General features: G+C 35.0%; 3 protein-coding genes across 8 annotated transcripts in view; 2 read left to right on the forward strand and 1 right to left on the reverse strand.

Moving 5' to 3' along the window:
• LOC144969481 (coiled-coil-helix-coiled-coil-helix domain-containing protein 2-like) overlaps window positions 1-1300 on the reverse strand; it is a 7733-nt gene extending 6433 nt beyond the window's left edge. Inside the window, exon 1 of the mRNA XM_078908605.1 lies at window positions 1106-1300. Coding sequence (XP_078764731.1) covers window positions 1106-1143 — 38 coding nt within the window. The 5' untranslated portion in view covers window positions 1144-1300. The remainder of the gene's footprint in view (window positions 1-1105) is intronic.
• A 16260-nt stretch (window positions 1301-17560) lies between these two features.
• On the forward strand, window positions 17561-46833 carry LOC144967267 (inositol polyphosphate 5-phosphatase K-like). 6 transcript variants are annotated; one of them, XM_078904300.1, is made up of 17 exons: window positions 17570-17694; window positions 21463-21615; window positions 22959-23023; window positions 23972-24016; window positions 24465-24542; window positions 26367-26414; window positions 31352-31447; window positions 32820-32892; window positions 34220-34336; window positions 35817-35924; window positions 37130-37197; window positions 39991-40099; window positions 40828-40937; window positions 43085-43250; window positions 44104-44238; window positions 45373-45564; window positions 46202-46833. In XM_078904300.1, exons 3-17 carry the CDS (start codon window positions 23013-23015, stop codon window positions 46211-46213), a joined length of 1368 nt encoding a protein of 455 aa, XP_078760426.1. In that variant the 5' UTR covers window positions 17570-17694; window positions 21463-21615; window positions 22959-23012; the 3' UTR covers window positions 46214-46833. The 6 variants fall into 6 exon arrangements, with proteins under 6 accessions (XP_078760430.1, XP_078760426.1, XP_078760427.1 ...); XM_078904301.1 differs by lacking the exon at window positions 24465-24542 and adding an exon at window positions 24590-24627 and having other exon boundaries at window positions 17588-17694; XM_078904302.1 differs by lacking the exon at window positions 24465-24542 and adding an exon at window positions 24593-24627 and having other exon boundaries at window positions 17588-17694.
• Window positions 46834-65398: 18565 nt separating this feature from the next.
• Window positions 65399-72089, forward strand: part of LOC144967269 (uncharacterized) — a 7773-nt gene continuing 1082 nt past the window's right edge. The window contains exons 1-3 of the mRNA XM_078904306.1: window positions 65399-65586; window positions 68852-68979; window positions 70089-72089. The exon at window positions 70089-72089 is cut by the window's right edge and continues 1082 nt beyond it. Of these exons, the coding sequence (XP_078760432.1) occupies window positions 65526-65586; window positions 68852-68979; window positions 70089-71048 (1149 nt within the window). The 5' untranslated portion in view covers window positions 65399-65525 and the 3' untranslated portion in view covers window positions 71049-72089. The remainder of the gene's footprint in view (window positions 65587-68851; window positions 68980-70088) is intronic.

Below are 72089 nucleotides of genomic sequence, written 5' to 3' on the forward strand. Positions count from 1 at the left end.
AAAGGAGGGGGGGGGGGGGGGGGAGAGAGAGAGAGCAAACCCAGTAGCAATGCAACCTTTTAGCAGCAAAATTCGATCTTTGACCTAACACCAAATCTTCTTTCATCAAAAGACAAGTAACGGCAAAACGATTATAGACAATTGAAGTCTGAGTTGCGATAGTCTGACTGCTCTCTTGGTGGAAACGCTGTATTCTCCGTTAACAATAATAAAGATAAAAGCAAACTATTATCTGAAAGCAAAAAATTAGCTTCGCTGCTAAGGGGTTAAGAACACCTGCGAGCATCCTTGACATGCTCTACATCACCAAGGTCACCAAGCGACACGTCTCCCTTTCGTCTTCATGCAACCCCCTCCTCCACTCTCACGGTGGTGGTGGCGGCGGATAAAAAAGGCCTTTTTTCTTTCATTCAATCAACTTGACTGCTGTTGGACCCTAGTCCTCTCTACAAGTACAAGAAATAAAACTCACTTTTTTTCTGCTCCAACGAAAATATATACCCCCCACCGGTATAATTATTTGTAGCAGACGACAAATTTCTCAAAACGGTCACGTGACACTGTAAAAACAACACAGAAAGTCCATGAATACTTATTTACGGCATTTCCTTTAAACCGTGTAAACAAAATTTTGTTTTCATTCGACTCAACGGATCAGATTGGCCGGTATTTTTTAACGAACTAAAGTTCTGAAAAATCAAAATGTTTCTTAGAAAGTTGAAAGATTCTAGTTTTTGAAACAGGGGTAGGTTTTTAAAAAAAAATATTTCTCACTTTACGTGAATGCATGCTCAAGGCGAATTGGACATTCAGTCAGCGGAGGTTGGTAAGCCAAAGGCAAGGCGAGTCTCTCTGCTGACTCTGTAGTAACAGTAACAACTGATTTAATGTTGGTTAATTTTATGTTTTTATAGATATTTTATTAACTTTCCTTATTTCTATGTGCCTTTGGAAACATTTCATATTCTGGAATGTGGATAATTGTTTAAAAGAGCGGAGTTTCAAATATATGTCTGGGAATAACGAAATTTGGTTATCCCCAGACAATCAGGTGTCTGCTGGGGATAATGACAGCCAACTGAGAAACTTCCATTCTCTTACTTACCTGCCCATTCCACCCGATCGACCTGATCTGCGGGGCATGTTAATTAAAAATTGGACAATATAAGTATGTGCCTTCTTAAATCACTATCAAACACTCGGTGACTATTTATTGGGTATAATTTTGACCTTCACAAAATCTGTCGCAATATTCTTACTGGTACTTTCTAGTTTTATAACCGACGTTTTGACCGAAATGTAACTTTCCTACAAAAGAGTTCCGAGCCTTTTGTCTATTCATCCGTCATCCGGTAATTGAATCAGTTTGCTTGCTTGTTTGTTTGTTGTTTTTTGTTTGTTTGTTTGTTTGTTTAATTTATTTCAACTTCCTTTGTTTCCTTACACGTTTTCCTTGCATTAATTCATATAAACAGACAAGTCTAGGTGGGAATAACTCACCTCTGAAAATCAATAATTTTATCATTTTCTTATATTTTTTTTCATTGTACCAGATAACGTTTTAACTGTTTCTCTTATTAAACATTAATTGGGCTCGTTGTAATCGAAATATAAAAATAAATGAAGTAAAATATTGTCCTTTAATTCAATGTTAAACTGGGCCTATAAGGATGCTAGACACGTTACACGTCAATCAAGGCCAAATCATCGCGTGTTTTTTGTTGTTGTTTTTTTTTATAAAATGAGATACGGTGAATTAGAAAACCAGACACGATGAATCTTATATGATTTTAATTTTTTTTCTCAAGGGAGGGAGAGGGGCGGTTTCTGTTTTTCTTATAGCGCCTAGTACATATTGTGGTATTTAAAGTTGTCCTTAGTCGAGGTGTAAACGTCGTCCCAAGTGAACCGTTTTTAATATTTATTAATTACTTGGTCCTCGCCCTCTTGTATTTATTTCTTTATTTATTTCGGACTTTATTTTCAAAATGTCATTTATTATTATTTTTTTTTTTTTTGTTATTTCTAGTCCTTTCGGTTTCAGGTTCTGAATAGATTTTCGCTTGGTCGAGTCGGACAGTGATCAGGAGAATTAAAAATGTTAATTCAATTTAGAACTTTCCTGAGCCTCTTATGCTTTTTATGGCTCTGTAGTAGGGGAGACCGGGGCAAGTTCGTCCACTTTTAGTCATTTTGTATCACTGATAAGTCAATTACTGATGGAATACAATGGGATTTGGTGACGTATCACTTTATTTCATTCTGATTTAAAACATGCCTTTGGTTTTTAAATATACACAAAATTGATGCATTTATTAACGAAATAAGATCATTACTTCAGGTGGGCGAATGTGCCCCGTCACTGGGGTAAGTTCGCCCAGGGGTTGGGGCACATTCGACCACCTGGGGCAAGTTCGCCCATGGTTTAAAATTCAGAAGATACATACATGAATCAATTTGATATTTACTATAATGTAGTGGAATTAAGTGAAAGAAATAATAACAAACACATATCAATAAAATAAAAAATACACTGATCCGATATATGTGGCATTACTATTCTTTACCAATCAATACAAATAGTCTGAATTATCTGAATCATTACAGTTATGGCATACATAATAGAAACATTTCTTTTTGTCTCCAACACATTGTTCATGTGACCATTGTTTACATTCTAAGCACTGAACCCATGTCTCCCTATTGCTGTCTGACCATGGTGATAAGCAAATCAAACAATACCATTCATCACTTTCTGAATCCGATGAATTATCAAGCAGACGCCGCTTAACTTTTCCTTTTATAGTTGCCTTTTTCCCCCCAATAGCCTTCCCTTTCAGTGCAGTTTTTTTCTTTATCTTTGCCAAATGCTCTTCTTCTATTCTATTCTTTTCTGGTGTATCTGTAAGGATACAGCTCTTTTCATATCTTGTTGTTACCAACATAAGTGCCTGCTCCACTCACTTTTCTGAATTAAAAATTCACCCCATACACCGGAGCATACTCAATGTCTCAATCGTTTCTATGTTATATGTTTGTGATGAGAATATTGGCTATTAAGCTTAACTGCTGGTCAAAATTACTTCGCGATGGTGGCGAACGAATCGGCGATCTCAAGAAGTGGGTGAGAGAGGGATCTAGAAATGACTTTGGGTTTGAAACGAATATTTTTGTGTTCGTGGATAGCTCACACGGTAGAGCCACGCTCTCACCTGCCAGGCGGAGTTGTCGTACCAATAAGGTCGCAGGTTCAAACCCCACCACCGCCGCGAAAAAAATTTTTATTCTCTATTGTCTTCTGGCACTTTTCTACTCACTTCATATCTTGTTGTTACCAACATAAGTGCCTGCTCCACTCACTTTTCTGATACAGCTCTTCCGCTTTTTCCTCCCCCCTGGTGCTCTTTTTCTAGGCGGTGCTTTTGGATGTGGCCTAATTAATTCAGGCGAAAAAGAGTTTGAAGTTCCAGGTTGAACCAGCGAGAGAGGAATAGATTGCTGGCATGAAGGTCCAGGCTGGGGCAGAGATGGAGGAATAGATTGCTGGCATGAAGGTCCAGGCTGGGGCAGAGATGAAGGAATAGATTGCTGGCATGAAGGTCCAGGCTGGGGCAGAAATGGAGGAATAGATTGCTGGCATGAAGGTCCAGACTGGGGCAGAGATGGAGGAATAGATTGCTGGCATGAAGGTCCAGGCTGGGACAGAGATGGAGGAATAGATTGCTGGCATGAAGGTCCGGGATGGGACAGAGATGGAGGAATAGATTGCTGGAATGAAGGTCCAGACTGGGGCAGAGATGGAGGAATAGATTGCTGGCATGAAGGTCCAGGCTGGGACAGAGATGGAGGAATAGATTGCTGGCATGAAGGTCCGGGATGGGACAGAGATGGAGGAATAGATTGCTGGAATGAAGGTCCAGACTGGGACAGAGATGGAGGAATAGATTGCTGGAATGAAGGTCCAGACTGGGACAGAGATGGAGGAATAGATTGCTGGAATGAAGGTCCAGGCTGGGGCAGAGATGGAGGAATAGATTTCTGGCATGAAGGTCCAGTTTGGGGCAGAGATGGGGGAATAGATTGCTGGCATGAAGGTCCAGGCTGGGGTAGAGATGGAGGAATAGATTGCTGGCATGAAGGTCCAGACTGGGGCAGAGATGGAGGAATAGATTGCTGGTATGAAGGTCCAGTTTGCTGTTCATCTAACTCGGGGTTTGGTCTGTCAGTAACAGAAGAGGGACAAAAGTCAATGTCCTGGAAAACATCAGGTCGAAAAGGATGTATTCCGGCTTTTGCAAAGCCTGCCACAATATTCTCTACAGAAACACTTGGGCTCCATGCAGTGTTAACCACCTCCAGAATGTCATATATTGACAGAGGTGATCCTGGGTGTGAACGCAACCAGTTCTGTTGAGCTTGCCCTAGTCGTTTTTTAAAAGGAGAAAAGACGGAAAGATCCAGTGGCTGTAGCTTGTGAGAACAATGAGGTGGAAAAGACAATAAGACTATCCCATTGTCTTTAGCGAACTGTAGTACCTCAAATGCAACATGAGAATCGTGATTGTCTAACAACAGTAGAATGGGTTTCTCCTTTGATGGGTTCACAAATTTTGTGAAATGTTTCAAGAATTCCAGAAAATTTTCACCCGTCATCCATCCTGACTTGTGAGCCGCGCCTTTGCTACCGATAGGGGAACCTCTCAGAAAATGTTCTTTAAAATGTACTCTAGGGAAAACGAAAAATGGCGGAATGGTCTGACCACATGACGACACTGCAGCACATACGGTAACTAATTCTCCACGCTCGGCAGATACAAGTGAGCCCACTTGTTTAGATCCTTGTCTGGCAATGACTTTAGGCGGCTTGGTGACTGTAGTGACGCCTGTCTCGTCGCAGTTCCAGATTGAAACAGGTTCAAACTTAAATCGATCGAGTACTTTCCGAGGTTTGTCGAAGAAAAGATTTACATTTTCTCGATTGAAAGCGGTGGCTCTTCCAATGCTAGTAGCTTCTGGTGTCCTCAACGAAATTGTTGGATGTCGTTTAATGAACCCATAGAACCAGTCTTCACCTGCTTGTCCGGCGTCTTTCCATGATGGTGGGCACTTAATCGAATGCACGCTGGCCAATTTGAAAGCCAGTATGCGACATTCCGTTGTTGTTAGTCCAAAGTAGATTGATGCGGCTTTTTTTAGGTAGTCTACAAGAATTAACTCTTGATCATCGGTAAATACCTGACGATGTTTTGAGTAGCCATATGATGTAAGCTGTCCTTTCTTTTCCCGGGCAATATAATCTTTCAATGTTGATCGAGGTATGCCAAACATTTCAGCCGTTTTTCGAACACTTTCACTTGTTGTTTGTATGTGCTCGATAGCTCTTTTTATCGTCTCTGGTGGTGTAAGGCCTCTCTGTGTTTTGCGTGGTCGGTTTCTCATTTTTTACTCTAGATAGTGATAGAGAGTAAGAAAACAACCTTGTTAATACACAGTCTAATACAACAACTTTTTTTAAAAATAAAAAGAAACACACCAAAAAAAAAAAAAAAAAAAAAAAAAACTTGAGCTTTTATACAGTGCAATATCCACTAAACGTGCTCAAAGCGCTTTACAAAGGGTCCCTGACCAACAGCAAAACGTAACAAGTAGAACGAGACATGACGCATGTTAGGCAATATTACTTTTTTTCGGACAGCGACGTTGCTAACGGCCAGGTACTCATTTTACACCTGAGTACGATGAGAGAATGTGTGTAAAGAGCCTTTTCCAAGGACTTAACGATGCGCCGAGCGAGGCGACAGAGTAACGAAAAATGTATTAGAAGTGGTTGAATAGCATATCAAAATGGTACTTAAACTTGTAAACGATAATCAACAGTGAATACTCGTCCACGGGGCACGTCCGCCCATGTGGCGAATGTGCCCCGTGATGAGGTGGCGAACTTACCCCAACCGGAATCTTTATATTACTTCACCCATAGCTCGCACTTCCGTGCTCACATGATTTAACTGACACAATAAATAGAAAGGGGAAAGTGTACTTACTATTACAATATGAGAACGAAATAAAAATCAAGTTTCCTTATTGGAATAATATGTTTTAATGAAAGAGATGAAAAATTCACTTACCAGTGGATAAACAACAATTTTGAAGATAACAAGATAGATGTGTTCTCAACCTCTGTAACGGTGATGACATGCGGAAATGGGATGGGTTTTGCACAGTGTGGTCGGAATGTCTAAAAATAGCACAGATGCAACATAAAAACAAAAAGACGAACGTGCCCCGTGGGCGAACGTGCCCCGGTCTCCCCTATGGTTTAAGCGAGGTTGGATTTCCTATAAGTAAGATGTTGATTAATAAGACTTCTCCTACTCAGCGGCGTGGCATGCTTACAGTATAAAGTGGTGCCAGACGAAAATGACTTACACATGCTACATGTGTAAATATAAAAGAAAGAAGAAAAAAAACTTACATACTTGTAAAGTAAATTTGCATGGTGATGTTTCTATTCCTGCAAATCTTTTCAATAGTTTGTTTATATAAATCACGAACGAATATATTGATTGGAGTTTGGACACTGAGCGAAATGGCTAAAGGGACACATGCAGACATTGACTGTCAATCGAACAAAGGGTAATTTCAAAACTTACAAAGCGTAAGAATGTAAACAGCCCATGGCCTATTAAAAGAGTACTGTAGTTACGTCATGAAACAGCCCCATTCCACTTCGGAAATCAAACATGACACCATACAAGATCTCTCTCGCTCTCTCTCTCTCTCTCTCTCTCTCTCTCTCTCTCTCTCTCTCTCTCTCTCTCTCTCTCTCTCTCTCTCTATCTATCTATCTATCTACTACCTATCTGTGTGTGTGTGTGTGTGTGGTATGTGAGATGAACGCGCACGCACACACACACACACACACACACAAAGTCAAACACGCATATTCACGCGAAGATCATGCATTTAGCATATAGCATCACTATCAAGAAATGTTTGACTTAACTCGTTCATATTCCTTCATATCAATTTTTGCAGCAATAATAGTAATAATAATGATGATGATGATGATGATGATGATGATGATGATGATGATGATGATGAATATAATAATAATATAATAATAAAATAATAATAATAATAATAATAATAATAATATTAATTAATAATAATAATAATAATAATAATAATAATAATAATAATATAAATAATTCACGACACAGAGAGAGGAACAAATGAACTTCTTATATAATCGTGATTTCGATAATAATAAAGATGGTCGAAGTTACCATACTATGACTAGGACGTAAATGACCAACATTAGCTATTTTTCCCCAGTCCAACAGAGTTGGAGCAAAAATTTCTCGGCACCTGAGGCGGGTTTTTTCTCGTATGTGAAGATGGTAAAAATTCGAGCCAGGTATTCAATGTGGCAACATTATAGTACATTATAGTAATAGCCTTAAATGGTGCCAGCAAAGATCCGCTCCTTGCAATCGTTTGAGTGGGGAAATCCAGTCACTCGCTCAGCCATAGTACACAGTCGCTGACGACTGTCATCAACAGACTGTGTGAATCGGGAGAAAAGCGTGGATAGAAGGCGTTGTGACAGAAAGGGAGTCTGTTTCGCACTGTTGATAAAAGGCGATATATACCATTTCTCAGTTTTATATATTTTAAAAAATGCTGTTATCCATTTTTAAAACATGGATGTGGTGCCAGGCACCATTTGAACCAATAGAGCCACGCCCCTGCTTCTACTCCTCCTTCAAGTCTTCTTCGTTATGTAAAAATCCTCGAAATCTTAGGTTTGATGAAAAGACTACATTCGATTTTATAAGAAAATTGTCAACAACAACAACAACAACAACAAAAAAAAAAAAACAACAAAAAAACCAACAACAAAGTATCATATAGATAATGACAATGGGTGCTTGTTGAGATAGATCGTTGTTGGGCATAGAAATCGGAATAATCGTTGTTGTTGGGTGTTATTGGCAATGAGGTGACTGGGCGTAAAATGTATTTTCCTTAATCGAGTAGGCTAGCCTATAATATTTTTAAAATAAATAAATAAAAATAAACACGATTTGCACATACACATTTAATTTTTTGTCGCTAATTTAGACACAAATTTTAAAGCGAATGTATTCTATCTACGTTTTGATAAATATTATTGTCCAAACAAGCGACCGTAAAATGGAAACTTGGCTGGGGGAAGGTGGGGAGAGAGAGAGAGAGAGAGAGAGAGAGAGAGAGAGAGAGAGAGAGAGAGAGAGAGAGAGAGAGAGAGAGAGAGAGAGAGAGATCGCTAAGTGTATTAATCTTTGAAATGCACAGGATTTGGATCTTTAATGACAATCGGCTTCTTGTGACACAGTGGATCTCGGTGCAAGGGGTCGTGCCGAGAACCTGGTCGTGACATTATACTTTTGTGCCTAGTTCTCTAATATTGTTATGATGTATTAAATTAAAAGACAAACAAAGTGTTTTCTCACAAGGCAGGAATAGAAGCTTGGCGAGCTGAGGGGAGAATACAATATGTGATTACTGCATTAAAATATACAGTATGCGTGCATTTCTTGGTTCTGATCGACGTGCACAATATTTGAAGGTCTAATAACCGAACGCTTGATTTAAAATTGTTGTAATGTACAATATTTTGCGTTGGTTTTAGAGTATTTCATTACAGCAATGTGCTCATACCAATGTGGGTTATCAGACCTGCAAATAGGTACACGTCGGTTCTGTATGATGAATAAACAACGGCAATTATTATCGTTACGATGTGTATGAGTTTATTGAACATTAGTAGGGCAATTATAATATGGTGCTATACTACATCAGCATAAAAGTGTCACGGTCACAGGGAAACCACATATCGGGACCTAACACGACTGTTCCTGGCTAGAGTCGCAATTTCGTCAATGGGCATAGAATCCAGCCATGTAGTAGAGTGCCTGCGAGCTCTTCAAGTAGGTAATAAAAGTTTGACGCAGGAGGCGGTCTGCGTCCATGCGTAAGATATGCCCCGCAAAGTGGAGCCTGCGTCTCATCACGGTAGCTACCAGGTCGAATTCGGTGCGTTTTACGGTTACTCTGTAGCCCTCACCCGTAATGATGGAAAGGCATCGGCTGCTGAAGCCATTACACCCTCTGTAAGTCGCCAAGCCTCGCAACCATGTGTGAAGATGGAGCAGACACTAGAGGCATACAACCTGATTTTCTTACCGGGGCACAGACGGTGATCGGACCACATATGGGATAGAGATTTGAATGTTGCTTGTGCTATTGACTTTCTGTATTCAACATCACCCTTCTCGTCACCATCGCACTGGATACGACTACCAAGGAATTCAAAGGAGTAGACATTGTCTAATTGTACACCCTCGATAGTCACACGGGGAAGTTTGCTTTCCTTGTCTTTGCGTTTCTGTTGAACTGAGGATCTGAGGACGACTGGCCTTCATGATGAGTGACAACCACAAGCGTCTACCTTCTTCACGTCGCGGTGTGGTTCCTGTGATGCACTCCTCTGGACAGATGGGTGGTTCTGGTTTCGAAGGCATCAACATCACTGGTGCCAGGGGCTCAGGGAGTCTCAACTACATGGATCGACGATCCGTCTCTACCTATCGTTACGATAATGTGATCACATTTATCCCGGGATACTAAATATACACTTCAATTTGAATAAAGTTGTTCGAAAAACTGTGTTTTCCGTCCACCAGTGGACTGAATACACATGTGTGTTTCCCGTCCACCAATGGACAGTTGTGTATTCAGTAGGTTACACCGGAAGAGATTATAAGGTCGAGACTGTTTGACCGAGAGCGAGAAGGCGAGGTGGCCGACTGTTTTAGCACAGCGTAATTGTAACCAGGGTGGGGTGAGTTAGGGGTTCGAGCTCCTTTTTAGTAGTGCCGCGCTGAAGACCGGTCTGGACCGCGGTCCGACGGTCTTTTAGCTGTGAACCGAAGACCGGTCCCAGAGGGGAAGACCGGCGCCGGTCCTCACTTCTTATCACCTTTCAACTAGTGCGGGGCGGTCCTTGCAAGGACCACGGTCCTACGGTCTCGCGCCATAGCCTACTACTTCCCCAGCGATTCGTTGCTTCGGTTGCCTATCTTCCACCAATCACCACCCATCCCACTTAATTAATCGCACCCACCCCCCTTTACCATACACTAAACGACACAGACGACCATACAGGCAGACGACCACCAACCTCCACTCCGCAAACCGCCCTTTCGTGTGTGAGATGGGGGGAACAGGAGGCGCACGCCTTGGACGATTCCATTATACGGGGTAAATTTCAAAATTTACTACACCATAATGATCGCAATGACAATGATCTATGGTGAAGGCATGACCCCTCTTCTCTAATGGGTTATTGTTTGAAATGTATGTGACTACAAAAGATGTGTGTGTTTGTGTGTGTGTGTGTGTGTGTGTGTGTGTGTGTCGAACCTAGCAAGTAGCAAATCCGATTTTTTGTTTTCTTTTGTCCATCTCTTGTCACCACTCCTTTCTATCGCAGTGTTGTCATTTAAAATAATACAATAATATTAAAATTTCGTTTGGTGTTATTACTAATCAAATAATATGAGTTTCATTAGTTTCTTCCTTCCAAAAAACCCAGTTATAACGTCTGAATTTTAAAAAAGTCCAATAGAATATTTGGGGACCCCGATAGCTCAGTTGATAGAGCACTCTCTTTATACGCAAAGGGCCAGAGATCGATCCCGGGTGCAGTCGATTTTTTTCTGAATCCCTGTCTACTCAGCAATGAATGGGTAGCTGAGTTTGTTAGATCTGGCGAAAAGTCACCATCGACCCCTCTTATCACCTCATCCACCCCCTCTTATTATAACTTCACGTCTCTCTCTTACTCTTCAATGCTCGCTGCCCTCTAATGTGTGTGTGTGTGGGGGGGGGGGGTAGGGGGGGAGTTGCGTGTGTGTATCAACGCCACGAACAACTCGATCAACGCCTTGGGCGATGCCATTATCTCCGTTAATGGGGATAAATTTCAAATTTTATTAAATTATCGAAGTAACAATGAAGTACGGTGAGCAAATAAAGAAGGCATCACCCCTCTTCTCTAATTAGGTTACAATTTGAAATGAGTGTGACTACTCCGTGTGTTTTACTCCTGTAGGCCACGGTTTTCATCGTGTAGCGGTCTTTAACGGTTCAAGAATGAACGATCCCACACTCTCAAAGGTCAAACCGGTTCGAATTTCCAACAGTCTCTCAGGAATGTTCAATGTCGAAAAGGACCGGTCCTAGGACCGGTCCTTGCGGTCTTCATTTCCCAAGGACCGTAGGACCGTGGTCCTTAAGCTTGCCAAGGACCGCCCCGCACTACTTTTTAGGCATAATATTTTCTTTCTTTCTTCCTTTCTTTTTTTTTTTTTTTTTTTTTTTTGTACTCCCTTGGCAAAATATCATAACCAGGATTGGTGCCAACGTGTTGAAGTCTAACATAATGAATATTTGCCATTAAAATTTCAATGTCCCCATCTCTCACTCCGACTTGATCATTTGTTCACATCTTGAAATCTATCAGCCTATCTGATAATATTATTAATAATAATGATAATGTAGTCTATTTATATTGTGCGCCCAATCCTCTATACAATAAAGCTCTAGGCTTGTTGTAGGCTCCTACTGCAAATACAGAACGAACCCGAACAAAACATTTGCAGTTCGACTGCAAATAGCTGAAATGAATAATATCTACTAGGTATTTGCAGTACAACTGCGAATAACGAAACCGAGTGCTATATACTATTCGCAGTACTACTGCGAATAGAGGAAATCACTATTCGCAGTAGTACTGTGGCTAAAGGAAATCAATATTCGCAGCAGTATTGCCAGGTTGGCGATTTTTATTATCGCCGTGGCGGGGGGTGGGGGGGGGGGGGGGGAATGGCCTGCCGGATGGCGGATATTTTGATGATATATACAGTGCATTCTGGATACGTCGACCTTGCTTAAGTCGATTTTTACCCAAGTCGATTTTTTTTTCTTGGTCCCTCCCCCCTTCTTCCTATATAACATTAGTAAAAAAAAAATCCACATAAGTCGATGTCGCTTAAGTCGATGTTCTTATCACTCATAACCACAATAAAATCACAAATAAACAAATATTTCCACTGGTTAAAAAAGCTGCCAGTAAGAATTTTCATTGGTTAAGAATATCCACGAACGATTGGCGCACACCAATGTGATTTAGGTGCTCTGCCTGGTTTCCGTGCTCAATGTACATAAGTAGTATCCAATAGCTTTGATTTACCCGTCTCACATTTTACATCGTCGCAATTTCAAGTTCAAGATTTAAAAAAATAAATTTTGTTCTAATCCCAGGCCATATGGCCCTCTTAATTAGTATCAATTTTATCAAGACTCCAAGTCAAGTCTACAACTACAATGGCAAACCTATCGCTGAAAAGAAAGATCCAGTTAATCGATGCAGGAGGAAATTGGCATACCAGCCATTTCTGTCTCGACGATTTACAAGAAGCATGACCTTGACCTAGAGTCTCCTTGGCTTTTCGCGGAATAATTCCACTTAGTTGGTCTACATTCCCCATTCAAGGCAAACATTCCGCTTTTCAGCTTATCAATCAAGGAATTTATTTTTTTAAAATCTCTAGTAAAAAAAAACAACAAAAAAAAAAAGTGAGCCATGGCGTCAGCATCCCCTATTGTCAATCAACACACATTGTGTGTGTCTGATTAGTCCCTTCAAATAATAATATTATAATTTAGAGAGGTGATTGACCGAAGTATTATTATGTTGACTCCAATATGTGAGGTCAATGACCTAGGTAATAATATTATATGTTGGCTCCAATCCGTAGTATTATTGAGTACAGTTGGCTTCTTTCCCTTTTTAATTTTAGCCCTGTGTATTTGTGCGAGAGCGAGCGCGCGCTTGTGTGTGTGTGTGTGTGTGTGTGTGTGTGTGTGTGTGTGTGTGTGTGTCGGCACTTGCGTTTGTTTAATTAAGTGTGTGTTTGGGGGGGCGTGGGTCCTGACAAGATTAAATCCATCCATTCAATGCTCTGCTCTGAGACTGCCAAGACCAGTGTCCTATATTATTATTTGACCCCCTTTTAGTCTTTAAACAATCTGCACATTTCAACATATTTTTTAAATATTGTATCATTTGCGTACTTTTGGATTGTCTATTATATTTTCTGTTGTAAAGCATGTCAATAGTCAATAACACTAAGTTGATTCCGCTTTTTGATCTCAAATACACCGCTTTTTATGTATTCTGAGATCTCTTTGAGGATATTGCGGGTAGGAGCCTCTGATGACCACTACAGGGATCTCTACTTCTCTTGTCAATTTGATGCGACCAAGCAACATCAGCGAAAAGCGCGACATGAAGGGCCATACTTATTCTAGATGGGCTTGTTTTATTCACACACATATTATTTGCTCATTTGGTTACACTCCGGTTAAGTTGATTTTCAGTTAAGTCGATTTCATTTTCAGTTCCTCTGGACATCGTCTTATCCGGAGTCGACTGTATATCCTTTAAAAAAAAAGTAAATGTATAGCAATTATTTCTTCTTTCTCCGTACTGAAGTGACTTTAATGAGCGCCTTTTGTGAGTGAACTGTCGGCCTAGATCTATATTACACATCCTAATTCAGATTAACCGAAGGTGAAAACAATATCCGACAGTCTAACTCCCGCTCAAACAAAATCGAAAGTCCGAATCTTATTTTGTTTTTGGTTGTTTTTTGTTTTTTGTTGTTGTTTCTGTTTGTTTTGTTTTAAAGAGTTTTACGGCGCTTGCAACACATTTAGGTCATTCAGCGTCAGTAAAAAGGAACAATATTGGATAGTAAAAAACATTCTAGATGTACAATTAAAGCACCCAAGAAAAAGTAAGACAAAGGGGATTCAGTTCAAATAGGGGAAAGATGTAGATTACAACAGCACACTATCAGTGTACTTAGTTTGAGGTCACCTAAAAGTCTCACCCAGACACCAGTACAAGATCCTACTAAGAGGAATACACTCAAATGTTTACAAATCATATGTCACAGCCGTTTAAATAGGGCCCAAACTTTCACTTTAGTTAATTCTTCCCTCACTGGCTACCGTCAAGTAATGTAAACAATCCACCGTCAGCCACAGTGATAACAGCTGTCAAGACGGCGTGCATTGGCAATAAATTATGTCTGCAGGTAAATCTCATCGCTTTGAATTTCTCTCAGGCAGAGAGTAATAGAAATTTCATCAAAATACTCAATTTTCTCAGTCCGTTGTGGACGCAGCATCTTTTTCATAATTTTCAAACATATATGGATACAAAGGCCAATTTTTCCTCTACAAGACGCAATTATTTTTATTTACATCATTAAATGATAAGTTTGTGTTTTGCTCTTTTGAATAATCAGAGTTTTTTATGAGATAAATATTAAAATTATAAGTTTAAGAAATATTTAAAAATTCAAAATATCAAACCAACACTTTTTACCATCAAGTGTGAGGGATCAGAGAAAAGTAGATAAAATTATCTTTCATATGATATATACTTTATTATGTAGATTCAGGGATTTAAGAATAGAGGGTGTGGAAAGTAATCTCAATAATTATTTTTGTTACCAACAAAGAGGAGAATATTTCATTATATTTTAGAAACCCAATAATAAAACTAGATAGTGATGATAAGAGACATTTATTTAGTTTGATTTCATTGAATTTAAGCGGAAATTTTAGATATTTCTTAAATTTACTTATTTAAGTTCTGTTCCGGTTATGGAGAGACACACTGAAGACGGTCATCACACCAGTACTAATGAAATATGTCGAATTTGTTGTGAAAGAGTACAGAGTCGTGCTGAGAGGATTAAAAGACTCTAGACGTTATCAACAATTGACTATAAATATAAACGTGAAATTCTGACATATTTAAATATTTCAATTTGCGAGAAATGTATCTCACTGATACATAATTTAAAGAAATGCGATGCAGGTATTGATACCTTTGGTTCTGTGAGAAAACTCTGAACAAGAAACAATACTTAATGAGGTGAATATGATCATTATCTTTCACCAATGATGTGCTATATGCAGTCTATATGGCACACAAATTAAAACAGGTGCAAGTCAAGTACATAGAAAAAGTAATGGGCATGGATATCTCAAAAATAAGGTTATGAAAATTATAAGAACTCTTTAAGATTTTCTTAGTGGTTTTGATTGTCTTTAAATGAATGTCCGTATATAACAATTTTTAATGGAATTCTTATAATTCGTTGATTCTGGGATAAATATTAGTGAATCACATTTGACTATGTTTCTGGTTTATTAAAAAATTCCTATTAAGACAATGCTGTGATTGGATTTCAATTTTACCTTACTCAAAATCCTTACTTTTACGTACAGGTGAACTGATATCTCAAAAACGCCTCAATCTACTGGTATAAAATTTATATGTCTACATTCTACAGATATTCAACATCATTTCCATTACTTTTGTTTTAAAATCTTAAGTGTTGAACATGTTAAAATATTCTCTTAAAAATTTTAATTCACTTAAATTTATGTATCAATTTCATGGGTTATCCCTCTTGCTTTTTAACACCATCATAATTATGATTAAATAATCAATGAAAACTCTGTTAATAAACTGTTTGGTAGTATAAAAATATTTTTGCTACACTTAATAACGGCAATACTACATTAGTTTGAAATTCAGATAAAATCGATCAAAACGGCGAAAAAATTGTCTCCATCTCTCAGTGTAAAGCTATGACTCATCATCACTAGACTGGCTAGATTTACCTGGCGAACTAAACTGAAAGCGATAAACGCCTGTGATGTTTAAAATAAAAAATAAAAGAGAGATGATTTACAAGAAAAAAAATATCATCTCCGAAAACTACAACTACGCATTCAACTGTTTCCCTCCCAACCAATGACTCCGGCCAGGGTCATGACTAAACTAAGTAATCTCATTCCAAGACAAATACAGAAAGAAATTGGAAAACAGATACAAGGGGGTAGAAGACACAGAAATTACCTCGTTTAATTCTATGGGAAGAACACAAATTCCATCACTCCGCTCAAAATTAAAAATCAAGCTGTTGAGCAAGTTTCGGTTTACAAATATTTGGGTATTTCAATTAACAATAAATTTCAGTGGCATTTACAAACCGATGCTGTTATCTCTAAATTGAACAGAAGAATGTATTTTATTTGGAAACTTTCAGAATTTGACATAGACAAAACGTTATGCAGCCTTTTTTATAGATCCGTTTTGGAGACCGATATTATGTTTTGTATTACAGTATGGTGTGGAAATGCCAGTATTTGTGACATTAAGAAAATTGATCAGATAATTGATAAAGCCTGGAGTTATACTCACCCAATTTCCAATGTGGAAGAACTGTTCAAGAGATTTTGTCTAAGTAAAATGGAGAAAGTTATGAAGGATGGCGATCACCCCCTTCGCAAATATCATGTTAAGATCTCCATGAGGAGCCGTCGCCTTATATCTATAAAAACAAAGACAACAGGTCACCTTAATTCATTTTTGCCACATGGTGTTCGAATTTTTAACACCCAACCGTGATTTAAATTAAATACTATCTTTTAAATATACACTCACAAGTTCGGACTAAAGGCCAGAGGTATGGCCTATCTCAATTTATTAAATTAATATATAAGGTGTTGCTATTGGTTCTTGGTTGTATATTTTTACATGTTTGTACATTGCTATATATTATATATATATATATATATATATATATATATATATTATATATTATATATATATATATATATATATAGTGTGTGTGTGTGTGTGTGTGTGTGTGTGTGTGTGTGTATACCTTGTTGCCATAGATTTAGATTCTCAACTTTGTGTTTATACATTTTTATGCAAGCCACGTCTGTAAACGAATTTCCATTCTTTTTTTTTTGGACGAATAAAGTATATATTATTATTATTATTATTATTATTATTATTATTATTATTATTATTATTATTATTATTATTATTATTATTATTATTATTATTATTATTATTATTATTATTATTATTATTATTAAACTACAGGTCCTTTTCAGGAAAGAGTCTCTCGTATCCAAAGTCTTCACTGTGTCCTGAATTAAAATAATAAACATAAAAGTGAGTAAAAGTAAAGACATTTTAAAATGTTAAAAGTCGATAAAACTTCTTGAGTCACCAGGAATGGTGTCAACGTGTTGAAATTGAAAATTATGAATTTTTCCGAGTGAGTTAAAAAAAAAAAAAAAGAAAGAAAGAAACTATTACGCTTAGAAAGGAGCTCGAATCCCTAACTCACCCCATCTCGGTTACAGTTACGCTGTGCTAAAACAGCCGACACCTCGCCTTCTCGCTCTCGGTCAAACAGTTTAGCCCTTATAATCTCTTCCGGTGAACTGAATACACAGCTGTGTATTCAGCCCACTGGTGGACGGAAAACACAGCTGTGTATACAGTCCACTGGTGGACGGAAAACACAGTTCTGTTGTTCGAACGATTGGGCACTGGACTTGAACGTCTTGAACTGTTGAACTTGTGATCTCTGTCATTCAGTTTGTGTTTTCATTTCATTTGCATTATTTTTGCTGTCTTCATCAAAAAAGTAATATAAGTCCTCTAATATCAGAAGAAAACATTCATTGAGACATAAGGTAAAGGAATCAAGCACAAATTTATAAAACGAAGAGATATTTACTTACATATCATAGAAATGGCACACTTATTCTGATCACTGACGAATGGACCCTTCGCCTTTTGCTTTCGGCTTTCACCAAAAATTCTTGGCCGTGTTTGTTTATCTTGTCCATTACCAACAAAACACTCGTCATTTATCCATTCTTTCTTCACCCCATTATTAAGCATGACATTAAGATTTTGCTTACCATCCTCCAGTTGAAAATAACTTAAGACTGGCTGCTATTTTACCAGATTTTTACCCGCTAGCTCTAGATTACTTTTTTAGTTTCTTGATTCTTTTAGACTTAGACTTAGACTAGGCACTTTGATAAAATTTTTAAACTCAAAATATCTTGATTTGACTCAGTCAGGGGGATGGGACTTGAAAAAACATAAAATTTGATACCTTATTTGTTTCTCTACGACCTACGGTTCCAGAGTTATTTATATTTTTCTACTGAAATTTTTTGTCAACTTTACAGAGAGAATCTGTGATCTCACTGGTGCCTCAAAACCAGCATCTCGCGGCGATCGGGAAATTTTGTCTTGCAGTCAACATGGCCCACTTATTGTTTTCAGTAATTTTGTTTCAATTAAAAAATAAATGGCAAGTGTTAGATATCATTTTAAAGGTCAGAAAATAAGCTTTATTTTCATATAAATCATTTTCATGTATGGAAAGTATGGAAAAAATTAATGATAAATGAAAATGGGAAAAAATATGAGGTTTTTGTCCTAAAAAGTGGGGTTGGTGGCGGGAAAAATAAAATAATGAGCGAGTGTATCAATTTTGATTAAATTTGGCAGAGATGCTCTTCAATTAATTGTCTATCGATGTATGAAGTATAATTAAAATGTATCCATAATTTAAAAAGTTCTTATAATTCAAAAATGTATAAATTTTTATTACATAAGTTTTCTGAGAAATACAATCAGGAATTGAGAATGAAATACACCGTTAGAAAGCTTGTTTTGTGCCCTTTATAATGATACCAAAATTAGTCACATAGGTTCACAAATAACGCCATGGTGACCAACACGGTAAAGGGTCAAAAATAAAGTTCCAAAAAACGAGTTTCACCTTACAGTGAGCCTATCGGCGGCCACTGGACTGGAGTTATCAAAGTGCCTACTTAGACTTAGAGTTAGAGAGATAGAGACTTAAGTACACTTCACTCCATTTAATCGCACAATCCGCTTATGCTACACATCCCAGAAAAACGAAAATTTTTCTATATAATCACTCCGCTTAATAGCACAGCTTCTCTGCTTAGTCGCTACACCTTGATTCCATCTTGATTTTTTTAAAATATCTTTAAAAATACACAAAAGGTAATGATTCGATCAATTCGTTACAATGTACAACAATATACACAACAGCGGTGATCTGATATCTCAGGAGCTACTGGACTCCATTCAGCCACAGAAAAGACAACACTTGGATAATGAAGATGAGGATGAGTCATCAATAAACATTGAAAAACTTGACATGCTAGACAATTTACGCCACTTTATCCAAGAAGAATGCTTGTCAGATGATCCACCAACATAGGCGAGATTGAAGACAAGGGTTTATAAATAGCTTGCACAGAAAAGAAAGCAATTAAAGCTTCACGATTTCTATTCTTACAAACATTAATGTCACATTTTGTTGTCGATGAAACACGAAAAACAAAAAGAAAAAAAAAAAAAAAAGAAACAAAAAACTACAACTTCTAATGAGGCCATATCTTAACATGACGGTCCCAAGCCTGTAGAAAACTCAGAGAGGAAGTTCCTACATAAATGGCACTGGAAAGTTGGTGCTTAGATGCTTTTTTTTTCAGCTTCTCCGCTTAACCAACACACTAACCTGAACTCCCGAGGGTGCAATTAAGCAGAGTCGAAAGTACAATCTGATTCTTGATGTATGATCGTAACAGGACATGGTTTTTACTGTTGAACTGTTATTTTTCAGGTATTGAGACATGTGCTCACACTCAATAGATAGATAGATAGCTTTTTTTTTCTTTTTTTCTTTTTTTTGGAAGGGGGGGGGGGGGGGGTGCCACATTGGTTTAGTGGAAAATTCCAAACAAATCATAGAAAAGCCAAATGAAAATGATTTTACCAAAATTTTCAAAATTATCTAAGTCAAAGTAACAATATTTTCAATGTGCCAACGTAGACCTAAGCAAATGGAAGTTGATGTTAGAACAGGGTAAATGATGACCTGAATTTATTTTTTTAACATTAATGATGTTTTAAATGACAGAGTTGGTTGCAACTAACACTAACTGTATTGTAAAAGACTGACCTGACATTTAATCTGATCTTTATAGGAACATTCTGATTTTCTGGAGGACTATTTTTGGAGACCATGGGAGGATCCTAGTTTCCGATCAGTAATTAGACTCTAATGCCAAAAATATTTTATTATATACACTCCAGCACGGTTTCTTTGAACACGGTGTCCTTGAACACATGGTTTCCTCAAACTAATTCAAATGTCCTGAATTTTTTCTTTATTATTCTTTGTTATCATTCCATTCCCTCCACAAACTAATTTTTACCTCAAACACAGTTTCCTCAAACTAATTTCACCCAGACAACGTTTTAAAAAAGTTAATCAAAGTCTTTTTTTAAAAATTCGACCAGTGATTTCGACCACTGATGATTTACTGTGATATTGACAGTCATGTAATGTATGTGTGTATCTATCTACTCTGCAGGTGTGTGTATACAATATGACTATTGCTGTTTTGCATAACTGACACCTCTCTGTTTATTCTTATTACTTCGCTATTTGTTCCAATTTTAATGCCACGGGTCATGATTTGATAATGGTTGGCACGGCAGTAAATTAAATGATTTTTGTGATACACCACCACCCCCCCCCCCACACACACACACACAAACACCAAGCCCTTGTAATATGTCATGTATATAGTTATCTCCCTCAACATATCAATAAAGTATATAAATAATAAGGTTCTCTTTATTCATCCTCAAGCCGAGATTTGTCTTAAGGCTTATTCCAAGGAAAGACTGGAATAACCCAGGTGTCAGTCGCAGCTCATTACCGCTAATTGAGCTAGCGAGAGGTGACTTGCTTTGGGCCACATAACGCGGTGAATATTCGAACTAGGTATATTTCGGGTGCGAAGCAGATACCATACCGCTGTTACTCTCCCCCGCCTCCCCTCTCCATCAAGTCCGACTTAGTCGTTTTTGGTGGCAAATTATTATTATTATTATTATTATTATTATTATTATTATTATTATTATTATTATTATTATTATTATTATTATTATTATTATTATTATTATTATTATTATTATTTATTATTATTAATTTATCATCATCATCATTATTTTTTTAAAATTATGATTACTTTTATTACTATTATTATTATTATTATTATTATTATTATTATTATTATTATTATTATTATTATTATTATTATTATTATTATTATTATTATTATTATTATTATTATTATTACTACTACTACTACTACTTATTACTACTACTACTTATTACTACTACTACTACTACTACTACTACTACTACTACTACTACTACTACTACTATTACTCTGAAAACCTTATAGCAAAGCATTACTTAGTTTATGACTTTTTTTCACTTTTCAAATGTAATTTTGTTAAATTTGATGACAATTCTTTTAAACTGTTGATATTATCTATGGATTGTTTCAAAATTCCTGGCCTTTCTGATTTCTTTCTTTTCTTCCTCATATTAGACTGCTGGAGCATCATCACTGTTTGCCAGAGACATTGTCACTGATGATGACGTGACCTGCTTGTACCATGGAACATTATGACAATGTCAAAGAAGAGACAGTGTTCTTCCCATCTGATGAGCCTGTCAAAAAGCATAGGAGCAGACGACTAAAGTAAGTTTTATATTTAATATTTTACAGTCATCCATAACTTTAGTGACGTTTAAAATATGACATAAATTTTAGTACCATCACATTTTTGAAGCAAGATCTTTTCTTATTTGATTGGCTGTTTGGTGAATAGATACAGTGAATTGAAATTGTTTGAATTATAATTTCTTTAAAATAACATGTATTTTTCTTTATACAGCTTTTTTCACATCATTTTTGCTGATATAATTTGGAATTGATATATTGCCATTTTTATGTTGTTGTTTTTCTACATGTTTTAAAAATTTACATTACAGCACAACCGATTGATCGTCAACAAAAGCTTATACGAATGCTCTGTAAAATTTTGTGCTCTTCTTACCAATATATTTATTTATTATTTTTACATCAGAATCAATGACTACATCTGACAAATTAAAAGCTGATTTGAATCCTTTCCTCTTAGATCATAGTACTTTGTACATTGGTTTTTACTGCTTATATCAATACAATTGTTGTTTGGTATTATCAGGGATTTTTGTTTTTTGGTTGTTTTTTTAATTTTGTTTATTTAATTGCTTTTTTTTTAACCCATTCATTTCTTTTCCCTTTTGCAATCTTAACTGGTGAGAATTTCAGTGAACTGCAAGCCATTTTTACAGATGAGTTCTGAATATAATATGTCAATCAGACTATAAATGTAAAAGGTTACATTTATTATCATCATGTTATAAACCTAAACCGCCAACTCCCATGCCGGTAAACAATGCAATAGCATACATTACCAACCTGGGGTTGCAGATAAAGAAAGTGTGTTAACCTACATCGTCAAATGCGGTGCAGATAAATGCCTCCAATATTTTAATTTTTTTTTACCTACTTTTAGACAAAACGCCTGATCTGATGATTTTAACAGAAACCTGGCTTGCCCTGCCAGCAAATGAACCCACCATTAAAGCATTCACGCTACCAGCCTACATTTTAAAAACATTTACATGTTTTAATCAAGATGGCGGAGGTATAGCAATTATCATGAAGGAAAATCTTGTTAGAAATGTTTTGATTCACCTTTATGAAAAGCCTCTACAATGGAAGCTGTGCATCTGAATCCTCATGTGTCTGGAGTTGTTCTGAACATTATGAATGTTTATAGAGCACCTGCTAACAGCAAGAACAAAATATCCATTCCACTAATGCGGCCATTGATATTAAGCCTTATTTGTGGTCAACTGTAAATGTATGCAAAATATTTATCATTTCTTATAAAGCATTTACGCATCGTTTGATATTGCAATAACATTTTCTAAATGGTATTAAAATGAAAAAGGAAAAGTTTGGCACTGTATTCTATACGTACCCCTTTTCAGATTTTAAACAAAAAAAAACCCCAAATAATTACTACTCCAGCAAACAAATGAAGAATGGCAAAATTGTAAGTAAAGCATGTATCTTCTAAATTCAACCTCTTCACTGCTTTGCTCGAGACCGTTTCCAGATGGTTTACATTCCAAACTGTCTAAAGCCAGATTTTTTTTTTAGGGCTTTGACAATTGCTAAGAATAACGTTTCACCCTGCTTTGTCAAACAAACTCTGGACACAGGCAGTTAGACATTTGAAGGATACTCTAATGGAGAATTGGGCAAATCAGTGTAAAAGGTTAAATTCAAATATGTTAACCGATTTAAAGTTTAAGTTGAAGTTCATGTTTGTTCAATTTCTTACTGAAAAGTAATTTAGCCTAATTAATACAGTCAGGTATTATGATAAAAGTTAGGTGAACAAAGGATGGTAACAATAACAATGATGTCAATGATAATGATGATGAAAATGTAAAATTAACAACAATGATAATGATGATGATGATGATAATAATAATAATAATAATAATAATAATAATAATAATAATAATAATAATAATAATAATAATAATAACAATAATAATAATAATAATAATAACAATAATAATAATAATAGTAGTAGTAATAATAATAATAATAATAATGGTAATAATAATAATGATAATAATGATGATAATAATAATAGTAGTAGTAGTAGTGGTAATAGTAATAATAAAGAAATGATGAAGATGATGATAAGAATTCTGAATATTGATTTTCATAGTAATTTGTATTTATGATATAGAGGGCAGTAATTACGACTATTATTATTATAAATTTATAAAATTAAATTTGTATAAAACATTATCAGAATATTTACATTCGCTTTGTATCCCTTGTAGCCTTCGTAATTGGAACGATCTCTTTGATAAATAGATGAATTTATATTTGCTTTATTAGTGTTATGGTTTAAGAAATAGAGTTGTTAAATTGATGCAGCTACATCACCTGGGCTTGATAATGCTTTTTTTATTTGATGAAGGTTCCCCAAGGCACGCAATGCACAACATCGGTACATAATCAAAAGGTAAAAATAACCTTGAAACGTCTTTGTAGAAAAGATTACCTTGTATTCTAAGCTAACTTGGTTTTCAATCACTTAAATTAAGCTGAAATCATTCCCTATTAGTTAGTTTTCGATTATAGAGCAAGTATTTCTATTCTACAAGGGTCGTTCCAGTTAAGCTGCATTTGACTTATTTATTATTCCATTGTATTTGAAGAAATTGATTTAACTTTCCTTTTTTTTGTGGTAATTTGATTGAAAATTTGTATTCATTAATTATCATTAAGATAGAAATAAGGAAGCGATTTTTTTATAAATTGAAAAGTAACGACCCTAATTTTTTATTGCAGTGTTGAGTTTGAAATAGAGGATCATATTTTTAATAAAAGTCCAAGGCCATGATCTTTTTAAGATTTTATTTTCATTTGATCGGGATCTAATGTCACTGTAATGACAATTTTCTCGTCAGTGGTGGTTGTCGACAATGTTTTGGAAAAAGAATCCTGCGAATCCCATTCTTTACTATGGGAATGTTAAGAAAAAGAAGGTATATGTATATTATGTTTGCTAGTGATGATTTATTTTTTTAAAAAGGAGGAAAGAAAATGGAGTGTCCAGATGTCTCATAGCCGGTAATTGTTTTATTTTACTAAGTGATTTAACATCCCTTACCATACTTTATTCATTGGGTAAGGGCTGACTTTCACTTGAATTGATAAATTAGTATTCCCTTAACCCCAATTCACAATAGAGGCAATCATTAATTACTTCAATTGATTTTATCAAATGAGTTGTTGCAATTTGTTTGATTGATTCATTTTGATTTTTTGATTTTTTTTTCATTTCATTTGTCAAATTTATCCAGTTTATTTTCTGTCATGTCCCTTTCATTTCAATTTAATCATTTTTTTTACAGGTATCATGGAATTTATCCCTAGGTCATTGGTGTATTTTATTGAATAGATACATAAACGCACACATACACACACCTCTCTCTCTCTCTCTCTTTCTCTCTCTCTCTCTCTCTCTCTCTCTCTCTCTCTCTCTCTCTCCTCTCTCTCTCTCTCTCTCTCTCTCTCTCTCTCTCTCTCTCTCTCTCTCTCTCTCTCTCTCTCTCTCTCGTTTTTTTGTTCAATTTTTTAAAGAGGGAAGTAAATAGATAAGAGTGAGCTAAATCTGAGAGATGATTATATATATTATGTCAATAACGTTATTTCAGGGTTTTATTTTTAAAAATATTTATAGCTCGTCAAGACAAAGTTCTCTATGAGATTGATTAATGGATTTTCATTATTGTTTTTAAAAACTTTATGTTGAATTGTTTACAGTTTTATTGATTGAATTTGATTACATATGTGTTGCCACTTTACACTTTTAAAATTAGGGAGGTGGTGAATAGATTTCAATGTTTGGTTGCTTGATTGAAGTTGCATCAATTTAAATGGTATTATATATATATATATATATATATATATATATATATATATATATATATATATATATATATATATATATATATATATATATATATATATAAAGCTTGGCTTTTGAAGTAGAAATTGTGAAAGCTTCTAGCATGGCTTGAAACATTCAACCATGCAAAAAGATGGTATATTTCATTTAGTTTAACTTTTTTTATGTACCTACTACACATATAATAAGATTTATCAAAATATATGCGTGATGGATTATGCATTAGTTCATTGAACTAGATTTTGTATTCTTTGTATTATTACATTGATTGATATTATTTTATACTTACTTTGTAATATTAAGCAATTTAATTGAATAAAACTTGAGATCTTAAGTGTTCTAAGTATTTTTAGATGTGAATATCTGTGTAGAATTGAATATAATGTCCATTATTATAAACTCAAGTCACAGAAATGAAATCATTTCTGAATTTGGTTATAACTGGCATGGCAGGTTTTTGCATTGCTTGCGGCTGCAAAATATCGCAAAATATCACTGATTTGCAAATTTTCGAGATTTTGCAATGGAAAAAAAAACACAATTTTTTTTTTTTCATTTGAGAGCTCGTTAGGAGAGTGACAGATAATTAATAAGAGTAGTTTCTTTTTTACTATCTCATTTTCTTCCTTTTTACTGGCCCTGATATGACCTTACATTTGTTGTAAGCGCTGTGAAACCTTTAAAAACAAACAAATACCTTTCTCTTTCATGACCTAATTATGGGTTTTTAGGAAAATTAATCACAATTTTTTTGCAAATCTTTTGCAAATCTTGCTGTTTTTAGCTTGCAAAATTTGGGATTTTGCCTGCAGAATTTGGGATTTTTATTTGCAAAAAACCACCATGTCATTTATAAGTTGGGATTAGGCACTGTATCTTCTGTTCTGTGATTTTTCAGATTAACCTCATTCTTATATAGAAAATTTATGAGGCCAAAGAGCTTAAGGTTAGTCTGACACATATTCTAATTTGTTGCTGCTATGAAGTTTTGAATTTGAATTTGAATTTGCTTTGTGTTGACTTATTTTGACAAATTGTTTTGGGTTTTTTGTTCGAATTCTACAAGGGTCTCTATCTAAGAAGACTTGGCCTTAACCCTTTCCTTACCACCTGCAGTAAAATCCTCACATTTGTCACGACACAATATGCATTTTTCTTATTCAGATTTATTTTGTACATCACAAACTTTGAAGAATGATATTTAATTAATAAGAACATTAAGTTGGTTTGTGGAGAGTCTTGTTTGAGTTAAAAAAATCAATCTTTCTTCTGGGAAAGCCTGCCATTTTGGGAAAATACTGACAAGGACCAGTAAGGAGAGAGTTAATGATCACATTTCTCTGTGAGGAATTTTTGTTTTCCTCATAGATTTATATCTATTTAAAGGTGGTCGGGGAACGTTTGCCTCTTTGGCTAGAAGGAGGGGGTTGATATGATAGTGAATTAATTACGGCAAGTGCTGTAAAACGTACTCATTTAAGCAAAGGCCTCTCAAAACATTAGTCTGGCTATGAATACTCATTATGAACAGTATTATTTAATCCAGTCAATGACAATGACATGAATTAAGTCTGGAATAAAAGTTTGAGTGGGCATTTACCATATTATATTACCGGAGAAAATGTGGCTTGGTGGCTTAAGGGTACTGTGTCTTATTTTGTCACAAAAGTCAAGAAAAGTTAAGCATGTTCAGTGACTGGATGAGTGACAGTGATCATGGAAAATTGGTCCATAAATTGTGTTCTTGGGTAAGGCACTTTAAAAACATTCCACTTGACTCTGGTATGAATGAGTAGTTGTCTATAGACAATGATGGATATTGTAAGAATGGAAGTACAAAAATGATGCCTAAAAGGCAACTGGTACATTATGAAATGAAATATAATTCCATATAGCCTGCTGGAGAAATAAATGAAGCATTGCGAAGCGCAATGGACATGGTAAATCTGTGGAAATGCAAAATATAAATGCTCATATTTATTTATATATTTATAATTCCACAGCTGTTTATTTATTTATTTATTTATTTATTTATTTATTTATTTATTTATTTATTTAATACAATGAAGATAGATAGCTGTTTTGCTTTTGTAGAGTAATAACCTGATGCCCAACATTAAATTGAATGTTAAAAAAATGGAACGAAAGCAAATGTTCTTTCCTTTGCTGATGAATTTGGATCGCTATGGAGAGATAATTTTTCTGAGGTGTATAGGAAATCTTTAACAAAATCAGTCTCTAAAAACTAATTTTAGTTGCCACCATACCTTCTATTCACAGTCGGGATTTTTTTTTTTTAATGTTGCCTCCTGTGAGCTATTCTCATCTTAGATAGAGACCAACGTGTATAATTCAATAACTAGTCTTGCTCAATTTTTGTTTTTCCCTCTTTTCTCATGTCTTCTTCTTTGAATGATTATTATTATTATTTTTATTATTATTATTATTATTATTATTATTATTATTATTATTATTATTATTATTATTATTATTATTATTATTATTATTATTATTATTATTTTTACTATGATTATTATTATTATTGGATTTTTAAATTAATATTGTCATTATCATCATGATGATGATGATGATGATTATTATTATTATTATTATTATTATTATTATTACTATTTTTATTATTATTATTATTATCATTATTACTATTATTATTATTATTATTATTATTATTATTATTATTATTATTATTATTATTATCATGATATTTCAATTGATTGCACGCCAAGATTGACTGTCTGAACCTATGAAGCCATGTGATAACGAAGAAGAATTATAATTGCCAGTTTTCCCGTGTACACTAGAACTATGTTTTGAAGAAGAATAAATAAACACCTTGTTTCATTGTCAAAAAAAAGTTATCTTATTGATAAGTGATAAGTCATGATATTAATATTAGTAATGAAAACTGTTTGGTATTTGATAACTTGACAATATCATAAATATGGGACTCTCTACCGCTGGCACCCTTGTTAAGACAAAGTATAAAGCCGGTGGTTTTCCTTCGATCTGCAGAAATCCGCAATTTTGGAGTCTGAGGAGGTATTTCCTTGTAAAAAGATTACGTTTGTCCCAATCGGTATACTGACAATGAGAGACTTGATGTGAAGTGCAACAAACAAGTGCAGTTTTCCATCAAGTTTGCTTGAGTATCAATGTTATCATCACAATTTTTGTAAAAGTGGGGGTCAATGCAGTAAAATGGGACTTAAAGGCAATCTTTCAAAAATGTTCCCCCTTTTTCAAATTTTGTCACCATGAGCACTGGTTTACAAATAGATGTTCATATATACAACGCAGAATGCCTCTATAAACCTATGTGGACTGTGTGGACTTTTGTTTTAGGGAAAATCTTCCTTACTTTTCAAAGTGGTGTAATTTCTTGTCTCAGGTTTGATCGTCAAACACCTTTTGGTTGTCTCTACATTCCTATATATAGCTTGATGGACATGATTTTTTAATTAAGATTATCTCCATTATCAATACTGTTTATGCAATGAAATGAACTGCTTATCTTTACGAATGTACTCATGGATCACAAACCCTATAAGCAACAAAACCCTTCCCACCTATAGATCAAGGAGGGTTCCTTTAGGTCCATGCTTGTGGGTTTTTTATCCCCCTATATCTCTGTGGGAATTGTCTGGCCGAGAATGAAACCCATCTCTCACTAAAATAAAAATCGAGATGCCTATTCCATTAAATAAAATAATTTTTGTTTTGTTTTGTTTTGTTTTGTTTTGTTTTTTTAACGTTTCCTTTTTTTTTTTTTTTTTTGTTGGGGAAAAAAAAATTTTGGTCATGTAAATGATCTGTTGTATGTGAATGCTCATTGATTTGTTTTTTTTGTTTGATTTTTCTGCATCTGGAATAAGAGAGACGTTCATCTTGTTTTTTTTTCCCTTAGATTTATATAAGATCCGATAAAATCTATATACAAACTTCCAACTTATCATCTTTTTAAATTTTTTATCTATGTATGGTTATGTATGCATGAGTTTGATTTATTCAAAAATTAAGTAAAAGCGATCCTTCTTTCTATTTCAATTGAAAACTTTTGTAGCTGGCTGCAACTTTTATAAAGAAAGACCATCCCATTTCTACACTTTCCTATATCGGTGACTCAGAATAAGACATACTGATGTCCATTCTTGGCTGGTATGGACATAAGTAATTCCAGTTGTGAGTCAGTGATGATTTTTCCATTTAGTAAAAGGCATGTTCCAATAAGTCATGTTTCCTTTCCATCTCATGTGTTTAATCATCCCACACACACACACACACATATATATATATATATATATATTGAATCGTGTTTGATACAAATATGGTACGAAAAGTGCTCGACATGTAGTAATGGAGCGAATTATTATTTAAAATATTTACCACAATGTTTGGGGCAGTCTACATCGATGTTTCAGGCTTAATTTGCCATCTTCAGGACTGAGTTGTTTTGTTGACTGTTGTTGTTTCTTGAAGTGGTTCCGGTTTGAAGTTAATTAAGAGGAATTTGCGCCGATGGGGACACTTTCCGTAGATCTCATTTTTCATGTTGAGTGTGGCTTCATGAGGTTGTTTGATTATGGTATATTTTTCTTCCAGGCATAAGCTACATTGTTTATATATATATATTTACAATTGATTTATATATTTCGTTACCTCACCATGTCCTAATTGTTATTAATATTTTCTTAGAAATAACACATGTGGTACACTTGATATAGATAAGTTATGATTTTGTCAGGCTCAGGCTTCATCAAGGAAATCAATTGGAGAGATATGAGGGATGGGTTGTATTTTTTTTCTTTTAAATTATGTATCTATAAATAAAGAGTGTGCAAGGAACCAGCTGAGTAACTCTTTTTCAGAGCTGGAAATTATATAAGATTGAGTAGTCCCAAGACTAGGCTCATTGGCAAGATGGCTACTGCATTCTACTTTTTTTTCTATTTTTCCCTTCGTCTTACTTTTTTTTTTTTTTGGTGCTTTTGGTCCAAAAGAGTTTCAGGAACTGATGATTAAATTTCTCTAACTGTCCAGTATGTTGTTCACATTTTTCTTTTTCTAATGACATAAAAGTGTTTTAAATCCCACTCAAGTGAAGCCTGTTCGATTTCAATTATTTGTTTCAAGATGATAGAGTGACTACTGGATCAAGATTGTTACAATAATATATGTAAAATGCATTTCCTTTGTTCCATTATTCACCTATTTTACAGAGGTACTATTGAAATTAAGTCAATTTTTTTTCTCCATTTACAGCTAAACATCATCATATCATAATCTTTGTTGTCATCCTCATTGTCATTGTCACCATCATCATCATCCACATCATCATGATTATAGCTCTTTTCATCCTCGGTTTGGGTAAAGTAGTCCTTCAAAGCAATTAGACCCATGGAGCCCGAATTTATGTGATGTGGACAATAGTAATTGCTTGCTACCCTTTGGATAGGTTTCTTGTCTATTGCAAAGTATTCTCGGCTAGGTCCAACAGACCAGACTACCCAATCACAGCTGGGTGGATGTGGAAGGGGGAGGTGGGGTGGAAAACAATCTTGACTTCACCGAGCAGCAATCTTGGTCCTTTTGCATGTGAAGTTAGTGCTCTACCACCTGAGCTATCGAGACCCCTGGCTTAGGGTAAGGCCTCCAACGAAATGCTCTTTATGCTTGTCTTCCTTTCATCCTATCCAGATATTCTTCATCATTCACCGCTTCCATGAACTCTTCTTTCCAATCATCTTGTTCTCAGATTCCATAATAATAAACTGTTTCCATTTGCCTGACAAAATCTCTTTTGGTGTTGTCCCAATAAGTCTCATCTCATTGTAATTTCCTTGTGACGTTGATTTTTGATACCTCCAGAGTTCACACCATCACATGGAATGTCAACAGTAAACCACCACCTAAAGATACGATAGCTCAGCTCTTCATGTACTCAGCAGACATCTACGTAATTAGGTGAGTCCCATTATTTTTAAAAAATTTTAATTCATGCTAATCACTGTATCATGTCTTTAGTAGTGTGTGAAATTCTCCTTGGAATTCGGCAAATAGTTAATAATAGCTTGTTTTGAATTTAAAAATCTATTTTTCTGCGGGGTAATCCCGCTATTTTGGGAAAATACTGAAAATCATCGGTAAGGAAAGAGCTAATGATCTTTCTCCATAAATTTCAAATCGTGGTATTTTGGTACATAATTTAGCTGTATCCATTTGTGAATGGAGTTAAGCATCTGCATCTATCTATTCCTCTGTTATATCTTCAATCCATGTCCTTTCGATGTGGTTTTCTGTCTTGATTCTGGAATGAGACCATTTGATTTGGGCTTGGCCCTGCTTGGTTTCTTTTGGGGAGAGGAAGGCAGATGGATTTATCTATTTGATAGAGGTGACAGCTTTTCTCTCTACATAATGATGCTATTTGATTATTACATTATATTTATATATATATATATATATATATATATATATATATATATATATATATATATATATATATATATATATATATATATATATATATATAATATATATACCAAACAATGAGAATGGGAATGGCTGGCAGTTCTCACCCATAAGCCATAGATTGGGATGTAACAATAGCACCATTACTCAACTATTTCAGAGGGCCGACACAAATTGGTCTGTCTTTGACGGACTTTTAGTTGGTCATGGATGAAAGAAACACAAGGAAGATGTATCATTTCAAGAAACATTTTGTCAAGGCATTTTGTCAAGACCCCTTTTGCTCTATCTACAACTTGAGTGACTGTTGATTTCATGTCAGTGTCTGTCCAGAAACAGTGAGGAGGCATCTAAAAGAAGATCCCCAGAAGTCTTGCAGGCCTTATGTTGGTTAAGTCCTTAATGAACAGCATTAATATTTATGCTACCAATCGACACTCAAACTCAAACATTGCACATGGTACTAGCCACAGTGGAGCACAGTCCTTTTTAGTGAGAGCCATTTCATTCTGTCTGCAAAATGATGGAATTGTCCATGTTTGGAGACCTATTTTCACCGGCTTCAACAACCAAAGTGTGGCAGAGATGAATCATTCAGTGGTGGCAACGTCATGGAGTGGGTGGCATCAGTGCACACATGAAAACCCCTCTCTTGATAATCCAGAGAACCTTGAATGTTGAACGGTACCAGCAGGAGGTTCTGACAGCCCACGACTTACCTGTGATGACAATTCATTTTGTGAATTAAGATTTACAGATAATTTCTGTTTGTTTACTCCTAAAAGAAGCTTTAAGTGATGTGGTGTCTATTATAGTACTATATTAGATGTTTGATACTAACAATGACTCTATCCATGTGTTTCAGCTTACAAGAAGTGGGCTCTTATGACTGGTCTCAAACACTGGATCCTCTCTTGTCAAATGAAGGTTTTATTAAGGTGAGCATTTTCACTTATCAGTTGATTTTTTGAAAAGTTACAATTAAATTTCCTATGTTAAAAGATTGCCAAAAATTATATAAATGTTGTTTGATAGAAACTTATGTAGCTTTTGCGGTGTCTCTCACTCCTCATCTCATGTTTTAACTTTTGACCATCTGCTCGTTAGTGTGATGAGTTATGAGAAAATTCTTTTATTTTTTAGTATTTAGATACAACAATCTTGCGCACAGTGAATTCTATCTGTTTATTTACTTATTTATTTTTACTATGTATATGCACCCACTGTCAAATGTAATTAAGAAATTTGATCTTTTATATCAGTTTTATGCAGATGATGCTCAAATATTCACTTCCTTTTCCTGTGGCGATATTTAAGATTTGATTAAGCAATATGACATGACTTGACTTAAGTGTCTTTGCTCCGTGTGGAACGTAGAGCATCTAACATCTGCTTCTGTCCTTGGCCATATGGTGAAATGAGGTGTGTTTAAATGGAGTCAAAACGTGGATGGGCAGAAATAAACTCAAGTTAAATAATGAAAAAACATAAATTTTTAACAGTGGTTGGTAAAATATCCTTCAAATGTTAAGGGTGTTTCCAGAATCCTTTTATTTCTTCTTCTGAATGCATGAAAAAAACCTTGTTGTACCGATTAACACTAATTATTCAATGTGCAGTCAGGTCAATCTCCTTATAAGAGCCATGCATCTTGAAATCAGAAGAACCAGCAAGATCAGAAATTATACCCCAACAAAAATAGAAGTTTTGATAAATTCTTTTGAACTTTCAAAGTTGGACTATTGCAATTCCTTACTGGTAATGTGGCAAAATTAGAAATGAAATAGCCTTCAAGTTGTACGGAATAATGACGCTAGGCTTGTTTTAAAACATTCTTAAACTACCTCAACCAAATCAGAAACATAACTGTGTCTTTATTTAGTGATTTAGATTTGAACTCACTCTTTGCAACAATTTTAAATACCCATCTCAAAAAGTTGTAAATCTATTGTTGATTATCAAGGTATTTTTCCATTTAGTAATAATCTTAGTGTGTATTTGCGTTTGTTCGTGTTTGTATGTGTGAGAGTGTGTGTGTGTGTATGTGTGTGTAATAAAGATTATTGTAATATTTTACTTGTTATTATACAACTTGTCACTGTTAAGCACTAAACAATCAATAAGCAGTTAAACATTGAAAGATAAACAACAAACATTGGTATGTTTCTTATTGTAAATCATTTGGCTTTAAATCTAGACCTTCTTATAGTTATAGTTGGATATTTAAATTTTTGTATTTTAAAAATAATTATTTTTCCTCAACAGATAAAATCTCGCAAATTGCAAGGAATTGTGATAATGGTCTTTGTCCAGAGGCATTTATTGAATTTTGTTACGCATATTGAATCAGAGGCAACAAAAACAGGATTAGGTGGGATGTGGGTGAGTTTGGGTTTTTTTTATATTTTTTTTTTTGTTTTTTAATTCCCTTTATTCATCCTATAGTTTAAATTTGTCTTTAGAGTCTATTCCAAGGGAAGACTGGAATAATCCAAGCGTTAGCCGCAGTGCAGCGCCGCAAACTGAGCTAGAGTGAAGTGATTTGCTCGAGGTCACACAGCGCATCAGGTATTCAAACTTGGTATCTTTTGGGTATGAAGCAAATACCATACTGCTGAGCCACTCTTAAATATCTACCCATCAAAAAGACAAATTGATAAACAAAACAACTGCCAGACATTTATATCTTGTATTTTACAGAATCTGGTTTAATATTGTAATGAATGGATTGTATTTTTCAAATCTTATTTATTATTTATTATTTTATTATCTGTTTTGAGATTGTCGTAATTGGAATTTAACAGGGTAAATCACCAATAATTATTAACTCCCCATTTTTTATTTGGCTTTTCCTTCAGCTTGTAAAATGTTTTGTTATAGTTCACTTTGAGGAAAATGACGCAACCTATTTGTTGCAATGACACTTTTTTGCCTCTTAGATTTTCATATCAAAATACTATAAATATAAATTATCTAATAGAGAGATGAATAGTATATGATGATAAATCTTATTATATACTGAAAGAAAAAGGAGCAAGATAAAGACAAAAAGGAACCACAACACGCTGACACTGTAATCTTTGATTATCTAACTTCATATTGATACTGATATTTTTGTACTGGACTGTCTACACCATAGTTAGAACAAAATCATAATGAATGAATGAAATAAAGGACAACATACTCATAGAGAGCGATGACCAACTAATCATACCAACTTTGCACTTAGCAAGATGTTATTGTGTGTGTTAATATGCCTGTGAGTACTTGTGTGTGTAGGCATGTATGTACTCTGTCACTACAATAACATTTCGTGAAAGTTGGTTGATTTTTTGAAAGCCAACATGATCTTTAAATAGACTCATAGGAAATCATCTTCATGTCAATTTTAAAGGCCATGCAAAATTTGATGATGATTGTTTCGCTAGATATGAATCCTTTTGTCCTTCAGAATCACAAGGCCAATTGAATCGGAGTTCTTCTCAGTTTATGTTACATTAAACGGACAATAATACTTGATTCCTACTTTTTTTTTATTGAAAGTTAAGTCTGTCATAAAGTATTTTCTGCAAGATGTCAACGACACAGCTTTCAGATCAATATTGAATGAGCAGAAATCTCAGGGAAAAAAATTTGCCCAGATTTGAAAAAAATTTGTTCTTTGTGAATCTAGGGCTAAACCAGTTGAGTTATTCAGGATCGCCAAGTCCAGTCTGAAGTATGGTCTGGATTTATTATTGAGTTTGATCATTGACAGGAGAGGAGGGTTTACAATCAGTACAAATATGTTGGGTGTTCATGCTAATTAAGTGTTGGCATTTGCATATCTATTTTAATATGTATTTATATCTATTCCATGCAGGGCAATAAAGGGGCTGTCAGTGTTCGTTTCGACATATACGGTATCAATATAATCTTTGTCAATAGTCACTTAGCAGCTCATGAAGATCAGGTTTCTCATCGTATCCAGGTAAGGTTGACGAGGATTTGTCTGCATGAACTGATATTTTCAAAAATTGCTTAGTATCATGGCTTTTGTGATTCAATACGATATATCAAATGCAAGCCATACTGACCATTTTGAACTATAAAATAAATGTTGAAATAAAATAGAACTTTTGACATCATCTTAGAATACTTAAAAATAAAAAAAATTTAATGTCATATACAATTAGTTATTAAAAAGTTTAAAGAATGCTGATATTTAGCATGATCCGATTTCCCCCTCAATTTATAGATTTACTTTTTAAAATGTAACTCATTAACACTCATATTTTATACTTACATTTTATCAGTGATGAGACAATAAGGGTATTGATGACCGCATTCACAAACCACTCAACTTGGGGGAAACCCAATTATGCTGGGGAGTTCAAAAACTACCAACGATATAACATGAATAGTTTTTCATTTAAGAAAATAAAGCATTTTCATAGGATAATTAATATTTTTCACAATGTTTATAGTCATGATGCATTATTGGCCTACATAAAATTTAAAAATTGCATATTCATGAAGTTGAACAGATAGCGACTGAGGCCATCAATGTTATTGTGGACATTTGTGTTGAGGCCCAGAATTTATATTTTGCTTTGATATTTTTACATTTATGACAATTTTTTTTTAACTTCTGAAACTGTCATTTTTCAGTTCTCGATTATTTTCAGTGATCAGAATTTCATGGTAGTTTATACAGATTTGTAATTACATCCATTTAAGTGTAGAAGATTAACATACTTTTTATTTTCCTATACACTTGAACAAATGTTGGAACAAACACAGATGAAATCTTTAATGGAAATACAGTGATTTGTAGGTAGCAGTGATTGCAAAATGTAACAAACATCCTCCTCCCACAATATTGGATCATTCTGCGAGCTAAAATTAGTAAATTAAACGATCTAGAAAACAGTAGGTCATTTGTGAATGATTAAAAACAAATCATCTTGGATAAAGCATACATTATTGGTCTTCAAACACATAATTAAATGTTCAAGGAATTTTTCTTGAGTAATAATTAAAATTATCAAATAATTGAATAGTTGATATAAATAATTACACTAAAATGAATTGTCTATAATAGCTAGAATTATCATGGATGAATAGGTTACAAGATACAAACATAGATTTGTATAAATGAGGTTGTTTTTTTTTTGTTTTTTTTATTTCCTTAAGGATGTCACTGATATCATTGATAACCAGAAGTTCAGAGACCAAGATGTAAATTGTATCCTCGACCATGAGTAAGTTTTAATTTTAACTCACTCAACCCTAATACAAACTAACTCTCTCAGTATTTGGTTATGGGTACTTTACCCCATCATTATTTACATTTTGTTTCTAAGTCACATTACATGCGTATTAGTGCGGGGCGGTCCTTTGCAAGCTTAAGGACCACGGTCCTACGGTCCTTGGGAAATGAAGACCGCAAGGACCGGTCCTAGGACCGGTCCTTTTCGACATTGAACATTCCTGAGAGACTGTTGGAAATTCGAACCGGTTTGACCTTTGAGACCGTGGGATCGTTCATTCTTGAACCGTTAAAGACCGCTACACGATGAAAACCGTGGTCTACAGGAGTAAAACACACGGAGTAGTCACACTCATTTCAAATTGTAACCTAATTAGAGAAGAGGGGTGATGCCTTCTTTATTTGCTCACCGTACTTCATTGTTACTTCGATAATTTAATAAAATTTGAAATTTATCCCCATTAACGGAGATAATGGCATCGCCCAAGGCGTTGATCGAGTTGTTCGTGGCGTTGATACACACACGCAACTCCTACTCCCCCCCCCCTCACACACACACACATTAGAGGGCAGCGAGCATTGAAGACTAAGAAAGAGACGTGAAGTTATAATAAGAGGGGGTGGACGAGGTTATAAGAGGGGTCGATGGTGACTTTTCGCCAGATCTAACAAACTCAGCTACCCATTCATTGCTGAGTAGACAGGGATTCAGAAAAAACTCGACTGCACCCGGGATCGATCTCTGGCCCTTTGCGTATAAAGAGAGTGCTCTATCAACTGAGCTATCGGGGTCCCCAAATATTCTATTGGACTTTTTTAAAATTCAGACGTTATAACTGGATTTTTTGGAAGGAAGAAACTAATGAAACTCATATTATTTGATTAGTAAAAACACCAAACGAAATTTTAATATTATTGTATTATTTTAAATGACAACACTGCGATAGAAAGGAGTGGTGACAAGAGATGGACAAAAGAAAACAAAAAATCGGATTTGCTCTTGCTAGGTTCGACACACACACACACACACACACACACACACACACACACACAAACACACACATCTTTAGTAGTCACATACATTTCAAACAATAACCCATTAGAGAAGAGGGGTCATGCCTTCACCATAGATCATTGTCATTGCGATCATTATGGTGTAGTAAATTTTGAAATTTACCCCAATAATGGAATCGTCCAAGGCGTGCGCCTCCTGTTCCCCCCATCTCACACACGAAAGGGCGGTTTGCGGAGTGGAGGTTGGTGGTCGTCTGCCTGTATGGTCGTCTGTGTCGTTTAGTGTATGGCAAAGGGGAGTGGGTGCGATTAATTAAGTGGGATGGGTGGTGATTGGTGGAAGATAGGCAACCGAGGCAACGAATCGCTGGGGAAGTAGCCTAGTATGGCGCGAGACCGTGGAAAGGTGATAAGAAGTGAGGACCGCCGCCGGTCATCCCTATCGGACCGATCCTCGGTTCACAGCTAAAAGACCGTGGGACCGGTCCTTGGACCGGTCCTCAGCGCGGCACTAATGCGTATTATTAAAGCTACTGATTCTAATGTTTATAAGATAATGGTAGTTGAATACAACTATGTACCTGGTGGGCAGCGTGGCTCAGCGGTAGGGTCTTTGCTTCGTACCCGGAACATACCGAGTTCAATCACCCGCCGATGCGCTGTATGGCCATGAGCAAGTCATCTCCCCCTTTCTCAATTTATGGCGTTGCATTGCGGTTGATGCCTTGGTTATTCCAGTCTTCCCTTGGAATAGACCCTAGAGAAAATTTTCCCCTATGGGATGAATAAAGGGAATTTTATTTTATTTTTATTTTTATTTTTACCTGCCAATTTTCTTTAAGATTGAGTAACTGAGTATATTTTTTTTCTTCCAATTTTGAAAAGTACGAAAAATCTCTTGGGAGATTGGACAGCACAGATGTAGAGGGCTAGGGTTGAGTTAGATAATTTCTTCATGCATTGTTTGTTGCTTTTTGTGCATCAGAGTAAGACAAAGCATTTATTTGGGTATATTTTTTGGATGAATGTTATTGACAGCAATTTTTCATTATTCATTTCTAATTTTTTATTTAGATCAAACACAACAACAATCAATTACAGTGAGATCATTACTCATAGAACCCCCTCTACTTTATGCATAAAAGTTATATATTAGCCATTCCAGCCAAAAAACTGTTTGAACCTATTCCAATATCACTATCAGTATCAGATCCATCACATTCTTGCAAGCTTTCAACAACAGTATTCATATACAGCTATAAGATTGAACTTTGAAGCACTATGTTCCAAGCAGGCGATATAGTCCATATTGTTTAAGTATTAATACTAAATAGCTTTGGTAATTTCTGTTTTATGTATTTTAATTGCCCTCTTTCTTCCTCTGACCTCAAAGAGGCTCTATGGTTTTGTGGTATGACATTTAGTGTAAATCCCTGGTTGTTCTCTCACCCTAGTGGCAAAAAAAGAGCTTTTATTTAGCTCAATAGAGGTCCCTAGCCTAGAAAAAAAAACAACTTCTAATGAGGCCATGTCTTAAGCATGACGGCCCCATACTCGTAAAAAACTCAGAGCAGAAAGTCCTACATGAATTGTACATGAAAGCTGGTGCTTAGATGATATTTTTAGCCTCTCTGCTTAATCTCACACTCCGCTTAATCGACACACTAACCCGAACTCCCGAGGGTATGCGATTAAGCGGAGTCGACTGAATATATAAAAGCTCATGGTTTTGGATCTTTTTTTGTTTTTTGTTTTTTCCTTTTAATTTCAGTTATGTGTTTTGGATGGGTGACATGAATTTTCGTGTAGAGATGCCTTATGAGGAAGCATTAGGTCACATACAAAAGAATGACATAAATACTCTATTAGAGCATGATCAGGTAAACCATTTTTTAATTACATTTCCTTGTTTTGTAAGCTAAAAAGCTGTAGCTTGATGAAGTTTGTTTTTTAGTTTGTTTTTTTAAAAATCTTTTCTATACAATTTTCTATACATAAACTGATTGACGTTGTTTGTATTTAGTAGCTTTTATAAAAACCCTATCAGTGTACACTGCTACTGTTATTTTAAAAAAAAAAAAAAAAATTACAAATAAATCAGAGTCAGAACCATATATATTTATTAAGAGCAGTAGAATTGCTAAGTTAACAAAAGTAGGTTTAAAAGTGTTTAAAGTAATATTGATTGCTGATGCAATGTCAGCTATGCATCTTAAATAACATGATTGTGTTTAAATTGTTTTTAGGGGTTATACTGCGCTTTCAACACTTTCAGGTCATTTCAGAGCCAGGTCTCATGGGTCACACTTTCTGAAGAAAAATGATCGTGATAAAGCATTTATTGTTTATTATGCCAAGCTAGAGAGTGATCATTCTCTTTGTGTCTGTATCTCTACCACTTGGTTGTACTTGAATGCCGATAACTTCTGTCCCTTGATAAGGTATTTTAAAGAGTTTGATTGCTCAATCTAACAACATCATCCTAGATTCCAATTTCCCCAGATTTGTTTAGTTTTGGGTTTTTTCAGGCCATCATACATATCAGATATGTGATGGTTAAAATGGCAATGTTTTTATTTTTTCTCTATTATTTGTTTCTGCTTCTCAGTTAAGGTCAGTCATGAAAGAGGGATTGATATTTCAAGATTTTGAAGAAGCCCCGATTCGTTTTAAACCGACCTATAAATTTGATATTGGAACAGATATCTATGATACGAGGTAAAGTCCAGTAAGCACAAAAGTTAAGGTTTTTTAAAATTTGTTTTTTTATCGACATTGAATATAATGGAACAACTGAGAAGCATCTAGGTTTTCAAGCTTAAGAAGCTCAGACGTTAAGCTTTTATTATTATTTCTCTTTGTGTTACTTCTTATTTATAAATATTGATAATAATAAATGGCATTTATATAGCGCTTTACTCCGTTGTCACAGGCTCTAAGCATTTTACAGTTATATATAACAAAACATATAACGGTAAGACAAGTGTTGATGGAAAAGTGATACGAATTCAATTTAACAACATTTAACTTATGACACAGTATATCAAATCATATTACAGTTATTGAATGCTTAGAGCTTTGAAAATACACCAGAGGTGCCAACTATAAGAATGCAACTCTGAACCACATTGGGTTATATACCTGTCAAAATTTAAGGTATTGTGCCATGTGACTTTTCTGCTGCAATAATTTGATCAACGAAATATTCTCAAATCTTAATTGTCATTTCAAAACTGCAAATTATGCCCATTCACGCCTTTCAATAAATATTTCTAAATTTGTGACAGTAAAACATCCTTTTAGAATATGGGTTTATTATTATTATTATTATTATTATTATTATTATTATTATTATTATTATATTATTATTATTATTATTATTATTATTATTGTTATTATTATTATTTTGTTGTTGTTGATTATTATTATTATTATTATTATTGTTGTTGTTGTTGTTGTTGTTGTTGTTGTTGTGTGTTGTTGTTGTTGTTGTTGTTGTTGTGTTGCTGTGCTGATGCTGCTGTTGCTGCTGCTGCTGCTGCTGCTGCTGCTGCTGCTGTTGTTGTTGTTGTTGTTGTTGTTGTTGTTGTTGTTGTTGTTGTTGTTGTTATTATTATTATTATTGTTACCACTATATTATTAAATTGGATGTGCTCTCTTTTTTAAAAATACTGTTAAAAATGGTGTTAAATAAGGCTTTGAGATTTTTCAAAAGCCTAGTAAAAGCAAAGAAAGAATTATAAAGTTAATGAATGATGTTAAAGGCTAAATGACTATATCATGGTTGCCAATTTTCAGTATATTTACTGATGTTAAAAAACCTCAGTATATTTTCCAATCCTGCTGAACGAAAAAACAAACAAACTAAGTACAAAATGTATTTTAACTGGAGTTCAATGCTCAGATACTGGTTGGTGGATGTGTTTGCGTAAATGTTCAATCAATTTTTGCCTTCTGAATTGGCAACCCTGCTATATCTCCCATGAAAATACAGAAATAATGGATAGGTATGTTTCCCAATAAGTTGAATAGCTTTTCTTCATACGGTTTAACACATCTCATCTTTAGTTTGATTGCAAATGTGCATAGGTAGTTCATTCTGAGAGTACTGTTCCTCAATATAAGATGGAGATAAGAAGGAAGAGGATGAGGAAGAAGTCAAAGAGCTTAGTTGATGGAGGGTACTGGTAGGGTCAAGCCATCTATATGTTATCCCTTTCTACGTGGAAGTGGCTTCTACTTCATGTCCTTGAATGAGGTAACAACTTTGCTTGCTCTGTTCCAGACTGGAGTCTTTGTAACTTTTACCAAAAGGAAGACAGTTGTGGGAGGGCATTTCTTTTCTGACCAAGACTTATTACAAAGTTCTTTACATACGGCACTGGCATCTCGGTGTTGTTGTGGCTTGTTGTTTTAATTAATTGTTTAATTTTATGAGTTTTGTTCACTCGTAGAAACCATCAAGCCCCAACCCCAAAAATAGTAGTGTTTACATGTGGGCTGTCCTCTTAATAGTGTTCACTGTGTTGGGCACAACTAAGGGACAGAATCTGTGATAACCGTATTCACCTAATAGGGCCCATGGATCTGCAGTTCATTCAGGATAGCAAGTGCTCAACCAACTGAGCCGTCAACACACCCGAGGACACAGGGGAAGATTTTCACTTATCAATTATTAGAACTATTCTCCCATATTACATTTTCTTTGGCGCCTATGACGTTCAAGAGTAACGCATGCACTGAACTTAAAGTCTAATTTTCTTATTTTGTTTATGTGTACTATCCCCTTTTTTGCTCTGATATGACCTAGATGCCTTTAAGCTTCTAAAACTGATTTTTTTTTTCTTTTCGTTTTTATTATACAGCCAAAAGAAAAGAGTTCCAAGTTATACAGATCGAGTTTTGGGCTTCCACCACAAAGTTACTTATGGGAAAAAAGACCATTTAAATGTGGACTTCTCAGGCTACCGGTCACACCCGTCTTTCAAAGAGAGTGATCACAAGCCTGTCTCTTGTACCATGGATATTTTAGTAATAGTCTTGCCTATTTCTTTTTATATATAAAGTTTTTATTTTCATTTTAAAAATTTAAGTAATTATTAATTAATCAATTTATGTGTTTATTCATTTATAATTTATAATTTTTTGATATATTATACATATAGTGGTATAGTCTTTGCTTTGCACCCAAAACATACTGAGTTTGGCTACCCGCTGTGCTGTGTGGCCTTAAGAAGGTCACCTTGTCCAACCTAACTCTTTTTGTGGTGGTGTGCTCTGGCTGACACCTGGGATATTCCAATCTTTTAATGTGTCAAGACTGATGCAAATGTAGGCTAATATTCCTTTTTGTTGAATGAAATAGAAAGGGTATTATGAATTTAGATATTAATATTATGACAATATTTTTTTTGTTTATTATTATTTTGTTTGTGTGTCATTTCCCCCCAAAAATAAAGGATTTAAAAAACAAAAATTCTGATTTTTAAAAACCGTCTTATCCTGTTTTATTGTCTTTATTAAGTTTGTTTGTTTATTTGTTTTTAGCATTTTTATAGCATGCTCAAAGCATTTTACAAGGGGTCCCTAGCCAACAGTAACACTTAACATGTAGGATGAAACATGTTGCCTGTTAGGTGTTAATACCATCATTCCGACAGACAACGCTGTTAATGGCCAGGTACTCATTTTACACCTGAGCACTGTAACAGAATGTGAATCAAGAGCCTTTTCCAACGACTTAACTTTGTGCCTCTGAGAGTGGGACTCGAACCCAGGACCTTCTGATCTGCAGGCAAGTCATACCACTAGACCACATAGCTGCAGCTCAACGTCTGATTTTTTAAAATGTCAACAATCCATTTATTCTATGTGTAATCTGCAGGGTCTTTCTAAGCCACAGATGAATCCCGTGAAATTCAAAATAAACAAGACAGTATCCAGAACAGTGCCTATGAGTGTCAGTTATACCAGTCGTAGCATGGAACTCTGTACCTCAGATTGGATCGGCTTATTTCATGTTAGTATTTATTTGTTCTATTTTATTTATTTATTTTTTTTAATTTATTTATTTATTTAAGTTCTTCTACTACAACTACTACTTCTACTACTACTACTACTACTACTACTACTACTACTACTACTACTACTACTACTACTACTACTACTACTACTACTACTACTATATTATTACTACTACTACTACTACTACTACTACTACTACTACTACTACTACTACTACTACTACTACTACTACTACTACTTCTACTACTACTTCTACTACTACTAGTACTGCTATTACTAGTACTGCTACTACTACTACAACAACTACTACTAGTACTACTACTACTACTACTACTACTACTACTACTACTACTACTACTACTACCACTACTACTAATACTACATCTACTACTACTACTACTACTACTACTACTACTACTACTACTACTACTACTACTACTACAATTACTACTACTACTACTACTACTTCTATTATTATTTCTAGTAGTAGTATATTGAATGAATCCATTTGCTGCCTAATTCAGTCCCTTGATTGGTAGCAACATATAATAATTACAAGGACTGAAACACACAGGACTGTCCTCTAAGTGTTGATGGTTTCGTGAATTATGTGATTTGTGAGTTTTGTTCACTCATAGAAAACATTAAGCCTTGTGAAATAATGTCCTTATAATAGTGTTCACTATGTTGAACACAACTAAGAGACAGAATTGGTGAGAAATACATTCCTTTTATAACCCATTTATATGGCTTGTGCATCCACTTAATCTTCGAAGAATCGTCAATATTTTTTTTTTTAATTATTTTTTTTGGCTGCATCACCTTTCACCACCTTTTAAAAAAATCATTTTCCATATGTAAAATATTGTTCTCCATACAAGTCATGTTGAATTGTGATGAAGTACTTAAAAAAAATCTTTTGTGGATGATTTTAGGTCAACAAAGCCATATTGAATAATATTGACTAGTTTTTATTGTAGTTGACGTTGTTCTTGTTGTTGTTGTTTTTTTCATTAGTGGAAGAAGAGGAAGAAGAAAGAGGAGTAGGATGAGGATGATGATGATGCAGATGAGATCAGATGGCAATATCATACTATTTCTTTTTTAATTTCCATTTTCATCTCTTTAGGTCAATTTTATCCGGCTGTTTACCGACTACATCTCTTATCAATATGCTGTTGTCAACTATGTGTCTCATCCTTATAGCGGTACAATTCAAATTCCTTCAAGTACTTTCCAGAACTTGGCCAAAGGTGCCAGTTTTGTTTTGTGTTACTTCAGTAAAAAATATTCCTTCAGTGGCGTCAGCAAAATATTCAAGGTAAGATTCTTTTCTTTCTTTCTTTATGATTATTAGTTTTTAAAAATTGGTTCACTCTTTGAAACATTTACTAATGCAATGAATGAAAACGTTGGGCTGACCTCAGTATAAACCCTAAATTAAAAAGAAGAGAATTATTTTTGAAATTTTTATATTATTTTTGTCCATTTCTTTTTACAGTTTAAAAAAAAAATTCAGCTTTTATATAGCGCAATATCCACTAAATGTGCTCAAAGTGCTTTACAAAGGGTCCCTGACCAACAGCAAAATATAACATGGAGAACGAGACATGACGCCTTTTAGGCGATATTACAATTTTTTTTGACAGAGACAATGCTGTTGACGGCCAGGTACACCTGAGTATGGTGAGAATGTGAGTAAAGAGCCTTTTCCAAGGACTCAACTATGCACCAAGCGAGGCTCGAATCCAGGATGTTCCGATCTGAAAATGAGTGTCATACCACAAAACCACATAGCCATTCAGACCAGTTCACTGCTTCTAGCAACATGGTATTCACTTTGACTCTTTGTTGATTCTGAAGGATTACATAGGCGTTTTGCATTACATCATATCTGTTGTAACTTACTTGGATTGTCACAATGCTAACTGAATATTCTTTTCATTTTATATTTCCAGATCAAAGATTGACAGAGATTATGTTTGACAGCCAACAATTGGTACCTATTTGGCGTCCCAGTCAAAGAGTGGAGATTAAGTTGTGAATAGAAGAATATTTCCACAACCAACAAAGTAGTGTTACCTGACCTGTCAAAAATCAATTTTTAAAATTCAATCCAAGTTCAATATTATCTTTCACTGTCGCCATGGGTTTTTTTTTTTTCCATTGATAAATTTAGTTTTAAAACCATAAAACAGTGATGTAAAATATAAATGTATTTGAGAATAAATATAGATTTTCGGATTTGTCAGGTGACACTCTTGTGCATTTTTAGGAGTTTATTTCAAAAATGAAAATCTATATTTTATACTTCATTTATGTGGATATTGGATATATATATATATATATGTATAAATATAAGCATTAAAAAGCACTGGTATATTTGCATTGAAAGCTATTATACAAGAAATGTTTTAGTTCCGATTTCATTGTTGAATATTTTATCTTGAACCTTAAATATTTTAAATATTTGTCTTTTGATTTTAACCTTACCTGGGAAAATGAAATATGTTTTAATTAATACTAATACGAAAATGACAATATATGATATATTTATAGACTTTAATAAAGTAACTCTTGCAACACTTTAAATGCAATTGTCCTATATTACCATTTGATGCAATGTGGAGTTTTTAGATTTAAAGGCCTGTTATGCTTCTTTTTTTCTTTGCCAGAGTAATTTTACTCAGGCTTTGTGATACCCTCTATTGCCATTGCCATATATTGCAACTTATTTATTGCTTACATTCAAACGACTCAATTCTTAATGTCTATTTTGATATCACTCTTCCTCTCCTATCCCCCCTTTCACTTCCGTTTAATCAAATCCTTTTAATTTTCGTTCTTTTCTTTTAAAGTGGGTTTTTTTTGGCGGTTTTTGTTTGTTTTGTTTTGGTCTTTTTCTTTTTTTTTTGGGAAGGGGTATTATATTTCTGGCCATTTTTTAAGTTCCTTTGTTATTATTATTTTGATTAATTTTTGGGGGGCAATTTGTTATTAAATTTATGATTTTATAAATATCCTTTTTAACAGAATCACAAGAGAATGTTTAAAGTCTCAGAAGTTTTTTGTTTATTTGTTTGTTTGATGTTGGTTTTCTGTTTGTTTGTTTTCTTTTATTTCTTCTTTCCCCCTTATTTTATGTGTTTTGACACTTTGAAAAATAATTTACGGTAGTTGAGAGATATATGATTCAAAGTTAATTTTCTTTGACTATTTAAAGAAAAAAGTAGTGTCAGAACAGGGACTCATTGGGCATAATGTATTTTTGGTCTATTTAACCAGACCTGCCCACTTGAAAATTTAAAAAATCGTAGTTTTAAGGAGATAAAAATTGTAGTCGCTCTAATTAGCTTTATAAATCAACAATTTACCATCAGAAAGATTAAATAACACTTCAAAATTCTTTATATTATGTCGTCTGGCAGCAACGTTCATTTTCAATAAGTTTCATTGACTTAGAGATGCTTAAAAATTCTGAAATTGAGCCAAAATTTCGTAATTCTACAAATTGTTTGTAATAGTAAGACAGGTCTGATTTAACACACCTTCAAATTTCCAGGTTATTGTTGGATATAATACAATGGTTAAAAGTACATTATCTCTATCAATAGTACCAACTTTTATCAGTGCCCCCATGATTCATTGCATTCTCTGTTTTATTTTTATTGTTAAATTTTATTTCATTGTCAAATGATGAATTCAAATCCACGAGCTATGGAATGGATGCAGAAAACTGCCTGACATTAATTTGTCTTCCCTTCTTATCTGCTGATATCTCATATGGAACTGCTGATGTTATTTATCAAAGGTGAGTTGTATGTAACACGTATTTTAAATATTTGCTTCGTGATTTAAAATATTCTTTAAAAGAAAAATTCAAACAAATCAAGATACAAGAAAGAAAAAAATCATGTTAAATAAGTTTACTTTGTAAGTTGTACTCGTCACATTTCAAAGTGACACTAAGCCACTAAGCTGCTAGAAGTTGTGGCCTGTAAAAAGTAATAAACAAAAATGAATATAACAGCTTCAAAAAAGAACAAAATACCAAACACGGAACGTTTAGACATCAAACCCCTTCTTCCTGGGTGGGGTTCCTACCTCCCATAGCGGGCAGGGAGGTACTTGCTGTGTCTTTTATCCCCTCTTATCTGTTTTCCAATTGCTTTCTGTCTTTGTCTTGGAATGAGATTGTTTGGTTTTGTCCTGACCTTGGTCAGAGTCCTTGGCTGAGAGGGAAACAGTCAAATGTATAGTTATAGTTTTGGGAGATGATATTTTTTTCCTTGTAAATCATCTCTCTGTTGTTATGCATAGTATTATGTTTAGTTTACACATTATATTATATGATTGGTAAACATTTGAGTGTGTTCCTCTTAGTTGGGACCTGTGCTTGTGTCTGGATGAGACTTTTAGTGATCTCAAACTAAGTACTTTGATAGTGTGCTTTTGGAATCTACACCTGTTTCTTTTTTGAACCAACTCCCCTTTGTCTTCCCTTTTCTCGGATGCTTTATTGTAATTCTATAACTTTTTACTATCCCATTTTCTTTCTTTTTACTAGCGCTGATATGACCTTAATGTGTTGCAAGCGCCGTAAAACCCTTAAAAACAAAAAAACAAACCCCTTCTTCATCCATAACAAAAAACAATGAAAACATAAACACATAATTAAAAAACCAGATCGACGACAGAGAAATATTCGGTAAGTCTTCTCTTTAGAAAAACTTGATTCCAAGATTTTTCTACAGAGAAGATGAACCGAATATTTCTCTGCCGCCGAGCTGGGTTTTTAGTTATGTATTTGTGTTTTCATTGTTTTTTGTTGTGGCTAAAGAAAGGTATTGAATCTGAAACATTCTGTGTTTGGTATTTCGTTCTTTTTTTAAAAACTGTTATATTCATTTTTGTTTATTACTTTTCATTCTTTACGTTGGTGAGAATGAAATTATAACACTTTCACATTTGTAAACATATTGGTTGAAATTCTGCTTAAGGTGGGGGAACAATGGACTCCCTTGGGTCTATGGAGTCTTCATCTGTTGACAGCCTCGCTATCGCCTTCTTCCCTCTAAATCATTTGTAACTTGTATCTTAGTGTCCTTGATCTGGAATAGGACCAGCTGGTTTCACTTTGGTCCTGTTTGAGTCTTTTTCATGCGAGGGACACAGTCAAATGGATTTATCTTTATGTGAGATGTGAAACAAATTAACAAACATTTGTAAACAATCTGACATCTAGAGAACCTTTTTCTCAGCATTATAGTTCTATTGACATTGATGGGTCAAGACCTGGGATTACTGCCATGCAGTTTTGTGTGAGTGAAGGTTTTTTTTCTCTTAAGGCATGGGAATGTTGGCTGCCCCCTGACCCAGTAAATTCTTCACAATTTCATAGCCTTGCCATCTCTTCTATCCCCATATATCATTTGACCTTTCCATTCTGGTTTTTGTCCTTATTACACAATGAGATCTTTTGGTTTCACCTGGACCCTGCCTGTAGTTTTTTCTTGTTAAGGAGACATATGATTTCAATTTTTCTTTGTTAATTATCTCAATTTAGTATATTATTTTACTTATTATACACGTTGTAATTAGAGTGTTTCCCTCTTGGTTTAAACCTTTGTTGGTGTCAAGGACTCTCAGATGATATCAAACGAGGCACACAGATAGATTGCACTTTATCTACTCATGCTCTGTTTGAACTAGTCCTCTTTGTCTTCTTTTCTCTTGGAGGCTTGAAAGTGCAGAGGTCATCTTTCAGATTTTTCTCGCACTGAAATGGCCCAAAAATATTTCGAGTACTGTAAAGTTTCTAAAAGCAAACATCTCTGTGTGATATATTTGGCAGAAATTAAGCCATTGTTACTTCAAACAGGAAGATACAATTGACAGTTTCATATATATACAGGATGATCTCATATTTTAATTGGTTGTCACTTTCCTTCACCTTTGTCCTATAATAATCTATCTTTTTTTAAAATTTTGTTTTTGTTTTGGTGTTGTTACTGTAGATATTTTTTTTTATTGTCCTTATCCTTAATATCGGGATGTCGATACCATCGTTTCCTGGTCAAATCTACGTAGATATACAAATTTTCCTTGTTTGATTTATTATATAGCAAGAGAAATAAAAAAAGAATGGGACTGTGGCAAAATGTTGATTTATGATTGGAGTCAATAAAAGCATTATCAATATATCTGTGCTGCATGATATAATTTATTTTATTATTTATATAAATGCCGTAAACATTTTTCACTGCCATTTTATTTTTGTGAGAATCTTACAATGTGATATATCACTTGCCTTCAATTTAAATTGCCATTACCAAGTTTTCGTATTCTTTATTACATTGTCTATCTTTATGATTTATTCAGTCATCGTTAGACTTCAGCAGGGTTGCGGTTAGAAGACTAAAGCATGGTTATTGATTAATGACAAAATTAAGAAAATTTATTTTTGTATAAATATATATTTTTTCCACCTCTCACATTCTTTATATTTTGTTAATTGACTTATAGTCATAGATAAGATGGGATTGGTTTCTTTTTTTATTTGTATTGTTTTTGTCCTTGTGTTATTGTTATTATTGTTTTTGTTTATATTTCTTTTTTTATTTTCCTTACATATTTCTTGCCATAATCAAAAGATAAATCAGTCTTGAACCTCAATGAACCCATAAGAATAATATGTCATATATATAGAGAATTATCGTTTACCTCACATCGAATAAAAGTGGAAAGCAAGCATGGTGTATTGTATATGTTTGCTACTATGATAACTGGGTTGTCATTTTTAGTAATTTTCTATACCATAATTAAAGGCTTGCAAGGACTTTGGGCATACTTGAGTCTTTAGTGAGTGTGCTCATTGTATTATCTCTATTAATGAGAACATGAGTTTAGAAAATTGAGTCCAAAAAGTGTGCTTACTTATTACGTACTTATTGAAGAAAATATGAAATATGAACTGAAACTAACCTATGTTCTAGTCTGTCAACAACCCTTTAAAAAAAAAAAAAAAAACAAGAAAGAGGCGAACTACAGGGTCAACATTTAGTCCGAGTCTAAAAAGTATTGACAGATAATATCAATCCTGTGTCACCAGGTGTATAGAGTTATATTGTATTAGTATTAGTCCTAGAGTTAATTGTTGTATTCTGCAGTACTGCACCATTTGTCAGACTGTTTGAAGAAGAGTCTGTCATATTTTTATTTTTATTTTTTGTTTGTTAAAGTGAGGTCAAGGGGGGGGGGGGGGGGGGGGGGATGGGAAGTTTGCTTTTTTCGTTTGGTGTGATAAATAGAGATATTACTGTATCTTACACTTACAAATCATAATTAGACGTGAAGTATGTTTGCATGGTTGAATCCACAGTGGGCTTGAATTTGAATCCAGAATGCTTGAATCCAGTATTGATTTTGATTGCTTTCTTATCTTACATCAAAACGGAAGGTTGATAGGACTAGTGGTAAGGTTTCTTCTGTTTATCTTGTTATACGGCTTGAATTTCTTTTTCTTAAATTTTGATGAGATGAGCCTTACTTGAAGACCTGAAGGGAAATCCCAGAAATCTGTTGGGAGCCATCCTGAAAGAAGATCACTGCTGCTTCCAAAGGCTCACTTTGTTTCAATTCATGTTCCATAACCCAAGGTGTCCACTTTGAAATTGAACATGAAAAGTGAAATCTCAGAAGAAGAAAAGGCCATTTTTATTTGCAGACTAACTCTCTTATTTTACTCACCAGTGGATCAGTTTGCAAACTGTGTGGAACATGCATATTTTTTTTTAAACGAAAAGTTATAGATTTTATTTTATATTATTCGTTTTTTTGTTGTTTTTTTTTGTTTTTTGTTTTTTTTTGTTTTTTTATTTTTTAGGGGTGGGGGGGGGGGGGGGGGGCGTTATGTCTCTGGTACAGAATTCAAATTTTTATAAGCACGTTTTCAGTATTATCATGCTCACATCAATTTACAATTCATAATGAGCCAAAGTAAACTTTTCGGCAATCTGTGTTAGTATTCTCTCCAAAGAAATGAAATATCACACACTATTAGATTAAACATGGTAATAATGATTTAATATTGATTTATCTCTTACAACACCAGTACTGGGTATGTTGGGGGTTTTTGTTGTTTTTAATCCTTTCTATATCATCTCATTATAGTTCAATATTTAAGATTTTACTACATAAGGTGGCAACTCATATTTTACATTTGTTCCTTTATTTGTTTATTGAAAAGCGATAATAATGATAATGATGATAATAATATTAATGATGATGATAATAATAATAATAATAATAATAATATATTATTATTATTATTATTATTATTATTTATTATTATTATTATTATTATTATTATATATTTTATATATTATTGTAATAATAACAATAATAATACTACTACTAATAATAATAATAATACTAATGATAATAATAATACACTGAAGCGGTGACCGAATTGTATGATCTATAAATCTATAGATAGTATGCGCTTGGCTAAGAAGCTCATAACATTGCCATCCGAAAGTATAACGGACCAACACACGTTTATAATCAGGTTAATACAGTTTAGTGAGCATTACTCATAAACGCGGATGGCAAAAAAAAAACAAAAACAAAGATCTGAGAGACGTCAACTAAGAACTATCTATATGATAAGTTGTTACCTTCCATTAGCATTGGATTCTAGCATGCTTTATAGCTTCTCCCAAGAGCGTGCTAGAATCCAGTAAGTACTGTACTTTATAACGCATTGTGCATACATTTTTGACCCAACGTCTCGAAGCGGTATTATGTCGGAATGAGCTGGAGATTAAATGTATACATGGATACAAGTATAAAACTTGAGGATGATTTTGATTCGTTATGGTGGAGAATGGAGATAGTTTCTTGTGCTTCTCTAAATTCACTTTTAGAGGGCCAATTCATTCCGACATAATACCGCTTTGAGATGGTGGGTCACATTTAAGCTTTGAGAGAGAAAAAAGAAAGAATAGAAAAGATTTTTTTAAAAAGCCAATGTCCCCATTTGTTTACAGAATGTTTTCTTTCAACGAATTTATCTGTCTGACATTTTTTTTTTTTTTTTTTTTGGTATTTGCAGAGAACTGAATGGGCAGCAATAATGAACGAATTGATTTAATTAAACACGCTCCCAAAGAAAACGCAATTAATGTTTTAGTTTCCTCTCTTTTCGATTTTTGAAAAATAGAGAGAGAGACGAATTATTTTCACCATGTGATTATCAAGAAATATCAAATTATTATTGAATAATTGTTTCATTTAGTTGTTTGTTTTTTTGTTTTGTTTTGTTTTTTATTATTCCTTGGTCTCACAAAGGGTTGTTTTATGAATAAATTTTTTGAGTTTTAATCTTCAATTATATTTTTTGGAGTGGAATATTTTGAATTTAAAACAAACAAAAAATTAGCCGGGTTTTCTTTATGGAAAAAATATTGGTTTGAAGTGTAAGTTAATAGGGTGGTCGGAGTTATTCCATTTTAAATTATCCCTTTCTGTGTTAAATGTAAAATACAAGAACACTGTTTTTTTATTACATTTTATATTATCTCTCACCGACGTGCACATATATTTGCAGTTCTGATAGTCAAATGCAATTATGGGCTAGATTTTTAACTTTGTAGTAATGGGCAATATTTTTCATTGGTTTGAGAGTATTCTCATGACAGCAATGGTTATCAAACCTGCAAATAAATATGCGTTGTCATAAGTTCTATGATCCAAGCTCCTGGTTTGTATCTACTGTTTACAGATGGAGAAAGCCACAATAGTTACATCTTTTGGGAGGTAATTAACATCAAAATAGGCACATTAACATATTGCTCTTCTTTTATTCCTTATTCGAACCAGTCCTGTTTGTCTTACTTTCCTTTGGCGCTTTTAACTCCAGATCTAGAATCTTTCCCTCGTAATCTTCTTTTTTATTGGCGCTGACGTGACCTTAAAGTGTCGCAAGCTCTGTAAATAAAAACTAAAAACAAAAACAAACTGCTTACTTTTAAAGTCCGTTTAACCTATATGTGACGAATTACTGTTATACTGGTATGTTTTAAATAAACGCAATTTAGCCTCATTTTTATTTTCAAAACTGCGTTTTAGTTTTACTTTTTAAATTTTTTTATTTATCTTAATCTAATAGATTCCTTTATTATTTTCGCCCTTTCTGAGAAGAAATATTATTTTGAAAAATCTCAATTGATATAACATCTACATATTTTATCTAGCGCCCATAATTTCTCGTATAGATACCTTACAGCATGATGGTATGGCCTTTTGGTTTCTCTCCTGCTTGGGTCTTGGTGAGACATTTAGTGATCTCTAAAATATGGTATGTTCTTGGAATACACTTCTGTTTCCTATTCGAGGCAGCCCCATTTGCCATACTTTTTATGGGATGCTTTTAATTGTGAATCTAGAATTATTTTTATTAACCTATTTTCTTTTTTTTTTTAATTGGCGCTGGAATGACCCTAGAGATGTACAAGCGCCGCAAAGCCCTTAAAAATAACAAAATATTAATTCATCTTTGCGCCATATTTTAGTTTTACATTTTGCTGTTGTATTGATTAAGTCTCAAATGTCATAACAACTCAAGTGTACCTTGTAATCAATATAAGAATTTGTGCTTTATATCTGTTGAGTTAAATCAGTGTGCGGAGAGGTCACTATTGTTTTGTCTTCTGTCCCCCTTTATATGTTTTCCTTTTCCACGTTGCTTTTGTCTTTATTATATGGTATGGCAATGCTCGGTTTTCTCCAGGTCCTAGTGGGATCCTTAGCAGAGAGAGAGGTAGTTGAATGTATGGTTCCTTTTTTGTAAAAAAAAAAAAGAGATATGTTTTTTCTTGTGAATCATCTCTATTATGTACGATTTTCGTTTTTAGTTTTTAATCTATACTTTGTAAAAATTTGAGTGAATCCTTCACAGCGGGATCCTTTACTTGTGCCTGGATGGGACTTTTAGGTAATTCCAAAATAGACACATTGATGGATTGCTCATGGAATCTTCTGTTTCCTATTTGAATTGAACCAGTCTCCTTTGTTCTACTTTTTCTTTAGTACCTTAACTTCAGATCTAGGATCTTTCCCTCGTCATCTTTCTTATTACTGACGCTGAAATGAAACTAAAAGTGCAAAACCCCTTACATCAAACAAATCAAACAGTTCGATCAGTTGTTATGTAACTCCTATAATGTTATGTCTGGAAATCCCCGTCAGGTGGATTCCTAACAGTTCCACAGTCTTGCTTTCTGGGTGGGTTCCTGGCCTCCCTTGGAGGACAGGGAGGCCCTTACTGTGTCTTCTATCACCCCACATCGGTTTTCCAACATGCTTTCTTTCTTTATCTTGGGATGAGATTACTTGGTTTTGTCCTGGTTCTGGCCGGATACCCTGACTGGGAAGTAAACAGTCAAATGTATAGTTAGTTTTGGGAGATGATATTCTTTGTCTTGTAAATCATCTCTCTGTTACGCACTGTATTACGTTTTTGTTTACATATGAGTTGTAAAGATTTGAGTGTGTTCCTCTTGGTGGGAAGCTGTGCTTGTGTCTGGATGAGACTTAGGTGATCACAGACTAAGTACTTTGATAGTGTGCTTTTGGAATCTACATGTTTCCTATTTGAACCAATTCCCCTTTGTCTTCGTTTTTCTTGGGTACTTTGATTGTAATTCTAGAACTTTTTACTATCCCATTTTCTTCCTTTTTACTGGCGCTGAAATGACCTAAATGTGTCGCAATCGCCGTAAAACAGTAAAACCCTTAAAAACAAAACAAGAACAATTTGTGCCCCTCATTTTCAAAGCGGTATTATGTCGGGGTGATCTAGGTGCCGGAAATTGAATTTCTAGACACAAACGGGACACTTGGGGTTAATTTCCATTCGTTATGGTGGAGAATGAATACAAATTCTTACATTGCAAACCTCAAATATTAATTTATTTTTTTTATCTCATTTCATTTCTAAATTCACTTTTTTCGGGGTCCCATTCATACTGACATAATACCGTTTTGAGACGGTGGGTCACATCTGAGTTTATCCCTCTGGGTGGGGATCCTGACCTCCCATAGTGAGAAGGGAGGTACATACTTCTATCCCCTTATATCTGTTTTCCAACATGCTTTCTGCATCTGTCTTTTGTCTTGGAATGAGATTACTTGTTTTTTTCCTGGCCCTCGTCGGAGTCCTGTCTGAGAGGGAAACAGTCAGATGCGTAGTTATTGTTTTGGGAGATGATATTTTTTTCCCTTGTAAATTATCTCTCTGTTATGTATTATTATATTTGTTATTTTGAATTTATAATGTAAGCATTTGAGTGTATTCCTCTTTGTTGGATTTTGTGCTTGTGTCCGGATGAGACTTTTAGGTGATCTCAAACTAAGTACATTGGTGGTATGTTCTTGGAATCTACATCTGATCCCTATTTGTTCCCATTCCCCTTTGTCTTACTTTCTCTTGGGTGCTTTAATTGTAATTCTAGAACTTTTTACTATCCCATTTTCTTCCTTTTTACTGGCGCTGATATAACCTAAATGTGTTGCAAGCGCCGTAAAACCTTTAAAAACAAAACAACAAACAGTTTATCCCTATTGGCATTGGTGGGTATCTTTGGCAGTGGCAGTGTGTGACTTGTTACTATTGTTTTAGACCAGCTACAAAAATATTTTGCTTATATGGATATTGCGACTATGTGGCCTTGTGGGATGACAATCGCTTCGGACCTGAAGGTCAAGGATTCTAAACCGCGCATAGTTGAGTCCTTAGAAAAGATTCCTTACTCACATTATCTCATCGTTATTAGGTGTAAAATGAGTACCTGGTCGTTAACAGCCTTGTCTATGTCGAAAAAAATTGGTAATACTTCCTAATAGGCGTCATGTGTCGTACAAGCAAGCGTCATGTCTCGTACTTCACATTAAGTGTTGCTATTGGCTTGGGACCCCATTGTAAAGCGCTTTGATCACGTTTAGTGGATATTGCTCTATATAAATGCTCAAAATACTCGATCTACGACCTGGGTGGGGTTCCTACCTCCCATAGTGGGCAGGGAGGTACTTGCTGTGTCTTCTATCCCCCTGTACCTGTTTTCCATGATGCTTTCAGTCTTTGTCTTGGCATGAGATTACTTGTTTTTGTCCTGGCCTTGGCAGGATACCCTGACTGGGAGGGAAACAGTCAAATGTATAGTTATTGTTTTGGGAGATGATATTTTTTTCCTTGTAAATCATCTCTCTGTTATGTATTATTAAATGTGTTATTTTGAATGTATAATGCAAGCATTTGAATGTATTCCTCTTTGTTGGATCTTGTGCTTGTATCGGGATGAGACATAGGTGATCTCAAACTAAGTACATTGGTGGTATGCTCTTGGAATCTACATCTGATCCCTATTTGTTCCCATTTCCCTTTGTCTTACTTTATCTTGGGTGCTTTAATTGTAATTCTCGAACTTTTTACCATCCCATTTTCTTCCTTTTTACTGGTGCTGATATAACCTAAATGTGTTGCAAGCGCCGTAAAACCCTTTTTAAAAAAGCAGATCTACGAGTTATGTTTCAGAATTAAGTTTCCCAGTCGCGCTGCACTCACATAACTGGGTGGGGTTCCTGACCTCCCATAGTGGGCAGGGGGGTACATCCTGCGTCTTCTATCCCCTTATATCTGTTTTCCAACATGCTTTCTGTCTTTGTCTTGGAATGAGATTACTTGGTTTTGTCCTGGTCCTGGCCAGATGCCCTGGCTGAGAGGGAAACAGTTGAATGTATAGTTAGTTTTCGGAGATGATATTTTTTTCATTGTAAATCATCTCTCTGTTATGCACTGTATTATGCTTTCTTTATATTATATATGATTTGTAAACATTTGAGTGTGTTCCTCTCAGCGGGGACCTGTGCTTGTGTCTGGATGAGACTTTTAGTGATCTCAAACTAAGTACTTTGATAGAGTGCTTTTGGAATCTACACCTGTCTCTTATTTGAACCAATTCCCCTTTGTCTCCCCTTTTCTTGGATGCTTTATTGTAATTCTAGAACTTTTTACTATCCCATTTTCTTCCTTTTTACTGGCGCTGATATGACCTTAATGTGTTGCAAGCGCCGTAAAACCCTTAAAAACATAAAAACATAAAAACACTCACATAATATTATGAAAACTTTTATTTGGTATGAATTAAAACTTTAGATATATAATTACTTATTCAACATAAGAACCCGCAAGTTCACACACTTCTGCATTTGGTGTACCCAAAGATCAAAGATGGTGACCATGGCTATTTGTCCAAGGCCATGGTTGGATTCCCCATTGCCTCTTGAATCTGGTCCTCGTCTTAAAGTCGTTGACCTCCCAGCATTTCTTTCACATTGAGGAAGAGACGGAAGTCGTATGGCGGCAAGATTACCGAAAAGAGCTGCCCACGAGTAGTCCTCGTGAAGCTTGTTTACAACTCTTGACTTGTGGACAGGCGCCTTGTCATGATGCAGAATGACGCCTCGTTCAAGCAAAGTGAGTCTTTTTTCGTATCGCTGATCTCAGTTTGTCTTTAAGAAAAAATTTGTAATAGTTTCCATTAACAGTGTGACCTGGCCGGATAGGCCAGTTCAATATAATGCTACATGTGTCGAAAAAGAACGACGTGCATCACTTTCTTCTCTCATTGTTTTCTGCGAGCTTTCTGCATGTCAGATCTCCCATCTTCAACTTCTCTCTGACTGTTTGAATTGAAGGATCATTGTGCTCCAAAACTAAACAAAGGTCTCAGTGTATTTTTACTGCAGACTTGCCGTGAAGAGTTGAACATTTGATGACAACGAGAAGGTTGCATCAATGTTTTGCTCTGTCATTTTCCTTTGATTACGCTTGGACGTCACAACTCTATGACATGACAACCAATATCTTGAAATTTGGCATCGGGATTTCTGAGATATGAAGTCATAGTATCTCAAATGTTGGCAGGTGTAGGTTGCTTAACAGTATTAGCAAAGTTATAGAAAAGGGAAACTGAATTGTCTTACTTGTTACTATTTTTTTTCTATAAGTGCTCGTTACCTTGATCTAAACCTTTTAAAATGTCCTCATTATATCGCAAGAGCCGCGAAACCCATAAAACAAATAAGTATGTAATTAAAAATAATTAAAATGATAACTAACATCCCTTAAAAAAACATGTTTGCTTTCAATTATATTCAAATAGTGGGATCTTGTGCTGGTGTCTGGGTGAGACTTTTAGGTTATCTCAAACTAAGTACACTGATAGTGTGTTCTTGGAATCTACATCTGTTCCCTATTTGAACCAATTCCCGTTTGTATTACTTTTTCCTCAAGTCCTTTTAATTGTACAACAACTAGAATGTTTTTACTGTCCAACTTTCTTATTGGCTCTGATAGACCTAATTGTGTTGCAAGCGCCGTAAAACACTTTAAAACAAAAAATAAACTACAGCTATCCCTTATTTGAACCATTCCCCTTTGTCTTACTTTTTAATTGTAAACCTATTTAATTTTATTTTAAATATCCCATTTCTTTCTTTTTACTGGCGCTAAAATGATCTCTTTTACAAGCGCCTTAAAACCCTTAAAAACAAAAACAAAAACATGGTAGTAGTAGTAGTAGTAGTAGTAGTAGTAGTAGTAGTAGTAGTAGTAGTAGTAGTAGTAGTAGTAGTAGTAGTAGTAGTAGTAGAAGGAGGAGGAGGAGTAACAACAGCAGTAGTAGTAGGAGGAGAACAAGAGCAGTAGTAGTAGTAGTAGTAGTGGTGGTGGTGGTGGTAGTAGTAGTAGTAGTAGTAGTAGCTATATCTATGTATTCACATAAGCACAAAAACAAAACATAGTGGTACTTGTAGTAGTAGTAGTAGGGGGAGGAGGAGTAACAACAACAGTAGTAGTAGGAGGAGGAGGAGTAACAACAGCAGTAGTAGTTGTAGTAGTGGTGGTGGTAGTAGTAGTAGTAGAAGTAGTTGTAGTAGTAGTAGCTATATTTATGTCTTCACATAAGCACTGTTATTGCATTAGTTTTGAGTAAGCCTCTGCTTTTTCATTCACCTGAAATGACGTAATGGGACGGTTTGTAGTTTAACCATTTTATTCGCCTTGGGCAACGAGCAGCACAGGAAATACATCATGAAACGATATTTGACAACGAAGGATTAACTTGAAGTGGGTTACCATTTTACTAGACCCCTTGGGCGTTTAGCTGTCCTTTTTTAGCTCTAATACATTTTGACGCATGTTCGCCAATCGTGTTCGAACCTCTGTCCACTCAATCATATGGAGCACGATGCCCTGTGGGCACTGACAGGTTGCACGCTGAAACAGATACACCATATTTAATATCATTAAATAGATCTGGCGAGAGTCGGTTCCTTGTTTATGTCGACGGGTAAAATTATATTTGCAAATTGATTAGTATTGCACCTACGGAGATAACAGTTTATTTAGAACAATCCTTCAAAAGGTATCGATTCGGAAAACGATATATTTTTATTCTTGAAAGCATAAATTGAAACAGAATGTTAACCCCCCCCCCCAACCCTCTCTCTCTCTCTCTCTCTCTCTCTCTCTCTCTCTCTCTCTCTCTCTATCTATCTCTCTCTCTCTCTCTCTCTCTCTCTCTCTCTCTCTCTCTCTCTCTCTCTCTCTCTCTCTCTCTTACATATCATATTTTCCATACTCGGCAGGGAGGCACTTACTGTCTTCTATCCCCCTACATCTGTATTCCCACGTGCTTTCTGTCTTTGTCTTGGAATGAGATTACTTGGTTTTGTCCTGGCCCTGGCTTGGAGGAAAACAGTCAAATGTATAGATAGGGTCTTGGGAGATGATATTTCTTTGTCTTGTAAATCATCTCTCTGTTATGCATTGTATTACTTTTGTGTGTTATATATAATAATTTATAAACATTTTAGTGTATTCCTCTTACTGGGGACCTCCGCTTGTGTCTGGATGAGACTTTAAGGTGATCTCAAACTCCTACATTGATAGTGTGCTCTTGGAATCTATATCTGTTTCCTATTTGAATCAATTCCCCTTTGTCTTACTTTTTCTTGGGTACTTTCATTGATATTCTTGAACGTTTTACGATCCCATTTTCTTCCTTTTTACTGGCGCTGATATGACCTTCATGTGTTGCAAGTGCCGTAAAACCCTCTAAAAACAAACAAACAAATAGCATATGTTACTGTTAAACTCAAATTAACACAGATGCAGAACTGCTTACTTGATACTGTAAAAGTTCGTAGCTTGCGGGGCAGAAAAAAATAGTAGATATTATATCATTAACTTATACTTATATTAAACTGATCTGTACTGAATGGCTTAGAAAAATCTTCAAATTCTATATTTATATGCTCTGGTACCAAAACATCTTTCTCAGCAAGTTGTATTGAATTTAAAAAGCTTTTCAAGCTTTGCGATGGAGCCAAAAAAAAATCGCAGGACTACGACTTTTTCGTACTAATAGACAGGTCTGGAAATGAACCCAATCAGTTTCAACCTAAAAATAACCATTACGTAAAGTTCCCCGTTTAAAAAGTTCACAGAGATTAGATGCATAATAGAGATATTTCAAGATTAAATAGTAATCAAATAGGTGTTATATTTTTGAACTAAACTGTTTGTTCACCGACCATGAAAAAGAATGACAAGTCTACTTTACATTAACTTATTCATAATCAAAAGGTTTTTATGAAATTGGGATTGGCAATGATAAATCAGAATCGATTATGCATACTTTCACATTGGAAAATCCATATGGAAGTGTACTTTGTTATTTCTGGATGATGAAAGACGCATTTCCACTATGATTTTTTATAATGCTGTAGGCCATTTGAAAATGTAATTTTATCAAAATAATATGACCCGAAACTTCGTTTCACGAAAACCGATTCAGACTGACGGGAGTATGATGATGATTGCAATGAAGATGATTATGACGATGCGGATGATGATGAAGATGATGATGAGGAGGAGGGGGAGAATGATGATAAATATAAAATAAACATTTGTATAGCGCATTGTTAATACTTCACCTCGCTCACCTCAACAGATGTTCTATTCCATATTGTACAAGTCTCTTGTAAGACATCGTTCTTGTAATAACACATCGCCACTGCTTAGAGTCAGGTACTCATTCACTCCTGAATCAATGTGTGTAAACGTTTTCCTTCACTAAAGTCCCTCAGGGTCATTTGGAGCCGGAGTTTAGCCCGGATTATATAGCATGAAACAGACAATAGCAATTTCTAACTTTTGGATAGGACGCAAGTCCTTCGCAGAGTACTTTCCGCCAGGTCTAACAGATCCAGCTACCCAATCACTGCTGGGTTGACAGGATGGTCGTGGAAAAAAAAAAAAAGTCGACTTCACCCGGGATCGATCTCGGCCCCTTTGCGTGTGAAGTAAGTGTTCTTCCTACTGAGCCATCGAGACCCTCGTGTAAATTTACACACAAATGAAAACTTGAGCATTTATATAGCGCATTTCCCTTATACGTAATCAAAGCGCATGTAACATGTAGGACGAGACATTACGCCTCATATGCGATGTTAATTTTTTTTTTCCGACAAAGACATGACGCCAAATCGAACATCCTGCGATCATTGTCACACATTCAATCGCTGACCACCCTAAATATTACTTGCTGTGTCGGGTTACTGACTTCCCATAGTGGGCAGGAAGGTACTTACTGTGTCCTTTATTTCCCTATATCTGTTTTCCAACTTGCTTTCTGTCTTTGTCTTGGAATGAGATTACTCAGTTTTGTACTAGCCCTCTTAGTGGGGACCTGTGCTTGTATCTGGTTGAACTTTTAGGTGATCTCAATCTAAGTACCTACTTTGATAGTGTGCTCTTGGAATCTGCATCTGTTTCCTATTTGAACCAATCCCCATTTTTCTGTCTTTGTCTTGGAATGAGATTACTCAGTTTTGTCCTAGCCCTCTTAGTGGGGACATGTGCTTGTATCTGGATGAGACTTTTAGGTGATCTCAATCCAAGTACTTTGATAGTGTGCTCTTGGAATCTGCATCTGTTGTCTATTTGAACCAATCCCCATTTGTCTTACTTTTTCTTGGGTGCTTTATTGTAATTCTAGAACTTATTACTATCCCATTTTCTTCCTTTTTACTGGCGCTGATATGACCTTAATTTGTTACAAGCGCCGTAAAATCCTTAAAAACAAAACAAAAACAAAGAAAACATTACTTGACTTTGTTATAAGATGAGACAGACAAGTAAAAGGCTACCAATGCCACAAAATGCGTAGATGTGAATGACTCGCAGTGAGATGAGCAGACTAGTCCATGCATTACTTCATAATTTAACAAGTAGATTTTTGACCAATCAAGACAGGGAATTTGTGACCCACCCTCGTGCCCATTCGGACAAACATGGTTGGTTGTTTACAAACAAGAGAATAAATTAAGTCACATCAACATCAACAACATTCATTTGTTTAAATATCAGATGCTTTTGATTGTCTCTTAATCTGCCTGATGGAAGTATAATAAAATTTATATAATATTGCTCGCAAAGAAATGAAATACTTTGCTCGCTCCAAGGCTTATTTTATGGCAAATGCAATGCGCTCAAGAATCTGGCAAAGTAGGACGCGAATCGCTCCTTTTGGGGTACAAATGTGGGCACGGTGTGTAAATCAAAAGTAGCTTATTTTTTTCCTTTAAAAAATAGGCCTATAGGACAGCAATCACTGCCCAGATTTACAATTAATTTCCCATTTACTACAAATTTGATTGGTTTGCCAATCGAAAGTAAAAAATACGTTTGCATGGTTGACAGCCTGTTGAACGTCTCTTTAAACGCCCCCTATAGAAGGAACGAAATTGACGTCACTCAGCTCTTTGCTATTTAGACATTTGATGATTACTTCTCACTAAATTATATAAATCAGACTATTTTTATAAACGGTCAATGTTACACACGGATGTTGTGAGTATTTTATCGAATCGCATAACATCAACACATTTCTCTTGCTAGTGTATCACCCCTATGATAAAAACTGTGCAAGGGAAGTATCTTAACTTTTGGTAAGAGAGTTGAAAATCTTTATCTATAGAACACAACCGAACCAGCGGCTATGTGGTCTTGTGGTATGTGCTATGTGGCGCCTTCGGGTCGGAAAGTCCTGGGTTCGAGACCCACTCTGAGCGGCGCATAGTTGAGTCCTTGGAAAAGGTTCTTTACTCACATTCTCTCACAGTACTCAGATGTCAAATGAGTACCTGGTTGTTAGCAGTGTTGTTTTTGAAAAAAAAAAGTGTAATATCGCTTAACAGGCGTCTTTACCTACATGTTAAGTGTTGCTGTTGGCTAGGGACCCCTTTTGAGAACGTTAGGTGGATATTGCGCTATAAAACGCTTAACTTTTTTCTAGTTTGTGAAAAGCGGCGAATAAAATAACATTTAAATTGTGTTTAACAAAATGTTGAACGATGTTCAGAATCTCGAGGGCCAAATATCCCTGTTGATTGATATTCAATCAAGATAGCTTTGGTCCCACAAATATCTCCTTCAAAAGACCAAACGGTTAAGTAACAGGTGCTTTTGTGTATTGTATACGACTATTTGTTGTTGTTTTTGGTAGGGAGAACTGGTGGGAAAATGGGAGCATTCATATTCAGGTTTTTTTTCCAAATATGTCATCGATCACATGATTTCTTACTGTACAACGATTGGGTATTTCTTAACAAATGTAAACAAGCTACTTTGTTTATGATAGTTGTAAACAAGCTGAACAAAGTGACCTATTGCGAGTTGGATATTTCGAAAACTGTAAATACTTTTTATTATGTAGGTCATTTTGAGCATTTTTTGCAATGTGACCACTGACTCAAGCACATGGAAAATAATATATATCGCCCCCATTAACTGAAACACATAGCATCAATGATATACCATGACTTGTTTTAAGTGATTAATTCCACTGATTAATATCATAATATCGATTACATATCAATAATTAACCGGACAAGACGAACACGCTCTATAAACCACGCGAACCGCCTCCTCATCCCCCACATCTTTCAAAACACAACTCTCGTAACATTTTACTGACGAGGAGTGTAGGATTGACCAGTTAAATCCCTCTGCCCATCCCAGGACATTCGTGCAGCTCGCTGGTGTTTATATAAAGTGTGGACCAGGTCCACTGTTCGTCAGAGTCGGCTGTGATCTCCACTCCAGTATCAAATACAGTAGCTCTTGGTGCAGACGTCAAGATCCTAGTCGGCACAATGGTTACTACATATCTGTTTACCGTCCTGGTGATGCTGGTGGTAGGGACTCAGGCCTTAGGTAGGTGAAAGAAAATGTATTTATAATGATGTGACTTATGGTGTTAAAATTTATTAATTGGTGATTTTTTAAAATTATACAAAGCATTGTGTGTTTTTTTAAATCGTGGGCTGTTTTACTTTTTAAGAGTTATTCTCTTTTCACTTCCTTTTTTCTATAAGTTTGGATTTTATTCAAGGAAAAAGTTCAAATGGTGAAATTCAAGACTTTTAGATGTGAACTCGGCTTGTTTTAACGTAATGCGTGATTAGATTTGTACAGCTTGTCTACCCGCCCAAAAGACCTTAATTAAGCTCCATTTAAAGCTTGACATGTTTCTCATCGCAACCCTACATGGGATTGTTTTTGTAAATCATAAACAAAATTGAAATTTGTGTAGTCTGAGCGTTTTGACCACGAGAAATATTTAAAGAATAACTAATAACCCCCGTGCAATGTACGTATGTTTACTTGGATGACTATGGCAGAAAATTATAAAAATCATTTTATTACCAATTGTTTTAAAATAAATTTGATACCAACTAGTGTGTTCTAAATGTTAAATAGATATAAATTGTATGATTCGTAAGATGATTATACGGATTAATTTAATGGATCATCACGTTTTAAATCAAATACTATATATCTATTCAACACTGCTTTGTGAAGCCCTCGGCTATTATATTTTTAAAATGGAAGAAATTTCTTGCATTGTCACAACCTTTATGCTAAAAATATCAGACTTAAAAGATTGTGATTGAATCACGAATTTCATTTGTCCACGCAAAAATATCTTCATTGAATATCTGCTTGTAATATTAACCTGCCATCGTTGTTCGTCTCCTTAATTTGGTATTTTGTGGACAATGGCGGACATGAGAAAATTACAATTCACGGCCGTAGAATTAAAAAAAAAATTAATCTCCATTGTTCAGGCTGTGTAAAAAGACAATTGAATTGCCAAGACGAAGTTCTCTTCTTTTTTTTTCCAAATCAGCTCACTAAATCAGAAAAACAAACCGACAATTAAAAGTTTGGGACACAGCCTGATCAATGCGTCATGATCCCATAGCATTTTGAAAGTTTTTTTTTCTATATATAATTCTCTCTTTTTTTTTCAAAGTTCAGTTTTGTCCACTATAGCATTCAATAGACTTTGTCCATTTGTTGTCGACACTTTGAGAAGCGCCTGTTCTGTTGTTTTTTTTAATGCCAATCTCTCGGTTCTTTTATCCCAACTGATTCAAATTAGAAAGAAAAAAACACGTTAAAATCTCGAATGTTTCCATAATAGGGTTCCAAAGTCGTAACGTCACTTCCTCTTAAAAAACGCTCACAGCAAGCAAAAAGTGATTCCACTTGGAAATCGGTAACACCGACAGCAATGCCGACAATCAGGCTCAAAACATTGAAGCATCTTAGCTAAGAAAAATTCGATCATTCGGTCATTTTTTAAAAACAACTATGCTCGTAGTAAAGACCACAGCTTGATTGTTTCTGGTGAGTGGGAACCAAAAGGATCGTTGCTTGGCAGGACCTGGTGTGACGTCGCGCTTTTTCAATAAATAACATAATCTTTTTTTTTTCTTCTTTCATTTAGGTTGAATGTTACCAAAAAAATATAATTGGGGCATATCTCAGTTTTTCTGATTTAATTTATTCATGAAATTCTCACATCCTTCTGGTCACTTAACGCCGTGTAACTTGGATTTTACGGAATAAGAAACGCCTTTGTATATCTGGTTACGAAAACCATACCACAGTAACGGATGATGTTGTGTCATTATAGACACAGTGGTATTAACATGAAAAAGCAAACAAACGTTCACGAAGAAGTATACTATACTTCTTCGTGGACGTTTGTCCGGTTATTGTTTTGTTTTGTTGTTTGTTTGTTTTTTGATTTGCCTTCCTCAAAACAAAGAACATTTAAAGAGCATATACAGAACAATATAACAAAGTTAAAATAGTTATAAATGCTATGAAAGGTTTGTTTGGGCATAATTTGCATATATTAAAATGACAGTTTAGATTAAAGAGTATTTTTGACTAGCCCATGCAAAACTATCTTCAATCTGATATTATAATGCCTATAAGCCGAAACGAACAAAAGCCTGATTATTCTTCGCACATTTAAAGCGATTGATAGAAACTCCATGATGTTCAGTGTTGCAGTAAAATTCCACTAACCACTGAGTCACACCATTACGGTTACTCAAAATTATGAGACTGACTCGAGACTCTAGAGGTCCAGATAGTTAAGTTGATATTACATTAGCCTTACAAGCAAAACAACCGGTTGGGTAGCTGATTCTGTTAGATCTGACAGAAAATACTTTGGAATAGACTAGTGTCCTATCCAAAGAAGCTAGCTCGTCACGACTTGTTTGACGTTAGAGAAAACAGGAAGAAGTCATGCTCTACGGCCTTATTGCTCTGAACGACAAAAATTGTTTGACCTTATAGTTGCTCTTATTTCCAAAATGATAACCGTTGCTGCTGACACGGAATTATCCAACAGCCATATCAAAGTTTCCATAACTGACAGAGATATGATATCAATTAAACAATATTATGAAATGTTATGCCCTGGCAAAAAGCAAACGGCTGGTGAGGGCCGTTGTCAAGCCTTTATGAATAGTGACTTTTCAATGACGTCATAACTGTCCTCCTATATTGGGCAGAGAGGCATATACTTTTTCATCTATTCCCCTATTTCTGTTTTTCAATTTGCTTTCTGTCTTCATCTTGGAATAAGATGAGTTGGTTTTGTCCTGGTCCTAGTCGGAATACTTCGCTTGGAGGGAAACAGTTAAATGTATAATATAGTTATAGTTTAGGGAAATTATATTTATTTTCCTTCTAAATAAGCTCTCTTGTTTTAATATCATGATTTGTTAAAATTTGAGTGTATTTCTCTCAGTGGGAACCTGTGCCTGTGTCTTGATGACAGTTCTAGGTGGTCTCACACCAAAGTTCACTGATAGTGTGCTCTAGGAATCTACATCTGTTCCCTCTTTGATCCAATCCCCTTTGTCTTACTTTTAATCGTAAATCTAGAAGTTTATGTTTAAAACAATTTCCTCCATTTTTACTGGCACTGGAATGACCTAAATATGTTGCAAACGCCGCAAATTCCTTGAGAAAACATTAAAACATGACGTCGTAACATTATTTCCAATTTTTTATTATGTTGATTTTATCAAAAAATTTAATCGCCTTCCCTTTTTTCCTTCCCTTCTCCCTCCCTCCTTTTCCTCCCACACTACCACCACCATTACAACAGGTTATTATGGGGGACCCCCAATGCCTCCACCCCTGACGCCTGTGGCCTTCCCTCTGATGCCCGCCACCCCATTTGGAGGTTTCGGTGGAGGATTTGCACCAAGACAGCAGCCCCAAGGAGTCCCTGAGGTCAGTACTTTCCTGCCTACTTTTCTTTTCTCTCCTTTTTTCCAATTTTTTAATGATGGTGATAACAATAATGATGATAATGCTGATGATGATGATGGTGATGATGATGATGATGATGATGATGATGAGATGATGATGATGATGATGATGATGATGATGATGATGATGATGATGATGACGACGACGACGATGATGATACTTGTGACGATGATGATGATGATGATGATGATGATGATGATGATGATGATGATGATGATGATGATGATGATGATGATTATGATGATGATAATTAATAATGAGACCATAACGATTTTGGGTTATCAAACCTGAAAATATGTGCACGTCGTTTGCATTACAAAACGAAAGCAGCAAATTTGAATAACGTCAAAATACTTTGTTCTTTGAATCAGCTAAAACATTATTACTTTTACTTTTACTGCCTCTACTGTTTATTCTAGACTAGCAATTGGACAAAGAAAAATGAATCGGTTTTTGATCCTTCAACTCTCCTTGCTTTTTAATTATCAAAATAAATGCTTAAATGAATAAAAACACAAATAACAGTATAAACAATAAACAAGGCAGAATCAACAAGCATGAAAAAGATGACGTACATTTCAACACTGAAATAGCAAAAGTTTTGTACTACCTTTTCCTGATCAGTACACAGCAAACTGGAAAAATGAAAGATTTCCGTGAATTACTTCATTTAATAATAATAATAATAATAATAATAATAATAATAATAATAATAATAATAATAATAATAATGATGATGATGATGATGATGATGATGATGATGATGATGATGATGATGATGATGATGTTTTTTTTTAAATCAATCATTAAATGCCGTGTAAAAAAATTCAGTCTTAGGTGCTTCTTAAATTTTAGAACACTAGGAGCAGATTTTGTTCTAAAACTGAGCGAGTACAGTTAAAAGACTTTTAGGTGAAAATGATTAATGCACTATTCCATGGTGTTACCGTTACATTCTCTTTGTCCCTAGTTGAAATAATACCAGTCATCAAAGAATCACAAGTAGCCTGTGAGAAATTGTACTGGACTCTTTATTGACTTAATTATCACCAATGTATTTCATTCTCTAGACCCTCACCTGCATTGCCAAAGACATGAGCGACCCTAACAGCCAAATTCGTCTGACAGTCTCCGGATCCAGGGGAGCCCGTGGGTTCAGCGGTGGATTTGGTGGATTTGGTGGTTTTGATGATGATGATGACTTTGATGATTTCGATGGTTTTGATGATTTTGATGGGGGATTCTTTGGTGGTGTCGGTGGAGGTGTTGGTGGAGGTGTTGGTGGTGTTAGCCGCGGTGATGACAGATCCCGTGAGTACAGGGTGGATGGAACCTTCATCCCTAGCATCTCAATCGACAAGTCTGGAACTTACCAAGTCGTCGTGACAACATATGGCCGTACTGCCGATGGATGCTCTGCCGATGCTTTGGGCCCTATCTTCAACAAACAAAGCTTCGGAGGAAACACCGGTTTCGGTGGCTTTGGAGGTTTTGGACCTGGCTTGGGATTCGGTGGTATGGGAGGTTTCGGTATGGGTGGTTTCGGCGGTTTTGGAGGTGGTTTAGGTATGTCTCCTTTCGTTGGTCCATACAGCCCTAATATGTACAACACTGGTGGTTTCTGGAACCAAGGTGGTATGCAACAGCAAGCAGCCGCACCACTTGGACAACTCCACAACCCCGCCATTGTTGGAGGTAGCGCTACAATTTACTCCGCCCACGTCAATAGAGTTTCTAAGAATGAGCTTTTGGGAAGAGGAATTGCTCTCTGCCCACGTGTCTCAAATGGTAGATGTGAGGGTTACATTCCATACTGCTGTACCATCACCAGGGATAGTCTGCCAGCCATGGAATTGTTTGTGCAGACAGGCGCAGCTGATGCCGATGACGGTCGTTTCGGTGCCATCAGCAGTTTCGCTGTAGGAGGCGGTAACGCCGGGAATATCCAAGGCGGTATCGGTTTGGCTGGACCTGGGGCAAATAACATTAACGCAGGAACGATAGGAGCCGGCCCAGCCGGTCTTTTCTAAATAGATTATCATAATTAATAATTACAAAAATAGAATTATGATTATTTATAATGAGTAGTAATAAGCTGAAGCATGTTACGCACAGCCCAAGTTCTCAAAAACTTTAAAATTGAAATGATGCTGATAATTATATAATTACGAAAAGAAGATAACATTACACATTTTAACGTCTGGTACCCAACCAAAATATAATGCTGATTTTAGCCTGGCAACTACACCCTCAATGTTATATCGTGCCAATTACTGAAACGGCATCTGTAAAGTTTTCAATTGCCGTCTGAGATTAGTAAAACAAAGAAAAAAATATGTTTTGAAAAATAAATAAACTATAACCTGGCAAAACATAACTCAAGAGTAAGCATGAAGCATATTTGGCAAAAAAAAAAAAAAAAAGAAAGAAAAGAGTCTACGTAAGATTAAGAAAGCAAAAAACGTTTTATTCCAAACTTTTCGCCACATTAAAATAGAATTTGAAGATGAAGTTTCTTGGCTTGTCATCAGTCAATTTAAATTAACCTTCTTAGCATTGCAGCGATTCGTTTTAAATTACTTATTTTGTTTTGTTTTGTTTTTGTTTGTGTATGCTTGATTGTAATAAAACCACTCTATGCACGCTTAGCACTCATGGTGATGATGATGATGATGACGATGAGGAATGACTGAATGGATTACGCAACCAGAATCGCTTGCAGAGTTTTAAGGGTTAACAAAATTGAATAATGATGGTCACTCGTTACTTTAATTTCAAAATTTTACATGGCAAAATAAGTTATTTTGTGCTGACACTAAAAAGAAAAAAGAAAAAAATATCTATCTATAGACGTCTATATTTGTTCTATTTAATGGAAATGAAAATGAACATTCTCGACATTATTATTATCTCATATTGAAATAATGATACTTTTGGACACATTTTGGGGACGATAAATAATGTGAATAGCGGTAAATCTAAGATTGTTAGTTGCAACCAGTTTTTGTTTGTCTTAGTTGAATACCTCCACACTGCTGCACGCTCAGATCATAGTGATTTATGATATGTAA

Source organism: Berghia stephanieae, chromosome 3, assembly GCF_034508935.2.
Source record: "Berghia stephanieae isolate SIO BIC M18660-M18661 chromosome 3, UCSD_Bste_1.3, whole genome shotgun sequence".
Classification (NCBI taxonomy): Eukaryota; Metazoa; Mollusca; class Gastropoda; order Nudibranchia; family Aeolidiidae; genus Berghia; species Berghia stephanieae.

What these genes read in the sequence shown, in the direction of transcription:
- LOC144967267 (XM_078904300.1), top strand. An exon ending in GGAATGTTAAGAAAAAGAAG is followed by an intron (nt 24,543 to 26,366) that starts GTATATGTATAT and finishes GTGATTTTTCAG; the next exon opens with ATTAACCTCATTCTTATATA. An exon ending in CTCTATTAGAGCATGATCAG is followed by an intron (nt 40,100 to 40,827) that starts GTAAACCATTTT and finishes TCTGCTTCTCAG; the next exon opens with TTAAGGTCAGTCATGAAAGA.